The 70,885-nt window shown below is 44.7% G+C and overlaps 5 protein-coding genes across 5 annotated transcripts in view; 2 read left to right on the top strand and 3 right to left on the bottom strand.

Annotated features, from left to right (window-relative positions):
• Positions 1 to 9,294: 9,294 nt before the first annotated feature.
• On the bottom strand, positions 9,295 to 15,770 carry LOC127028977 (natural killer cells antigen CD94-like). The gene is made up of 6 exons (XM_050914661.1): positions 15,644 to 15,770; positions 13,987 to 14,085; positions 12,670 to 12,756; positions 12,237 to 12,391; positions 10,109 to 10,221; positions 9,295 to 9,747 (listed from the first exon to the last, which is right to left on the bottom strand). The coding sequence occupies exons 1-6, from the start codon at positions 15,768 to 15,770 to the stop codon at positions 9,627 to 9,629; spliced, it is 702 nt and encodes a 233-aa protein (XP_050770618.1). The 3' UTR covers positions 9,295 to 9,626.
• A 27,295-nt stretch (positions 15,771 to 43,065) lies between these two features.
• Positions 43,066 to 45,120, top strand: LOC127016405 (uncharacterized). The gene is made up of 2 exons (XM_050896912.1): positions 43,066 to 43,147; positions 44,414 to 45,120. The coding sequence occupies exons 1-2, from the start codon at positions 43,066 to 43,068 to the stop codon at positions 45,118 to 45,120; spliced, it is 789 nt and encodes a 262-aa protein (XP_050752869.1).
• Positions 45,121 to 54,208: 9,088 nt separating this feature from the next.
• On the bottom strand, positions 54,209 to 55,147 carry LOC127025800 (olfactory receptor 2A1/2A42-like). The gene has a single exon (XM_050910919.1). It carries the CDS (start codon positions 55,145 to 55,147, stop codon positions 54,209 to 54,211), a length of 939 nt encoding a protein of 312 aa, XP_050766876.1.
• Positions 55,148 to 63,840: 8,693 nt separating this feature from the next.
• On the top strand, positions 63,841 to 64,785 carry LOC127016327 (olfactory receptor 10T2-like). The gene has a single exon (XM_050896780.1). The coding sequence runs from the start codon at positions 63,847 to 63,849 to the stop codon at positions 64,783 to 64,785; it is 939 nt and encodes a 312-aa protein (XP_050752737.1). The 5' UTR covers positions 63,841 to 63,846.
• Positions 64,786 to 70,322: 5,537 nt separating this feature from the next.
• The window catches only part of LOC127016252 (uncharacterized), a 2,053-nt gene continuing 1,490 nt past the window's right edge, over positions 70,323 to 70,885 (bottom strand). Inside the window, 2 exon segments of the mRNA XM_050896672.1 lie at positions 70,323 to 70,759; positions 70,762 to 70,885. The exon segment at positions 70,762 to 70,885 is cut by the window's right edge and continues 143 nt beyond it. Of these exon segments, the coding sequence (XP_050752629.1) occupies positions 70,323 to 70,759; positions 70,762 to 70,885 (561 nt within the window).

Raw genomic sequence — 70,885 nt, 5'->3', positions numbered from 1 at the left:
AGATGTCTACCAGCCACGGGAAGTGTCAGAGTTTGCAAGACAAAATGAGCACATGCTTCCAAGGAGGCACTGGAGAATCTTCACTCAAAGAAGGTTCTCCAGACCCTGAAGAGGACTCTCATATTACTGCATACAGTGATCACTTCACAGAGAACAGAATGGAAATGCGATTTTTTCCCCATGGTTAGTAAAGGAGAAATACACCAAGTAAGCAGATGAGATTTTACGGAAAAAGTGAACAGGTTCTCTCCACCTAATGTTGACTATTTTTGTGTAATAAAGGTTTCAAAGAGAAGTGAATTTGGGATAATTGTGGCTGAGTAGAAGAGGCAGGTGCAGGCAGGCTTTGCAGGAGGTAGGCTGTCTTGAAGTAAGTGTGGGTTGCTTCCTATAGAGTCGTGGGATGTTTCATAAAGTGAATGGGTTTAAATAGTGGGAGCAGTCACTGGTTGCACTGGTTTGTTGACTCCTTCTCCTGCTCACACTTCCAGTTTTCTGAGACTCTCTCTCTATTTCAGGGACTCCACACCTAAAAGTATTTTAACTCCAAATACATCTGTGGCTGTATTCTGCCTTGAAGCTTTGCCATTAATGGGATTTTGGTTTCCTCCTCCTTCAGTGCACAGGGAGGATGTTGTGCAAGAAGAGATTAAAAACCACCAGCTGCTTAAGTTCAGAAAACTTACCAGTCCATTCTCTTTGTAGAAAGTTTCGTATTGTCTATCCAAGACCAGCCATCAACTCCATACGATAATCCAATCCAATAAGATTGTTTTTGTAATATTTGAGATATGCTAATCTATAAAAAATGCAAAACCTTTATCACCAAGGAGCTTGTGCGTATTTTTTTTGCTGTACCTAAACAACTGCTGGAGAGAGGAGGTGATCAAGAAAGAACCAAAGGAGGTAATTTGACAATGACTCTCTGAACTCCTCATCAGGCCCTCATAACAGTTTCCAAGAGACAACGTCTCTATTTGGCATGCAAACAGGAATATTTGGTCTCTGGCATCTCTACTAAATGTAAGACCAGGGCAACAATTCTTTTTAGAGCCCTATCTCTCAGAGTATTCTAAGAGATTTCCTGAATGAAAGACTCACCGCTTATAACTTTCGCAGGATCCATGACACTCGTGTCCACTGTCTGGCTGAATAATATCCTGTGTTTCTAGCTACCTCATCATTACACATTTGTGGTTAAATGTTCTGCAGTCTGCATTGCCTCAGACCTTGGGAACCATACCTCTATTACTATGTAACATCAAGAGGTACTTGCTGACTGGTGAGGAGTTTTGAATAGTTGATACCAAAGCAAAGAAATACCAGTATGATTGGAACCATACCAACTTGCTTTTCCTTTTCAGTGTAAGAAGGGTGGCGTTCTGGGAGAAGCAAAAATCTTCACTTTCCTGCCATGTGGCTTCCTTTTCTGAAAGGTAGAAACAGGTGTCACCTCCAACCCATTTCCAGTTTACAGGGCAGAGTGAACATGTGGGTCCTAGAACAGAAAGAAACCATCAGTCTCTTATAAACAGCCAAAGGAAGAGTAGAGGAGTCTACACCCATAGGCCTGGAAAGTCAAAGTTATGCAGAGCTGAAATGTATATGGCACTTTATGGGTCACATCTACACTCTTTTTTTTTTTTTTTTAACTCATTATTTAATCTGATATAGCATAAAATACCCTTGCTTAATCTGATATAAGGCCTAACACATAGATTTCAGGCTGTGTGAGCAGTAGTTCTACTTACTGTTGTTCTTACTTTTTGCATCACCCATCAAGCACAATCTCTCCTTTAGTCCTCGCAAGTTTTCATCATGTCCTGCAGGTGTCTTAGAACCTCTGAGACCTGGAGTTTATAAAGTTATTCTTCATGAGACAAAAAAGCTGTGATGATGCTACTGCATGATACATGCTTCATCATATATTGCAAATTCACTTTTTGCAACATGCAAACAACACTTTTTGCTCACATGCAACTCTGATGATACATTGTCACATATTGTGAGGAGATTAGCAGATGAGAAAATGATGGATAAAGGGATTTCCAAATTTTAAATGCAGTTTAGTCACAGTGCCATTGCAGGCCACTTGGTAACCTAATAAAAGACTAAAATAATGCAAAAGAATATGCTTAGGAAGGACTATCTTGAACTAATCATGTTGATCTTAAAGGAAGTTTTATAAGCCTTTGAAAAAAACCTAAAATTCTAAACATACTTCAGGTTGAAAAAACCTTTTATTCTTAAAGGCTGGTAAAACTTCTCTGAAGAAAGTGGGGAGGGCTTTTTTATATATCTTCCTCAACAGGATTTACATACTGGCTTTTGGTAGCAACAGCTCAGAATGACTATGTCCAGGCTCTGTGATACAAAGTATAGGTACAGTCATGTCACACATGATAAAAGCTAATATAAATACGAGAGTCTTCAGTTCTCTTGCACATCTCAGGTAAACTGGGATGACTGAGTGAAACAGACAGAAAAAGTGAGATTTCCTCATGAATCTGAGTGCTAGAAGTATGTCCATTTTTAACATGCTAGTATGAACTAATTTAACACAGTTGTCTACAAACATGAAAGGTTTATCAAAGGAATGAGACAAGAACTCAGTAGACTGAGTCTACTCAGAGTAGCGTAGAGAGTCTACTAAGACTAGTCTACTCCAGTAGAGTAGAGAGACTTGAACAACAGGAGAAGAGGAGAAGGGAAACAACAAACTGATTTATGAAAGTCAACATTAGAATTTTATAATTTAATTCGAATTAGCAAATAAATGAGTAATAGATGGATGAGGACAGAATCCATTCCTTCCACTCTTTGCAAAATATATCATCTTGACTTCTAGATCCTTGCTCTGGGCACAGGTCCAGACTTAAAAAAATTGCTTCTGTCAAAGCCTTATGTGCACCAAGCTGCAGAGTGTTCATCGCAGGCAATTAGGAGGAGAGGAAAGGACAGTATATGTGGGGAGGATGAGCTATGACTGTCCTTGTTGCAGTCAGTCTGCCACCTTTCTTCAATGCAGTTATTCCCAAGACGTTAATACGAATAAAGGAACACAGTATATTTCAGCACTTACCTAGGACTATCATTCCTATGGTGAGGGCCAGGCACAGTGCAAACAAAGTGAAGATAGCTGGCCACCATACAGCAAAGGGAAGAGAGCGCCCTGGGAGAAACCAACAATTTATCTGAGGGCAGGCACCCACCCTATTCAGCAGTGCTCCCAACCCTCCACCCCTCCCTGAAGAGCCATCTGGTGACTCTCGAAAGAGTTCCCCTTCCAGGCTCTATTATATTTTAAGGATCAACCCAAATGCAAGTTGAGAAGATGTGGTGCCTCTGTTAAAGAGGTCTGTTTGAAAGGAGACACTGGACATCGTTTAAACGGAACAGGTTGGGGATTCCTTGCCTTTGACAAATGATGAAACTATGAAACATTGTAGTGATCCTTTGACTTAGAAGTAGGCGATCCTCCTGTTCTCCTGTGGCAGTACTGTATTACTCTGCTCTGTCAGAACAGAGCAAGGAAGCGTTTGCATACGATCTTACACTTTGTACAAATCCTTCCTGCTATCAGGGCACCCAGTGCTCAGGCTGCATGCCAGCTCCAGGCTGAAGCCCAGTTCAGGAAAATTCTGAGTCCAAAATATCCACTGACGTTTCCCTGGATTCAAAAGTTCCTGAGAGTTACCATCACCAAACGGTCATGGCAATGCAGTATGATGGACCTTTCAGATGAAGAAATATTTAACTCAAGAGTGGATGCCCTCTTGAAGTACATGGTTTAGCCCAACCGCAGCTATGGGACTTGAAGAAGAGAAATGACGTGACCTATGCATTCAGGCCCAGTGCTGCCTCATTCCTTTTGGCCTTAAAGCCAAATCTTAAGCATTTTCTGAAAGCATGAATCTTAAGCATTTTCTGAAAAATTGAGGTCCAGAGGGCAAAACGTGAAAGTTTTTTCCTGTTAAAGTCAGATTGTCCTGTCTCTATAGCCATTTCCTGTAATAATAAATAAACAATAAATAAAACTAACCACATTAAAGCTGATTCCTACATTCCAGAGTTTGATCCTGAAGCCACTTGTCTTTTCCTACAGAAATTTAGGGCAAGTAATGGCAATAGTTCCACTCTATGCATTTTCACATTCATGCATGCTGTTTTTTGTCAGACAAAACAGTACAAATAGTGCATTAAACCTATAACATTAAACCTGTAAGTACGTATTTTTCTTATTTACTGAGCTGGACAAGAGAGACTGTTCCTATTGTCATTGTCTACCATAGTGCAGAAAGTTCAAAGAGCAAGTGTCAGTTGTACCTTGGTTGATGTTCAGGGACATGTAGTGTCTGGCTGGATGCTGTGGCAGGTGATGTAAATTAGAGTACCCATCCTCTTCCTCTGTATTTGTATGCATTATCTGAGAACTCATTCGTGGTTCAATAACGATCCTCTTAAAAGACAGACTGAATGATTTGTGAAGGAGAAGCAAAAAGAAAAGCAGAAAGAGGGAGGAGATAGGAGAATGAGTCACACTTCAGATGCCCTAAGGCAAGATATTCGTATTCAAGTACTATGTGTAACTCCTCCTTTTCCTCCCTCAGGGGAAGAACTCTCTTCCCGCCCATCACATCTCAGCCTGGGTCTGACACACGTAGGGATGACATGAGTCCCAGTAAATGTATGGCCTGGTAGTTCCCCTCTTTTCCATTTAACCTTCCCATGACTTTCATCTCCTTTGAACTTTCCACATTTTAAAACAGAACAAACACCTTTGATTCATCTCAGAGGCAGACTAACTTCAGCTCTGTGCCTTTTTCGTTATTCAGTGTTAAGGGCTAAAAATCTAGGTGTCTGTATTCAATTGAGAGAAAAGTTCACAGCTGCAAATAGCTGCTGAAACTATTTAATCACACAGAGGAGGCAGAAGTGCTGTCCAGAGTCTAATGTCATCTCAGAGGGCAAAGCGGGAAATCAGAGTCGGGGAAAAAAGACACAGGATTTAACAAATAAGAGAAGTGAGCCCTTGAGGCAAAGGCTAACCACATAGTGGACTGACCTAGCAAGAGTGTAGCTAACAGGGTGAAGGAGGTGATGATTCTCTTCTCTCCACCACTTCTGAGTATGCAGCTGGAGTAGTACTATGTCCAGCTTTGGGCTCCCCAGTAAAAAAAAAAAAAAAAAATCCCATAAACCACATAAATACTAAAACTGGTCAAGGGGAGAGCCACCAAGATGCTTAGGAGCTGGAGCACTTGATTTACAGGGATAGACTCTGACAACTGGATTTGTTCAGCCTGGAGAAGAGAAACCTAAGGAGAATCCAATTGCAGTCTCTCACTGCATAAAGGGGCTATGGAGAAGACGGAGCCAGACTGTCAGAGGTATACAGTGAAAGGACAAGAAGCAATGGTCATAAGTTACAGGTGGGGTGGTCAAATATTGGAAGAGGTGCCCAGAGAGGGTGTGTCATCTCCATCCTTGGAGATTTTTCTGAACTTGACTGGACAAAGACTGGACTGATCTGATCTAGCTTTGAAATTAGACCTGCTGAGCAGGAGTTTGGACCAGATGGACTTCAGAGGTCCCTTCCAAATCGAATCTTTCCATGACTCTGTGATCTATGAGTATGAAGGGAAGACTCACTACGATTTTTAGGGAAGAATGCCCTAAACAATAGTAGATAATCTGAAATAGCATCATCTGTTCCCCTTTCTTGTAACTTGGAGACAAAAATTTAGGACGTGAGAAACAGACTGGATACTACTTTCTTTAGTAACTCAAATTCTCTGCACCACCCAACTACAGTAGCAGCCCCTTTTTCTTTTTTCAAAGCTTGGCTCACAGCTTGCTGGCCCTTCTGCACAGTGCTGTGCACGCTTCCCTTTTTCCTCTGGAAGTTTCCCTACCAGGAGAACATAGGCTGTATTAAAGTCACGATGTCAAGAGAGAAGGTTCTGAAAGGTTGGCACCTCACCTGCTGCCTCAGATGTTTCAGATGAGTAGAGGTTTATTTAACTTAACACAAAACAAATACAGAAACTGACCAAGTGAAGGCAGGGACAGAGTGAAGGACCATGCTCCATGGACAAAATGATACCAGTTGAAAGATCCTGTTAGGGACAGAAGATACTGTGAGAAAGACCAGGCAGGCTTAGAGCGATGTGAGTCTGTAGGGTAATGGTGAAAATGTGTAACTGGAAACCTGTCATTAGATATGCATGAGCCACAGCTGAGACCTGTGTCAAGGAGTCTGGGCACCCCCAAGAAAAGATGCATGGGAGAACCATGGTGTCTTAAGTCTTAAGACTTATGTCTTAAGTGCCATTGTTTGAAAGGAACCTCTGGAAGTCATGTGGTTCAACCTCCTGTTCAAAGCTGGGGCAGCTTTGAACTCTGATGAAGTTGCTCAAGGACTTGTCCAGTCAAGTTCGCGCAGTCTCCAAGGATGGAGATCTCCCAGCCTCTCTGGATACCTGTTCCTGTGTTTGGCCACCCCCCCTGTGAAGAATGCTCTCCTTGTGTCTAACTGGGATTTCCCTTACCACAGTTTCTATTAGTTGCCTCTAGTAGTGCTCTAATCAGCCCTGGCAGAGTGTAAGTATGAATAAGGGGACAAGATAGAGGGCTCCAAAGGAGCACTTGCTGATAAAGAGATGGTCCCATGTCTGCTGTTGTAGCTGTGCTCCTGGGCACCTTCTTGTAGTCTTTTAGTCACATTTTACTGATTTAAAAGCATATCAGTGAAAGATGTTATAATGGTTAAATGTTTTAAGATTCTGATTTGAAATAGAAAGAACAAAGAGAGAAGGAAGACCCAGGGACAGATGAGCATCAAATTCTTTAGTAAATTGGCTGACCTTCACAGGGAAGAGGTATTTTTCTTTGTTGCTTTCTACAGACAGTGTCTGTGAACACAGATTGGCAGCATATTCTTTAGCATATTGCTGACAGTGTGTTTCAGCCTGTGAGCACTGGCATCTACTGCCAAGTCTGAACCCCCTCCAGGGCAGCGGGTGTGCTCATAACAAGGATGGTGAAGGCCATTGGGAACGAGAGAGGATGCACTCGGTGCAGGGCCTGGAGCAGAGAGTGTAATGGAGGATGTGAAGAGGCACTGTGCAGTCGGCGTGTTTAGTGAAACTCTTTTATTGCTGAACCTGCCTTCCTGACATCCATGAACTCTGCTTTTTCCTATCCAGCAGCTGACATTTAGGCTCCTCCCATTTCACTGTCTTGGTTATCTCATTGTAGATGGGCAAATGTGAAGCTGTCATGCTCCTTCCACTTCAGAATGGCACTGCAGGGCTTGTTCCCTCAATGCACCCTTTTACTCACTTCACCCCTGTCTTGTTCACTGTCCATGTTGTGTTTGAAGGGATGTTGAAGCCACCAACTTCTCTTTAGTTCCCAAACCTTTCAAGATTTGTGATGTCTCAGGCTTTACCAAGGGCTTTACTCTCACACTTAGTATACAATACTACGTTTTATTTTCCATACCAAATGTGCTTCAAATGAACTGCTTCTCTGAACTTCCCAGTGCATGGAAAGATTGTGAACCTCCCCTGTCCCCAAAGATAGTGGACGTCCCTGAGCAGCTTGTGTCTTGGGCTCCATACATGTGTAGTCAGGAGAACTTTGACAGCCTCTGAGATAGAAGGCAGACTGGATGAAATAATGGATTTGCTTGAATTTAAAGTACTAGATACTATAAATTCTTCCCTCTGAAATATGCCACTGTTAACAGGGGAAAAGCCCTTTCCAAGCTGCTGGGCCAAGATCTGGGCTGAGACCAAATGGAGTTTACTATATGAAGATATGGAAATAGTTTATAAAGATCATCCAGCCATAGAAATGAAAGAAATGTACCCTGCAAGTTATCACCACTGACCTGACCTTCCTACAGTAATAGTGAATGTTCCCTAAAAAGTCACACAGTCAGCAGGATACCAGCAGCTAACATTTGTTTTCACAATGCAGCCATCAAACAAAGGTGTATAGCAGATTGCTAGAAAAAAAATCAAGAATTAGTTTATGGGAAGAAAAAGAGGTAAAATGTGGCAGCTTAGATGCCTGCTGTGAATTATTTTTTTCAAGTTGAATGGGTTGAAATAGATGAAACAACATTGTACCTTACTTGCATTTTACCTTGCACTTCCTACTGCAATAGTAAGGAATTCTAGATAGTTCATCTGGTATTTGTGCCCATAAATTAGGACTTGGCTCTACTGAGTATAGTGAATTTATTTAGTTCACAAACATCTTTTGGCACACTAGGAAAAGAAGTTCATTATTTTACCAAGGAAATATTGAATATTAAAGACATATTATTATTTTTTCATTTATTTTAAGGAAAGTCTCCAAATACGAAGGCATATACACATAGACACAAGGTATATATATACAAGGAATATATGCATATGTAATACAAAACAGATGCTGACATACGGAACTTCAAAGAACTCATGCAATGAAACTCCACCCAGAAAAGTGGAGGCATCATTTTCTTTCAAGAAGTATGACAAGAGCTTTAATAAGACATGATGCATAGTATGTACCTTGGGCTCCAGAGGTCCCAAACAGTGTGGATATAATACAAGAGCTCAAGTAAGATTTGTGGCAGTGGATTCTGCATCAGTTTGAGCACTGATTGCATGTAGCTCTGAATGGAGCATGTAATTATTATCCTCCCTGCTATTTGCATAACAATTAATGTTATGGTAGCACTGAAGTTATTCAGGTAATGTTTTAATCCAACCATGACATTTGACTCTACTTTTCACAGAGATTGCTTCCAGGGATTCCCTATAGTCTTCTAAAAAATGTCCTTTTGTTTCTATAAATATTAATGCATATGTGAAAATAATTTTACGGATGAATAGAGCCTTGAGTTGTTTTTGTATCCCTGTACCTCAAACAGGGGAATAGCTGGAAGAACAGATTTAGGAAAGAAGGCATGCATAGGCAAACTGGTCTAGTAGAGGGTTATGGATGGACGGTAGTTAGTGTGTACAGTAAGTAATTCAGTGAGTAAAATCATGAAGGATGTACTTGGACTGGTTTATGTACTTGGATGTACTTGGCAGGTGTTAGTGTAAAACGCTGACTAAAAGCTCAAGAAATATAGAGATCTGCAAGTATGTGTGGTTGTCAACCTAGAGAGTCACGCAAGAATCATTGCTTGACTGTAGCTAATTCTTTCAAGTTGCATCCTAGGCCTGTAGTTTTTAGCTTTGTAGGTTTTTTTTCTCTCTCTGGTTTGTGAGCCTGAGAGGGAAAATGCAGGTAAAGAGGAATATTTAGTCTCTAATGACCTGTCCATTTGAATCACCATTCTGAGAAAACTGCATGATAAACAAAAAAATATATCTATATTTAAAACTTCCAGTTGCTAAAGTTGGTATCTCACAGTGGCAGATCCCACATCCCTTCTGTCCTGGTTTTGGCTGGGATAGAGTTAATTTTCTTCCTAGTAACTGGTACAGTGTGTTTTGGATTTAGTGTGAGAATAATGTTGATAACACACTGATGTTTTAGTTGTTGCTAAGTAGCACTTATCCTAAGTTAGGGACTTTTCAGTTTCCCATGCTCTGCCAGCAAGCAGGTCTTGCAATGCTTCTTCAGGCGAAATGAACAGCCAGTTTCTCACAGATCCAGAATTGCTTTGTTGAACAGGAGTTGCTGGCATAAATAATCCGTCCATATAAGGAGGCACAGAAGATGTTGTCATATAACATAACCCTAGGAAATTAAAAGAGACGGCTTAATGATGTCCTGGTGACATCACATGATCTATATTTGGGCCATTTGTAGTCATACTGATTTGCCACTGGAATGTAGAGTTATTTCCCCCTTGGAGCTATTTTATTTGTGCTAGGTGGTCCTTTTGAGTCTGGTGCATGTGATCGAGCTGTACGTTGCCACCCATTGTTCCTTATACAGGACACGAATTTGGAGCTCCATAGCAGATACTATGATCTCCATGCTCCTTCGTCATTGCACATGTGACAAACATGGGAAAGTAAGAGGAAGCACAAGTTTCATATAATTTACTGGGGCCCATCAGATAGAACCACACTGGTCCTAAGTTATGAAGGCTTACCAGTTTGTCGCTTGTTTTGAAAAAGTTGTTCCATCCTCCCAGTACCAGCCACTCCTTTCAGATATGTATGATAATCCAACCCAGTAAAACTGTGAATCCTGTGGCAAAGAAACCTGTAGGTATGGGAAAATCATCACAACAATATTTCAAAAATAAGACCCAAGTTTCTGTGTCTTCCAGCTGTGAAGGTTCTGCAACCGAAGGAGCTAGCTCTTAGTAGGAGAGTAACTTGTCCATGCTTGTTTTCCATGAGGCAGTGCTTACTGCTCTGATTATAGGATCATTGAAATACCATTGTTTATTGAATTGCCACAAGACACATGTACCCTGGATCTGTAAAAACACTGCTTTTTTAGAGAGGAAAAAAAAAAAAGCAGCTTTATCTGGTCTGTCTTTAGGTATCTACACTGCCTTTAGATGTCTGCAGTTCAGATACAGATATGGGAGTGCTGTTTAAGCCCCAATTACAGTCAGCAGAGATCTGGCCAACAGATCCAATGGAGCCTGAGAAGTGATTCATTTCACCCAGTGGTAATGCTACTGAATAGTGACTGTACTGGCCAGATCTCCCACTGGCTGTAATGGAGCCTAAGGAAGTAGCTCTGAAGTTGCAGACTGCTTGCACTGTAGATGCCTGAAGTTAGGTGAGATGAATCCTAGCCTAGAAGGCAGAGCCTGTTGCCTAAATACAGGCCTCTAGCACCTTTTGAAATTTTCCAGCCTGTCTGAGGTCTTCACACATGGCTGACAGACAAGACCCAGAACCTATGGGAGAACTGTGCCTTGCTGAGGCATTATTTGGAGATCAAAGAGAATACCCCTGGGCATCTCAGATTCCCCTAGAAACCTATGCTTAGGCACCTGAATTGTTCCCTAGGTGTCTAAGTGCTACCTAAGAGGTTCCTCAGCATCTTAGCCTGTTCAGATCCTCCAGATACTCTACTGCTGCTTAGTAGCATGTTTAGGGACTCATCCAAAATCTAAAATCCATAGCTGGCTTAAACTGGTCTGGCCTCAGTCTGACTGCAGCTGCATATACCAAACATGGTAGAAAAAGCAAGCACCCTGACATCTGGAATCAAGCTATCCAGGGATTTATATAGCATACCAAAATCATTTCTTGAATTCAGCATTGAAGGAGTGGTGTTCAGGTGTCTCCCAACAGTGTGAACCACGATTCTGACCTTAGGATGCTGCTAAACTCAATAATAAACCATTTCTCCACTTTCTGTTTTGTCTCTACCCATCTGATTTTCACTTAAAAAAAAAATCCAAAAAGCTAGCCTTTATGCCTTAAAATAAAAGAGCTGAGACCCCCCATCTGAAACTAACTCCATCTGGAAAAAGGAGAGATTTCCAGGGAAGCTTGTTTCCTTTTAAAAGTTTTATGCAGCAAAAAGAAAATAAGGATATTTGGGCTTTGTGTAAGCTTAATAGCTGTTGAAAAAGAGGTTCCCAGATATGTGTGTACAAAAAGGGAAAATATGGTCTTGACAGCAAATTACAGATTTTTCATTAGTCAGCACCCCCCCCCCCAAATTAGTAAGACTACTTAAAATTATTAATTCCCTAAACCTTTTTCAGTCATCATAATATAATCCTCTGCTGTCTAGCCTTTGTGCTATCATTAAGACCACTCTGTGAGGGTATAACACAAGGTCAGAAAACAACCTCTTATAGTCACTTTACACTGCAGCGTGCAAATGACAGTACCATGGTGAATTGGCCGCTCTCTAGATTTCACGTAGATGTGGGTTTGATGCTGGAAGCCCTCAGTAATAAAACTTGTGGAAAGAGATAATGAAAACATGCATTCTGTGTGCTGGGTCTCTCCTCCATGTTGATAATATGCAATTTGTTTTCTCTGTGAAAACCTAAGTATTAGCTAATTAAGGTATTTTATACGATGGCTTATTCTATTTCTCATAATACATAATTTCACTATTTCTCACAGCACACAATTTAGAAAGTGTTGCAAGTCGTGACAATCTTGTGACTTGCAGGAAGGCTAGTTGACCCAGAGAAAATTAAATACATGGACTGTAAATGACCAAACTATTTTCTGCCTGCAAGATTGCTGGAAATTAAAAGAAGTGACATAAAGGAATGAATGAGGTTAAGAATGTACCATCTTTTCTTTGTCTTTTAGCACAAGAAGAGTGGAGTTTCTTGAGGAACAGAACTCCTGGCTTTGCTTCCATGTTTTCTTCTGCTTTGAAATGTAGAAGCAGTTGTCAGCTCCACTGTTTTGCCAGCTTGCTGGACAGAGAGCACATTTTGTCTCTAGAAATCAGAGAGAGTATTATGCAGACCTGTGAGGAATAGAGGGGCTTTAGCTACTGGCTTGACTGGGAAATGAAGATTAAGGGTAGCCATGAATCAGCTGAGCTCTTGAGGGGTGAGTGACAAGTTGTTTTGCATGTTAGTGTACACATATCGACATCTCAAATACTCCCACAGTTAAAACCAGACACTAACCAGTCAGATCTTTTCCCTGTGGTTTTATAGTCTCTCAGTCAAAGGGGGTGATTTGTGTTTATTTACATAACAACCACATTTACCATTTTTCTCCTTCCCTTCAAAACACAATGCTTCCCTCATTTCCTGCAGCTTCTTTCCTTCCTCAGGATCCTTGGAAACCTGAAAAACTGAAGGGCATGAAAGTGCTTATCAAAGATTGTTTTTAAAAATTTGTAACTTTAATTGTAGGTTTAACTTGTAGCTTTTGGCATTCTTTTTTTTTTTTTGTCTACTTCATTTGTATGTCCACCACTGTGTGTACATCATCCTCATTTTCTTCACCAGGAGGGTTGTGCAGCACTGGAAAAGGTCGCCTGGGAAAGTGGGGCCATCTCCACCCCTGAAGATTTTCAAAAGTCATCTGGACAAAGATACAGATGAGTTTATCTGGGGTTGGTGATAGTCCAGCTTTGAACAGTGGGGAGGAAAGGGTGGGTGTCAGACTAGAAACCTGAAGAATTGCTTCTGAGCTAACGTTTCTGTGATGCCATGGACCACCCTTAGTGTTCATCCTGGGCACTTGCAACTGCTTCCCTCCTGCCAAAAAGAAGCTGGGGACTCTCTGTCTCTGCTTCCAAATGTAATGTGGCATCACCTTTGGTTGTTAATTGAAATGTTTCTGCGGAAAATCTGCTGTAATCTTTGGGCAAATGCACCAGTCACAATGCTTTGATGCCAGGATTGCCCTCCCTGCAAAAAGTTTACAATCCAAGAAAAAGAGGGAACTGTAACTGTGAAATATTCCGGTAACAGTCACAGGGGGGCACCATTATCCAGATAGTGTGGGTAACGAGATGAGCTTCTAGCTGTGAAAACTAAGCATTTCAGAAATGGGTTAGGAGTTAGGGTTGGGGTTAGTCACCGGTTAGGGTTACGGCGAGGGTTAGGGTCATTATGATTCGGGTTAGGGTTAGGGTTATGTTTAGGGTTATGGTTTAGGATTAGGGTTGAGGTTGGGTTTATGCTTAGGGATAGAGATAGGGTTAGGGATTAGCTTTAGTGTAGGGTTAGGGTCATTAAGGTTAGGATTTAGGTTAGGGATTTAGGTTTAAGGTTAGGGTTAAGTTTAGGGGTTAGTTTTCAGGCTAAGGTTAGTTAGGTTTAGGTCTTGCATTAGGATTAGTGTAACCCTTAAGGTTAAGGTAATTAGAAGCGCAGACATTAGTGCTCCTGAGTGAGGTGTGCTGACACTCAGCCGTGTGGGTAGGTCTGTGGGAGAGCTGTACTGTTGCCCTTCTTGCCTTATTATTTCCATTGGGGGAACAGGGACAGCAGGGACAGTCTGCAGGGGGAAAAGCAGCAGCCATACGTCTGGAATTCACTCCCACAGCAGCAGCTCGGGACACCACAGTACTTACACAGGGCGAGCAGGGCTACCAGCCCCGTCAGCAGCACCAGGCACAAAGCGAGGAAAACAAAGGCCACTGGCCGCCATATGGAAGATGATGCAGAGGCTCCTGGGACAAACAAAAAACCTGTTCAGCAACAAAACCAGCAGCTCTCCTCACCACACAGTGGTATTACCTCCTCTCTGACAACACCAGTTCACCTTTATCCCTTCTGCAGAGCCTCTTTTTTTCTTACTGCAGTTTTTGTTATCACTGTTCTGAGTTTCCTGGAGTCATTTTGAGAAAATATCTATTTATCCACTGAGAATATTTATTAACTGATGCTCTAGTGTTTTAGAGTATAACTTCTTCTCATGAGACAGGTGAACAGATTAGATTTTGCAGTTCCCACAGTCCAAGAAATAATAAAACAATCTCTAAGACTTCTCCACCTTAAAAAGGAAAAATTACCATCTAGTTTTGGATAATTACTTCTGGAACCTGTGATTGGGATTTCTAAATGATTGCAATGTTTGAGCATTAAACTGTGCATCTTTCTTCAGGCTCTTTCTCCGAATTTCCATTGTGGTTCAATGTCTAATCAGGACTATAGTTCTCCAGAATTTTACAGCTGACTATCCCCTGATTAAAATCTTTTATATATATGCATTTTTCCCTTTAGAGAAGCAGTGCTCTGCAATTGTCTGTAATACGCTTTCATATCTATTCTAGAGCATTCAGGTTAATTGAAAAGTATTACACACATCAAGTATTTTAGTGGAGTCCAATGCATCAGAGCAAGCACCTCCAGAGGGAACTAACCGTTTGTTAGGTGAGAAGAAATACCCTCCAGAGGTGCCCAGAAGTCCAGATAGACTTGGCAACTAAAACTTACATAGTCAAAGTTAAGGGAGATGACCCTAACCCTCACCAGTTAAGGTAAAATTTGAAGAGACAGCAGATGACACCACATTGGGGTGGTGACTAATACGCCACCACGTTGGGGTGGTGACAGACAGCACCAGAGTGATGTTATTTTAGTCTTTGTCTACTCTACCCAACCTGCAAATAGCAGCAATGATATTTATTTCACACATAAGCCATGTGGTGAATTTATGAGCAGCAGCAACAGTACCGAAGTCATCATTTTATGGTCTCAGGCATTTCATTGGCACAATTCACTACCTTAGTTAACACTCAGCTTGTTTATAGAAAAACTTTGAGTATAAACAAATAAAAATATATACCCCTATCAGAGCTTACATTCACTATTAAGTCTGATAAACAGGACACCTTTCTACTCCCCATAGCTGAGGAAATTGCTTCCATTTCCAAGGCCTGCATTATCTGATAAAACTATAGTGCCTTTCTCTCTTGTAGTGCCCTGCTGTAATAAATGAGTCCTACCAACATGAAAAAAAATCCATAGAAAGGTGGAATTTGTCTTCTGTGTTGAAGTATATAGGAAAAATAATTGCAGTAAAGACAGGCTTCAGAAAAAATATCATCTGTGATCGTAAACAATAGCACACGACTCCATTATGATTATTCTTTCTGCTGTTTCTATGAACATTTATCTAAGAATGTACTGTAAAGCTTAGAAGAATTCTAAAGCAATCAACATGAACATACAAATTTAAGTTATGCCCTGATTTAAATAGAAAAGCTAATTTCCACCTGTACTTACTGTCTACTGTAACACAACTGGCTGGAGCCTTAAATGCAGAACATTTGTTGCTGCTCGAATATCCAGGAGTAATAACTGAAGCTGAGGGTCGTAAATTTAAAGTGGTGTAGCCTTCCTCATCCTCCATCTCCAGCTCGTCACACTTCTTTCCTGTAATAGCAGTACTTTGGGAGTAGGGACACACTGCAGCGAGACCAATGCCAAGGCGACGAGAATGGTTCATGTTTCAGCATTTCCAGTGAAACCACGGAGGAAGCTGGCTCTGTTCTGATTACTGTGTCATAGTAAAAGTGTAACATATTGCAAGCACATTAAGGAGTTAAAGTGGCACTGTCAAAGATGGGAATTTTCTTCCTGAATGTGAAGATGGGGAGTCTTGGTTCCTGGCTGGAACCTAAGACTGTTTCATTTAACTATCCACCTGATCTGACCCCATAAATACAGCAAACATCAGGATTTTCTACCTCCTTAAAATAAGATGCTCTAGAAATAGTTGGTATTTTGAGTTGTATGAAAGATATCTGTTCATGTATCAGGGCACAAATACAACGCAACAGCTGCATGGAAAGCAATAGGCTGCGTTTCCATATGCTGTTATGAAATAAACGAAAAATGAAATTATTTTACAAAAATTCACTGAAATAAATGCTAGAAGGGGAAAAGATGAGCTGAAAGAATGGTGAGGACAGGAGCTTGGCAGGATTCATGCGACCGCTCAGCCTGTGTCAGAGAAAGCCCAGACTACACTGAGGACCTCTCTGCTGTTGCACTGTACACAGAAGTGACTGTGCAGAAGTGGCTTGTCCATCCTCACTCTCCATCTCTAGCTCTCTGCAGTGCCTTGCTCCGCTGCTGAGCTGTAGTTCTTACACATCTTCAGTGACCAGCTCTCCTTAACAGAGCACTTGTCCAGATATGATAAGTCACATCGTGGTGACAGAGTGAGTCAGAAGGAAATTGCAAGAGAGGAATTTCTGTGGTAGCTGTTCCTGCTCTTGTGTGTAAAGTTCAGAGTCTCCCATTTGCAAAATAATATCAACAGACTGGAAATACACTGTAATGACTGGACTATTCTTCCTGCCTTGCTGTGCAGATGATAGATTTTTTCCAGAGCAGAAGTATCTCTGGCTGCATGTGTTTCTTGCATTACATCTTACCTGTATGCAAAGAGAAGGCATGATGGAAAGGTTGGGAGTAAAGGGTGCTTACAGTCAGTTTTGTTACACAGAGGCACACAAGCAGTAGCAGTCACTGTGTATTCATGGTGTACCCGTAATATTCTCATAAAACCTCATACTAAATATGGTGCAAAAATACTTGTCTATCAGGCCTGAAAACTGTATGTAGGCACGTTAGTGTAAAAAGGGGTTTTCTGCAGATAACTGGGAGTAAAGGGTGTCTATGCTACTGAATTTCATTGCAAGTTTTCATGAGAGTAACCTGTTCAGTCTTAGCAACAACTTCTCAAGCATGTAATGAATCGCCTTTGGGGAAACTTTTCTCCAACCTGATTTTACATCTGGAGAGAAAACAGGAGGTAAAGTCATTTTCTGGTATTATTTTGGTAGCTCTGAGTTCAATAAGCAGCCTGTTAATTATATCACTTTTTTTTTTGAGTCACCTTTTAAAACAGATACTTCTGCAAGAACAGAAGTAACAAAAGCAGTAAGATGGGGCTTCATCATCACGCTCTCTGTTCTTGTGAGGATCCAGGGCAGGCGAAATTTCTTGTTTCTTCAGACTAAAATGAAAAGAAAGATAAACTGAGGCAGGAAGCTTGGGTCTACATTTGAACACAGCCCATGTATAAATGTTGTCAGCAGGCTGGAAAAAACAGCTGTGTTTATTTACCAGAATGTGATCTTGCAAATTGCATTAGCTAGAGTGTATGACCGGGGCGTGGGCGGGAGCGGGCGTGGGGAAGAGTGGAATTTAGACATGGAAAACACACTGTTCTACGGAACTGTGATTCAAAAATGCCATGTCAGCCAATACACAAACAGTACGTTTCTGTGTATCTTCCCCTGTAAGGAAAAGCTCCTTTCAATGGAAAAGGGGATACAGTCAGACAGCGCATCCTTAAGCCCTACCTGGTTACAACACTACCAGGGTACGTCCTTCACCAGTTTCAACCTTGCTGGACGAGGTTGTTCACTGCAGCACTCTGAAAGCCTGCAGTGAATGGTAGGACACTGCCTCTCGTCTTTCTTCTCTGGGGTGATCTTTTCTTTCTTTTTTTTTTTTGTGTTGGTGTTTCGGTCATTGATTTTTGGGAAGAAGCTAGCTCCTTCTGTTTCAGCAGCATGGCGCACTGTGAAACCATACTCTAACCCCACCCGCCTTTACAGTTACAAATGCAGTTGCTGCATCAGAGACTGCTTTTGGGCTGGCAGCAAATTGACCCAAAAGATCAAGGTCATAGAAAGATATGATGCAGCCTTGTGGCTGCCTGTCGGTGTGGGGAGCTGTCAATCTCAGCTCATGTTTGTCTTCAACAAACTGCAGAAACACCTAGGATTTGCCCATCTGCTCTTAGGCATGTGTCATGGTTTAACCCCAGCCACGAACTAAGCACCATGCAGCCGCTTCCCCCTCCCCCCTCTCAGTGGGATGGGGAGAAGGAAGAAAAAAGATAAATCTTGTGGGTTGAGACAAGAACAGTTTAATAACTAAAGTAAAATAAAATATACTACTAAATAATAATAATAATAATAGTAATGAAAAGGAATGTAACAAAAAAAAGAGAAATAAAACCTAAGAAAAGACAAGTGATGCACAATGCAATTGCTCACCACCTGCTGACCGATGCCCAAGCAGCGATCTGCACCTCCTGGCCACCTCCCCCCAGTTTATATACTGGGCATGATGTTCTATGGTATGGAATACCCCTTTGGCTAGTTCAGGTCAGCTGCCCCGGCTATGCTCCCTCCCAGCTTCTTGTACACCTGCCTGCTGGCAGAGCATGGGAAACTGAAAAGTCCCTAACTTAGGATAAGTGCTACTTAGCAACAATTAAAACATCAGTGTGTTATCAACATTATTCTCACACTAAATCCAAAACACACTGTACCAGTTACTAGGAAGAAAATTAACTCTATCCCAGCCAAAACCAGGACAGAAGGGATGTGGGATCTGCCACTGTGAGATACCAACTTTAGCAACTGGAAGTTTTAAATATAGATATATTTTTTTGTTTATCATGCAGTTTTCTCAGAATGGTGATTCAAATGGACAGGTCATTAGAGACTAAATATTCCTCTTTACCTGCATTTTCCCTCTCAGGCTCACAAACCAGAGAGAGAAAAAAACCTACAAAGCTAAAAACTACAGGCCTAGGATGCAACTTGAAAGAATTAGCTACAGTCAAGCAATGATTCTTGCGTGACTCTCTAGGTTGACAACCACACATACTTGCAGATCTCTATATTTCTTGAGCTTTTAGTCAGCGTTTTACACCAACACCTGTGAGTCATAAACCAGCCGAAACCAGGACAGCATGCCTCATTAATGAAAAAACGTCCTGGAAATATCTTCTCTGTTTCTTCACAGTCACTCCAATGTAAGAGAAAACAAGATCAGACTTTTTTTTTTCTTTCTTTTTTAATTTTTCTGGCAAATTACAGCAAAGCCCTTCATTATCACCATGAATACAGTTCAAGATACCTTCCTCACGAGATTTCTTATTTCAGTGTAACTGGTATGAATGCTGAGAGACACTCTGGGAAGTCACCAGGGCTGTGTCTGCACTGCAGGACAGAAACACTCTTCATTTTCACTCCCAAAGAGAGGAACAGTTAGGAGAGGAACTGAGAGGAGCAGCTAGGAGAGATTACATTAGAGATGCGAGTGATGAGTGTAAACAGAAGAGAAATCCACTAAGGTTTCTGGAGTGTGAAATTGGTATTTGAAAATAACACCTGAAATGTTCATGTTGGTGATTAGAAACTGCTGTGTAGTGCTGAGATCAGTGAGACACTAGAACAGCTTCTTGAAGGGAATGACTAATGCTTTAGCAGCCCAGCTGCTACACCAGTGGTAAATGATCCACAATAAATAATCTGGGATGCAATCCACAAAGAATAGACAAGTCTCCAGATGGGACCAAGCTAGGAATTTGTGGACTTTTTGCTCAAATCAAAACACTGTTATGGGGCTGAGATTTCTTATTTCAACCTGACTGTCATTGTTCTACGGAGATGTGGAGGGAGATATTTTGTTCATTAACACTGCTTGGGGTATTTTCACTATGGTTCAGTTTGTAGACCCTTGCTCAGCACATTAAGTTAGTAGTATGGCATTCCAGGAAATATCCTGAAAATACATAAAAGGAGGTTCTGTTCATGCCTCTGACTGAACCCTAGCCTAACTCTTCCAATAGATCAAAACAGAAGAAAATCAGAAAAGTAGAAAGGAAGAGCAGAATTATTACTAGGAAAAAAAAGGTGGGGGAAAAAAAAAGAAAAAAGAGAACTAGCAGTGCCAGGAAGAAGTATAGAGCATGGAAGAGAGCTAGACATTCATAGCTGAAACATATCTTCTCCTGTGACACGTGCACAAGTCATTACAAGGACTATGAATTCCTGTGCTGCAGAGCAAATATGATTATTCATACAGTTCAGGAACACTTTGGCCCACCTTCTGAAGATAACTGTGTTTGTGTGTTGTATACTCCAGCCTACTAGTGTATTAAAGCAGTCAGATCGACAAGACATCAGAAGCATCTCCTGAATGGTGGAAGTGTTTAATCCTCATCACTTGTGTTATGTTACAGCTGTACAATTATGAACTGACAAGTGGTATTAGGACTGTGTCAGTGGATGCTGGGAGAGGAGCAGTATCTTTATGTGCTTGCCTTGTCACTGCGTTTTTTTTCCTGGCCATCACTTTTGACTGTTTTGTCCATCACTTGTGTTGGTTAAAACTGAGTAACCATTTGGCAGTTTTGGATCTGGAACAACAGACTTGGGTAACTCCTGGAGCCTGTCACCATGCCCATTTCCTTAGTATGAAGGTATTTTTACAGATGCCTAAAAGAGAATGAAAACAGGGAAATTTATTAGGTTTAATCCAACATATTTAAATTCTCATGTGATAATTCTCAGAAACAAAATAAAAAATTCCAACCTTGCAGAACGTGTTCTAGCTTCTCATAATCCTTTTTTTCTGACAAACCAGTCCTCCTGCCAATGGTTGTTACCTCGCTGTAATTGGATGGCGGGCTTTTCACATATATAATAATGCTCTGCATTACATGATACGCTATATATGGTAGCAATATAAAAATATGCACAGCGTTGGAGGGAGTTTACATTCTTTGCCCTAGGAAAGAAAAATCTTTATTGTTACATCTCACCTCATTCAAATGATGCGTCCTTGCCCCTTCCAAAAAGAGCCATCTTTGCAAGAATTACTTTTGTGGCTTTCATGAAGAATATATACCGCCAACAAAGAAATAAAACATTTAGTGACATCGTGCACCAACTCCCAGGAGGCTGACCCTGTCCTGAACATGCCAACAAGCACCCCCAGCAGACTCTAAGGGTGGATCCTAAACCATTTCTTGTACCTGACAGTAAGAAACACTAACTCCTGGGTACCAACTGGAGGGTGTCAGTGGCTGTTTCAACAGAAATATTAAGAGGAGATTGCCCAATAATGAAAAGGAAAATTGGCAAAGCGGGTTTGAAAGCAAGAAGAAAAACATTGTCTTTCTGAAATACCATGGTAAACAGAAGTGAAATGATTCTAAAGAATAAATAGTGGCTTATATAAAAATAAAGAAGTATAAAATCAAAAGCATGCAATGAAACACCTTTCCATTGGAGTTTTTTCCTTGTGTCCTCACTGAAACAAGATGTCAAATACAAGAGAAACATATGACATTTATGGTCAATCTGAAACTAAATTGTGGAAATAAACTTTCCAGGTACTTTTTTTTGCCCAGTAATAGTGCCTAGATCACCTTCCAAGCAGTTCTGTGTGAGGCCAAGAAAAATCTGAAATGGAAAAGTGAGACCCAGAATACACAGAAAGCTGCATAAAAGTTGGCTGTTCAATGTGCCCTTTGGGTCAAAGAAACTGGGAGTTGCGTGTGGGTGAGGACCAACCTTATGTACTGCGGGAAAGCTGCCCACTTACCAAGACTTTTGGTTTTCTGTAAGAGCTGTGTTGTCTGCCCAATACCAGTCTCTCTGTTCAGCTCTAAATGTTAATCCAAGCCAGTATATTCCTCTAGGAAAGTTTTTTACCAATTCCTATGCAGAGTAAGGACAATTCAAAACAGATATTCAGGAAGATATTAAAAATAAATATTTAGGCTCAGAAGTTGAAAACATTGATGGAAATTGCTTAAAGAACATAAATACCACGAATTGTTAACCTGTCAGGACAAGTTCTGCACTTAAAGGAAAAACCTAGTATCAAAGGAGAAACGACAGGAGAGCTGTTTTTAAATGGAGAGAAGATACACTTCTAGCTCTGAAAGGCAATGTCACCCTCATCAAGCTGATTTAAACCCTCTGGGTGAAATACTGGATCGTTCTCCCCCCTTTAGTCATGAATCATTCATCCCCCTTTACTCTGTCCTTAGCATTTGTCAACAGTGAAAAGGAAGCCTCTGCAGGGAGCTGTTGGGTTTGATTTGTTGAAGCTTCACACTTGGCTCCAGCATCATTAACTTACTGCCAAAAGCTGGACCATGACAGGTAAAGGAGGTCTTAAGTATTTAGCGATATTCTGTTCTTAAAAAATGCTCTGAGCAGAACAGGTAAGAATGTAAACTTGAATAATGCTGCCTTTCTCACTGCTGCTTGAGGGAAATCTTTGAAGATTTGAATTCAATTTTTCTGTTGTTCTCTTCCTTCCTTCACTTATCATTGTCACTCCCAGTGCACTTCTCCATTTTCTCTTTTTCCTCATATCTCTCAATGCCGTGATTAAGTCAGCTAGAACAGACTGCACCTCACAATCTTTGCTGTCACCAATTTGGGAGGGTGAGAATAAAGCTGCTCCCCTTTACTTCTGGGAGAAACCCTATGGCCTGCAGCTCCGTGAGAGGGGAACTGGCATTTGTTGAGTGCTGGAGAGCAGGCAGGCCCAGCCCTGACTGCTAGCTCTTGGGACATCTTTTCTGCCTTCAGTCTTCCAATACGTCTGCTGGCATCCAGAGGCAAAAGCATTATTTCACTCTACACCTGGCATTTTCTCTTCCCACCTCAGTTTGTTTTCATTTACTAAAAGACGAAGCCAGATTTCAGCAACTTGCTGCCAAGTGTTTTAATTTTGATTGAAAAGATGAGATCAACTTTTGTGGAAAGAACTTCTACAAAATGGGGAGGACTATGGTTTTCCTATGGGGAGACCAGGTTAAAAGAGGTTTTCACGCTAATATCTTACCAAATCCTTGTATGGATCTGTAATACTTGTTAAATTAGTGAAATCATTGCCCACAACAAAACAGCCATGAACCCGCTTTCACCAGTCATCCCAGTAAGTAGCCAGCCACAGCAAGCTGAGGCAAGGTGGGCTGTGTCTGACTGCCAACCACTTCAAAGGGCCACACTTTGTGTGGCGATGACCAGTCCTATGCCTTAGCACTGCCCAGGACAACCTAATCACTGCAGAAAAACTCCTACTCACAGTGCCATTTAAGAAAATTATGTGTGAGGTGAGTAGCTGATAGGGTGCATGAACTTCCTCCACGCTAAACAGAGTGAGAAACCAGTCCATACCAGCTTTGCTGCCTCTTTTATCAGAAGAAGAGTAGAGTTTTGTGAGGAACAAAACCGCTGACTCTGTTCCAATGACTTCTTTTCCTCGGAGTGGTAGTAACACGTATCGCCACCTTCCCACTTCCAGTTTGCAGGGCAGAGTACACAGTTCTGGCCTGGAAAAGGAAAACCATCACCCCGTTTCTGTTCCCAGGCTGTCCCTCACAGAACATCGCTGTTGGCCTGTGACGACAAGATCTGTAGGGACTGAGGATGTTTGAGATGGTCCTCATTCAGTCAACATCCCACTGTGGTCCCAGAAGGTTCAGGTAATGACAGAGATGAAAATTGAATCACCCCCCTATCTCCCCCATTCTTTCAGCACTGGGAGGAGGTTCAGGTGTTGCAAATGGGATTTATTTTGCCTAATTTTAGGAGTCTACAAAGGTGACATGAGTCAACCCATTTGGATTCCCATTTTAGTCAATGGACAGAAGTAGGTGTGTCTCATGCGTGCTTTTTCTGTCATTTCAGGTGTCTTTCTTGGGAGGAAACAAACTGCATCCTTGAACTACCAATTTGTCTTCATTGACTAAAACAGAGACCTACACAGTTAGCTTGTCTGTGGAACAATATCCGGACAAACGACATCCTCTTTCCCAACGGTCACAATAGGATCCCTTTGCCTGATGCTCCTACTCCTTAGAGTATAATTTCTGAAGAGAACTATTTCTCTGGCTGGCTCATTGTCAGATGCCACTTAAATAACCAAGCTGTGGCAAATTGATTTCAGAAACAGCCCTGCACTGTACACAGTCAGGAGACAGGGACTGAACTCCCAGGTTGGTTTAGCTATGCTTCACCACACATAACTTCTGACTTTAGGAGATTCCTGTCTTACCTGGGGTTGGTACTAGCACACTGTCCTGTGTGTGGACTGCTGTTCACATAGAGTGCAGTAAGTCGTTTAATTCTCAGTCACCACTATAAAATTGTCTATTAGATGCAGATGAGCATGTTGTAGAGATCTCTGAACTAGTGCTGACAGGAACTGGCATGTCCAGAAGGCATCCCACAGAACCCTTTTCTCATGGAAACTAAATCCTGAAACCCTGGTACCACTGCCAGGTCCCACGCCAGTGCACATACGGCCAGGCTGGGCGCCTCTCTCCAGGCACTGCATGAGGCAGAGATGCTCATTGCCTACTTTCTAGGTGGTCGCATCTGAGAAGACACAGGCTCACCTGAGGAGACAGACCTGAGTAGACACAGAAGACACACCTCATTTCCTTCCCTGCCATGTTGAAAGATAAGCCCTCATCAAAACTTGTTGATTTACCATTATTTTTAAGATTTTTTTCCCCTTCCAAGCACAGCTGATTTCCTATTGCTTGCAGCATATCTGAGAAATTTGCATGCAGCTCATTCTTTGTCATGTTGAGGTCTCTAAGTTGTGTCCTGTAGTCCTCTGGAATCTGGAAAACTGAAATTCACAATAAGACATTTTCCAGTGCTGTCCTTCAGAAAGGGTGGGATGCAGATAGGGAATGTCTTAGCAGACCATTAGGGATAAATAAACCATTCAGGATAAATGTTATTCCTCCCTGAACAGTTGCATGTAAGGGCTGCTGAGATGGAGAACATTTGCATAGTGGGTTTCTTATTATTTGGCTGTGAGTGAACAACAAAATTAAAGTGCCACTTTTAATCATATATTTCCATTGTGTATCTTTCTCTTATATTGGTTCCCAGGCCGTGTTTTTTTCCTAAAAATGTGAACTTCAGCTCTGGATCACAGTGGAATTGTTGCGGATGGGAGGTAATGGGCACAACCTGTTTACTGTGACACAAAGCTTTTCCCTTCCCTTCAGATCCAGCATTATCAAAGAGGAATTCACTCCATTGTTAGTCAGTACAGCAGGACTGTGGATACAGTTTTTAGGACATCAGACAAGGGCAGCCAGAGCAAGCAGTGAATGTCCTGCTCCATCCCTTTCCAGCTCCCCTCCCTGTTGCTCATTTCTAGCCTCATCATGTTGAGAAGAGGACAAAAATGCTGCGGCAAGAGAAAACATCTGGTTTGCCTGGTTGCCTGTTCTCAGTTGAACCAGAAATAGCAGCTGAAGGAGCTGTCAGTCTGATGTTATTCAGTAGCTTGAGTCCCCCAGCAAACATAAATGCATTAGTACTTACATAAAACTGCCAGGGTCACCAGCGCCATCAGCAATGCCAGGCACAGCGTGAACAAAATCAGGACTACGGGCCAGCAAGAGCGGGATGAAGTGGGAGGCCCTGGGAGGAATTCAGTCATGAAACGGAGGTGTGATACTAAGGAAATAGTGAACACATTAGCCTCATTAAATTGCAGACATCTTTGTGGTGCATTGGTCAATAAATAATTGCTTTTACTTTACGGTTATATATTCCTGCTGCAGAGTCTCTGCACGCAGCAAAAGATGCCCAAACAAAGTAAGAGAGTGAGAGATCACAACAGCTCAGTGGAGAATGTGGACAGCCTTGGTCCTTTCAAAGGCCATAGACGGTGGCAAGAAAGATATTGAGAAAGCAAGATATTGCAAAATCTAGAATTGCTCAAAGCTGAAAAGAAATGTGCACCTTATGGCTGTGGTAATCTGTGATGTGCGGCATATATCTGTGGTAATCTGGTTAATTTGAGTGCTACAGTAAACTCCTCTGGTACTTTATGGTAGTTTGAGATTTCTAGCTAGGAATTCATAGAGAATTTTTCTGTAATAAGGGTTATAGCCTAGATACAGAAATGAGCGCTCAATGAGGAGAAAAAGGAACAATCTTTTCCTGAGCAAAGGAAATTTTAAGCATGTGGGTCATCCAAAAGAGACCCTGTTTATAGGAGCTGGAAGATTTCATGGGTTAAGATGCACTGAAGGAGGGAGAAAAAGCATTCAGTTTGTCAAGGAAGCACTAAATGTAAGGCAGATATTAAAGTTGTCACTATATGGACTTTGTGGAGAGCTGCAACCAGTTTGACTTAATCCAATAAAGGCTGTAGAATGGGAATGCAGAGAGGAAATTGCTAGTCTAGAAAAAGGAAAGGGGTGTTTAAAATTGGGGAGTGAATTGCTGAAGGAGTAGGAACTGAAATTTAGCGTGTCAAGCTGAAGGAACAGGAATGGAAACTATGCAGTGTGCCTCTCCTACAAATAACTTGTGGTCAGCTTCTGTGGTGAAGCAGTCCTGGGCAGAATATTGTACAAGACCTCACTGTAGAAACTCAAGTTGATGAATATTCTGGTGAAAGAAGATCAAACAATGGATGTTGTCTTGAACTGGGACACAGATCACTGCTGGCTTGTATTCAACCTCCCATTCACCATAAACCCCAGGTCCTTTCCAGCCTCCACAGCCAGCCTGCTCTCAGTCTGTACCACTGCCTGGGATTAGTCCTGTCTCAGTGCACAACTCGTGGAACTTCATGGGGTTCCTGCTCACCCAGTCCTCAAGTTTCTCAAGGTTCCTCTGTTTTGAAGCTCTACCACTTGGTAGCATCAGCCACCACCCCTACTTTAGTATCATTGCAAATTTGCTGAAGACACACTCTGTGTCATTTTTCAGGTCATTGATGAAGATATTAAACAATATGGGCTCAGTATCAGCCTCTGAGGGACCCCTGAGGGACTGTGCCACCAAACAGATGTTGAGCCATTAGTTACTTCCCTTTGGGCCTGGTAGTCCAGCCAGTTTTCAATCCACCCAAGTCCACCACCTAACAGCCCATAACTTCTTCAGCTTTAAAATGACAACAGTGTAAGAGACACTGACAAAAACCTTGCTAAATATATATTACATCTGCCACTCTCCCTGCACCTGCATTTCATCACAGAATGCAACCCTAGTCTAAGGAAGTGCTCTAACTGTTTGGTATTGCATAAAAGAGAAATACCCAGACCCTCCAAGAAGAGAAAGAACATCTCCTTTCTGCATTATTTTCCAAAGTCTGATCTCACAGGCATACAACAGATGATACACTCAGAGATAAAGTCTGCACAGGAGAATTACATACCTTATAGATCCTAACAAGACTTAAGGACACATTGACTGCTGGAACATATGGATATTTTTAAGGTCAAAGTGCTTCTGTACATGCTCTGAAGCTGAATATTATGTGCCTGGAGAACTTCAGTAATGGAAATTTGACTCCCTAAGGCAGGCTGCTAAATAGACTCATATGAATTGGAGTTAAAGGACAAAAATAAATTGTTCCTACCCCTACAAAGTTACAGCCTCAAGCTGAAGACTGAAAGCATTATAGTCCACGCTTCCTGGAGCTTTTAGATGAGAAGAGACAAAGATTTTGTCGTTTGAAAGTGATATTTCATAAACAAATACAAAATATTTTCTGGGCAGCAATATGAATCAAGACCAAGCAGTAGTTTTAGCTTTTGCTGTTTAATTAAAACAGTATTAATTAAAACAGTAAAGTATTGCCTCAAGAGTTTCTCTAGGTAATGGTTCCCTGTACAGTACTTTGTAACCTCACACTGCTTCTGCTACCTCTAGCACAGCTGAAGGGGCCTTGGGGTGGGTCCTCCTTCCTGTACAGTACTCCCATTTTCCTAGGATGGATATATTTTTTCATTGTAGTTGTTTCAATTTGATGTTTGTGAAATAATGCACAGACTGTGCTGTGCCCTCTCAGAATGGTGCTTTCTCATCACAAAATATGCATTTTCTACCCTGGGACATAGAAGCAGGACATCTGGAGTTGTATGAGGATACTGGTGTCATTGGACGTTAAAGGAAAAGAAGCCCAGAAATTAACACAAAGACAGTTCAGATTTTTACTTTTTTTTTTAGCCCCTGAATTATACTTTGGCAATGCTCAAAACCATAACTTAACATAACAATGTTCAAAAAACATATGTTCAAAAAACATAACAGTGTTTGAAACCACTGCTCTTTGATACAGAATGCCCCAGAGAATTCCTTCTGAATCACAAGCAAGTTGTCCTCTTGTTTGTAAACCTCTGCTCTAGAGCCTGACCCCACAAACAGCTAGCACTTTCTATGTTCTTTGTTCCCACGAGTTGCACCACTCAAATCTAGAGCTCATCTTTACAATTTAACGCAAATTAAGCAAAATTAATTTAAAAGTAGTATTTAAAATATAGTATTTAAAATGCATTCAGCCCTTTAACAGATATAGCCATTTCAAACACCAGGGCCTTAATTCAGGCTAGAACTTCAGAAGTGAAATAAAGTGAGTCAGTTCTAAGCTTGAATGCAAATGCATGGAGAAATTCAATGGAACTGATCCACTTTAAAAATTAGTTCAAGTTAACTCTTTTGAGGTTTAGACAATTAGGACTATTTGTGAAGCTTAGTATAACACTCAGTAATATGCTTTTCCATGAAAAAATAAGATCACTATTTCAGGTATACCTTCCAAACTCTAAAAAGTTCAGGCAGAAATGACAGTAACAAAAAACAGGATACATTTATAACTAGCATAACTTTTCTGATAGTAACAAAGCTAACAAAAGCCCCTTGGGCATATAATTAAAAGTATTTCCCGTCCCATCTACTTTAACAAGAATAAATCATAAAAGCTTCATAGATACTACACCTTTTTCCTTAGTATTTTCATGGTCTGTGATATTATCCAGTTCATGGCTGTTTTCAAATTTCAGATTAGCATATGTTACTTCTTCTGTCATGGCTGGTAAAAAGAAAAGCGTCAGAACAAAAAGGTAGAAAAAGATCTAGAATTTGCAGCTAGTAAGCTAGGAAGAAAATCTACCCCTTTGTGGGGTTTCGTCATATTGGCAGGAACAAATGAAGCAGCAGAGACATCAAGACACATCTGTGCTTCCTCAATCACAGTACTGCCAAGAAAATGTTCCTCTCTCACTCATTGCTATATTCTCTTTCTTCGTGTTTGCCTCACTTCTACTCTTCCTGACTGGCATGTATTTCTTTCTGCCATTATCAAAGAAAACGCAACCACTTTTGTAGAACTCCTCTTTTCATTAGAACTCTTCTTCCTTTGGATAGACAACATTTAATTCCTGATTACACCAGGTTCAGGCTTGAAACACAGAATTGAATAAAATGTTTTACAGCTTTGAGGCTGTCTTTTAGTTTGGGCAGCTGTGTTCAGCAGCAGATTTGTGATCACACTTTAGTTTCTGTTTCCTACAGGAATGTGCTGAGAGCAAACCAGAAGGTGGACTTGCATCTTAAAGCTGGCAAATTGTGCTCTCATCCAAAAGAAGTAAGCACTTGTGCTCAAGGTTGGCACCTCAGCTGGGATATGTCAGGGTGTTGGCTCTTGCCTTCCATGCCACCTTCCCAAAGTGATTGTTTGGCCTGAGAGCTCTAAGTCACCAAACCAGAAGGACCTCTTGACAAAGGTTACATCTCAGAAGACATATTCCTCCACTCAGTTTTCTGGCATTAATGTTTTATTTCCATTTCTGGAATAATTTTCTTTATTCTTCATTTCTTCTCTAGATCTATGGCATGAGGAAAAGCATACACTAAAACACTCAGATTTTGAGACTGCACAGTAAAGTGAGTCTTCAAGAAAATACATTTCATGTATCGTCTCCCTTGCAGAGATGTAGAAACTACCTTTCTCTGAGGTGAACAAACAATCCTACAGAGGAAAAGAAATGACAGGGAGACCTGGTTAGCCAAGGAGGGAGTACGTGTTTCATTGCATGAGAAACTGGCCACCTCCTTTACTGCTGTGTGCCTCCTGTGAGTCTATCGGTCACTGCATTTCTCTGGAGAACAGCAATTCTTTGTTATCCTGGTAGGGCAGTGCTTTGCTAGACTATTGCTATTATCCAAAGAATTGTCTAGGGCAAATTTTGTAATATGTAACAAATTTTGTAAATAGCGTAACTGAGACCATGAGACAGGATCTTCTAGATCAAGTGCAAAATATTCAGTTGATGCTGAAATATCAGTGATTCTACCTGGAGCAGAAAGGCAGACAGACACACTCCTTAATGAAAACAGAAGCAGAATAGATTATCTGAGGAGTTTACATCCCTCTTCATGATGTTTTTTAACACTTCCACAGTTGTGAAACCTTAAATGTGCATGATGAAAGCAGGATGTCTGGAGTTTCTGGTACAATTTTTGCAATTTAGCAAAAATGATAAATGGAACAGAAATAGATTACTCACGCACATTACCGCCTGAGCGATTAGCATGAGGCTTACATGCACTATTCTACCCTGTGTTAGGAGTGTAAAGCATTCTAAAACTGAGCAGGAGTATAAACTAACCCTCCTTTGTACTTCTGAACCTGCATAACTGAGACTTAGGCTTTCATTTTTCCCTTTACTGAGAAAATTAACCAAACATTATTCTTTATATCAATGCTAAAATCAAAACGACTAGCCTAAATTAACAAAAGAAATTTAGATCAGTAAAATACTGGATCAGCTATGTAGATGGAAGATAAAAAAAAATATATTTAATACAAAATATCAAAAAACCAGCCAAGGTTTCCAGAAACCTAACTGTATTAAAAATCAACCAGAGTTTTTTTGGGGGGGGGGTTGGGGGGGGGGTGGTGTTTTGTTTTTTTCCCAGAAGTGTGCTTGTTTAGAGAAGTGTCATTGGTAAAACCTGTTTACTTATAAATACCTAAAATGATCCATCAGCTTTGTGCACCAAAATAATTCTGGAGCTTTTGAAAGTTCCACTCTACATCCTCTCTTAGGCACCAAGTTAAAGGATTTCAACTTTCAGAGGATCTTCATTGACTTAAAGGAGGCAAGGCAGCACCCAGCACCTCTGAATGCTATAATTTTTTCATGTAGGCATTAAGAAAAACAAGCATCTGCATAATTATATCCTTTTTATTTATTGCGTATTATAATTTAATATTTGACTATTGCTCCAGACAATCAGAAATTATAACCATTTAAGAGAAATCATACGTAAGGTCTAAAATGAAGAAAGTAAGATAAGGCTCTAACAGAAAACCTATATAGTCATCCCATTGTAGTATGACTACTTGTCAGCTGAGAAATGCTTTCTTTTATCCATTTCTTAACTGACCCTTATACAGAGTGAGGAAACTTCTGGCTGTGGCATAAATGCGAGAATTTCAGCGTTTGTTTGATCTAGGCAGCTGACTCCAACAAACTTCTGGACTTACAGGAAGAAGCCCTTGCTGTTTATTTAGTTGATACATAATTTGTTGTGCTGCATCTCAAAATGTGTTGTGAAGATCTGGAAGGCTACAAATATCATTTGCTAGTTGACAGTGCTGAAAGTAAATAGGAGAAAGATTTCTTGACTGAATCTAAAACACAGAGTGTTTCTAATTTGTTGTAAGCAAATACGACTACAGTTCATTCTCCTGAAATTCTTAAGGAATGGAAAAATCAAAATGGGGTGAAATTCAATAATGCAAATGGCAAGGCCACATATATGGGAACTGGTAGCCAGAACTTTCTGAATCAGAAAGGGCTCAAAAAGAAAGGACCTGAGTATAACAATATTTCCTGTGAGTATGAGTAGGAACTAGGAATATACTGTGGCTGTGAAGATCTCATACCAGTTACATCAGAGGAAGTATCTAGAGCAAAGGTAATGAAATTTAAGTGCTGATACATAAAGCAGTTGTGACACCACATCCAGAATACTCTACAGCATTGTTCTGATCACCAAACTTTAAGAAGGATATGATCTGTTTGGAATAGATGAAGAGAAGGTCTATCTGTAAAAACAGTCAGATATAGTTTCTATCATACTTCAGGAGACTGAATGATCTTGGATTGTTCATCCTTGCTAGTTAAAGACAAGTAAGGTTATTGTAGGAGAGTGCTGAAGAATGTCAGCCCAAGAGTAAAGGATTATAACCTAGTTTATGAGTATTTTAAAGCTGTAAATTAGAACAAAAATTTCTTACATAGGATAAGTGAAATCCTGTAATAGCTTTCAGATGGGAGTATCCATTATAATTCAACCCTCCATGTAAAGGGATCTTTCACTTTCATCTTCCCTTTTGGAAAAATAGGCCTTTCTCAAAATACAGGTTGATAGTCATACATAAGGTTTATAAATTGCTATTGTACTCATAAAAACCCATGCAAAGTCAGATATCATGGGAAGGATCCATTCAATTATAAGGCACTTTTTTTTTTAAACAAAATCACAAACCCACTATTACAAAAGTAAAAACAAGCAAACAAGGGAACCAGAAGAATCCTCAAACCCGAAAAACATATAGCAGAATTAGCTGCATCCCTAAATCTCACAGCTGCTCATCTAGGCATGCAATATACCACAATTGAGGCAACATGTGCCTTCAGAAGAGCTAGGGAAGTAAAATAAATGTATCATCATCAGACCTGCTGGAATATAGTCAGGCCAGCAAGCTAGAGTGAATAAGATCAACTAGCTGACTGTGCGTAAGTACTTCTAAAACTCAACAGAACAGAAAAATTCAATAGCACAAAATAGAAGGCCATGAGCTTGGAAGACTAATAGCTAAAAGGACTGCTTGGAACAATAAGTTCATCTGCTGGAAATGACTGTGAAAGCTGGTCACAGGATCTATATGGACCATTTGCATCCTGTGAGCATGATAAACTTTGGGAAATGTGTTCCTAACAGAAACAGAGACAAGCTGGTGCTCAGGCTCTGCTTCATCTGGAATCCCCTCATGGTTAAAACATCTCTGGTCAGAAAACACAAACCAAAACTAGAGTGCAGAAAAAGGCTGTGCTGATGATGGGAATATGAGGCCTCTCTTACAGGTGACAGACTGAAAATCTTGTCTCATTTAGTTTGGCAGAATGCCATCTGGAAAGGGAAATGGTTGGCCTCTTACAGATAAAAAGGGGCTAAACATCAGTGGGAAATGAGTCATTTAGATCTGTGTGATCTGACGTCTACAAAGGCAGTGACTGCAGCTGGAGGAGCAGGAGAGGATGCCCTCAGCTCTTCTGCTTCCCACTCCCCATAAGGGCACCACAGTGTGACGTGAGCAGACCCACCATTATTTCTGGTTTATTCTAGCACATGGAAAAGAACCAATGTTAGAAAGAGAGAGTTTCAGTCCTTTCTGCTAAGGCTGGCCCTGTATTTCTGAACACTGTTGAATAGCAAGAACATGCTTCCTGCTGCTCTTCAGTTCAAGCGGACAGTTCAGCTAGTGTCAGACCCTTGTACAATTTAAAGTAACCCTGTTGCAAATTATCAAATTGCATTGCGATTTTCCAAGGTTCTGAAAGCTTGAAGCCACAGCTCTAATGGTGCCTGAGTCTGAGAAACCAACACTAACAATCAAAGGCTGGGTCTTAATTGTTGGAAAGTTTGAGAGTTTCCAGCTCTGATGATTGATCTGTTGATTAACTAGTTCGGTTGGTATTTTCTCTTGTACATCTTCTCTATTAGATAATGCTGGTCTGTTTAACTTTTTTCTTTTTCTCTTTCCCCCTTTTTTTTTTCTTCTTTCTTTTGCTTGTTCTTAGTCTGGATTTCTGCTTCCCTTTGACGTCTCAAGACTTCTTGTTTCTCCAAACAACTTACCACACCTCCTAGTGTACAAGTATTTATATTGTGTCATATTTTGTTAGAAACCTCTTCTATGTTATTCAGTTCAAAGAACAAAATAACTGCAGAAATGGTATTTGATGCATGTTTCAGAGCAGTAGGATAGGATAAATTTCTGGTTGTCTGAGCATTGAGTAATTTAAGTCAAGAAATTTGTTCAGGATGTTATGCTTCTCAGGGGAACAATGAGTTTCTGCAGCCCCTAACAGCTCTTCTTTGCGAAATGAGTTTTTCTGTTGTAAATTCCCTTTTCCCTCATTAAAAAAAAAAAGATTTGGGGGAGACAAAGATCACAGCCAACATTATTTAAAGCACCTTTTTGTAATTAACAGTTATGGGTAGAGCCAAGCTGTTATTACTAAAAGCAGATGGCCATTCACAAAACACATCCTCTTGCTCCCTTCGTGCAGTTCACACTACCCGATGCAGTTCATAGCTACCCGATCGGAGCAGCAGCGGCAAGGCCAAGCACAGCAGGACACTCAGCAGCAAAAGGGTGTATTGACACACTGGTGGCTTCTAGGCAGGTATTCAGAAAGTCCCTCAGGGGTCCTGGAGTTTCATCAGATGTATGCACAACCCTGTAGCCTTTGTTGGAAACAGCAGCCACTGCTCGGCAGTGGTCTGGGTTACTCTGCGTGTTGTAGGTGCTGATGTGTGCTGGTGGTATAGATTTGGCAGGCTGTTGGTATTCTGGGCTGACCAAGTCTTGCAGCTCCAGCAGAACTCCTAGGCTCCAGAGTTTATCAGTCCTTGGGAGGTTTTTGCATAGTACCTCTCAGCGCATACTCTCCTTCTCCTTGTCTTGCTGTTTTCTGGTAGCTTTTTCTCCATCAACAACAACCAGTACCTATGAGATCCATTCATACAAACTCCCACAAAAGCCCACTTACAGCCATCCATTGAATTTGTGTCTCTTGCTTTATTCTTCACCACTCTTTTAAATTAAAAATTGTATTATGCAAGAATAGTGTGGGTTACTAGGTAACATTCTTAGTAAACCTATAAGACAATTTTACTTCCCTGAACCATGTGAATCGGAGAAGTACAGCAGAGGGTGTCTCAATGCCAATGACACAATAAAAGGATGAGCTGCCTCCTGTGCTTGAGTAACGAAGGCTACAGCTTCCCGTTGGTTCCTATCCACCCAGTCAAAAGGGACATTTATTCCCTTATTTAAAGACAGACTCAATCACAAAAGAAGTCTCCAGTGCCCAAGAGTTGCTTACACCTGTTTTACAAGGCTGGGACAGAAAGTAAGTGAAGAAAGCAATTCACAGGTAGGTAAGAAAGCCAGGTAGAGAGAACTGAGCTGCCCTCTAAAAAGAAAAATGTTAAAGCAAGTGAGTCATGCCAGAAAAGAAAGTCAGGAAAAACAAAAAAACCACAAGAAACTTCAATACAAGCTAAAGAATGTACGATTACAGAGTACTATCTTGCAAAATGCCTGAGGAGGAGACAGGACATGAAACTGCCTTTTGCAGGTCATTTGGAAGAGAAAGAAGTGAAGACCAAAGTGACTCCTCCAGAGCTGGGATGGCCTCCTCTGTGAGCCACAAAGACAAGCAGCTGTGCAAAGGGAAACAGACAGCATGTATTGCGGCTGGAGCCCCTGTGTGTCTGGTTCCTGTGCTCCAGTACTTGACATATGAGACTGTAGACATGGACAAGGAAATTTCAGAGCAGCACATTTCTCCATTGCGTATTCTTCAGACTGTCAAAAGATACTCTGAACTTAAGAAACTCCTAGCAGGCATCACCATTTGCAAGGCAGGGGCACACCAAAGAAAGAAGTCAGTTGCCTCACCTCTCAAGAAAAGGAATGTTAAACAATCAGCCATAAGAAGGGTTGCACATAGGAGTGTCACCTTCAAGTGCGAAGAAAGCAGAAACTCTTGCCCCACACTGGCAAGGCAAGGGCTGATACACGTGCAAGGCTCTTGCCAAATCCAGCGCTATGGTCTAAGGGTACAATAAAAGCCCTTGCAATGCCCTGCTGTGCCTAGGGCATGCCTCACAGGTTTTAGGCAGCAAAGCATGAAGAGGGAGGTCAGGAGACAGCAACTGCTTCTTGCCCAGTGGGAGAGAGCACCCTGTCAGTCGAGAGTTTTGTTTAAACAGCAACACCCGGCACTGCCCCAGCAGGGAAGAGTCTGCAGAGGGATTGCTCAGGGTCCCCGGTTGCATTTCAGTATTTGAACTCTTGAGCCCAGAGCTGAAGCAAACCTCTTTTGCTCTTGGACTCCTGCAGCCTGTTCTGCCGGCTGGAAGGTTCTCTTTGGGATACTCCAAGTTGCAGTCCAGCTGGGCCTCACAGCAAGCAGCTGCCCTGGGCCTTGCGGGGACAGGCAGGAGGAGGGAAGGCAGAACAGGACACGTGGGCAGGATACATCCTGCCAAACCAAAGATGCATGTCCTCCTCTTGGGTCAGTCAAGCTTGCCAGCCCTTCTTGGACCCTGGCTAGAGAGTGCTATAATGAGTCAATGACATCTTATTGCTGTGGCCAGGACACAGGGCCTTTTGTGCTGCGTGTTGGACTAGAGTCTCCTGACTGGACAAGAGCACACAGCTGGACATAGGGATAAAGCTCTGCAAAGAGAGGCTGTAGTGCACCCCTTGCTGAGAAGGAGAGCAACAACCTGCCTGGAGGGCAACTGGCCCTGATGGGCAGCACCAGCCTCCAGCTCAGGTTTGCACTTGTTTCTGAAAGCAGCTGAGAGGGGAAGAAGGGATCTGCCCCCCAGAGGATAGGCGCAGGCTGTGAGGGATGGTGAGGGTGAATGTTTGGAAGAGCAAAGGGACCTTCATGTCCTTCTTGCACAGTCCCAAGGAGGAATATGAGACCATATCTGAAAAAAAATTTGTTTTTTTAATTTCATGTTGATGCAGGCAGGCCCTAGCAGCCATTACCATATGGGTATTAGAATAAGGGGAATCCAAGTGGGAGCACCTGGGAAAGAGTCAGCTCAAAGCAGGGTCTCAAGAAACTTTTGAGACCTTGTGCTCTCCTTGAGCAAACCAGAATTAGCAAGAAGCAGAGCTGGGGGACCTGAGGAGCACAGAAAGGAGAAGGGAGGCACCACTCTTGGTAGAAACCTCACATTTTGCTACTCTGCAGTTTGGTGAGGGTGCCTGGCTGGCCAAGCACATCGCTTTCAGGTGGATAAAGGGAGATGATAAGGCTTCTCATTGACATGGCAGCCTTTTGCACCATCTCAGCCTGGCCATGAGCCCCATTGATCCAAGCCAGGACACTGACACACAAACTGCCTTCCCAGCCTGACCTCAGACCTGCCTTATCACTGTGGACTTGCCTGATGATCACCGGACAGTGTCTGAACCTGGTTATTGCCTCTGGACCTGCCCTGCTCACCTTGCTTGGATACTGCAGGACTGAGCACTTGCTGGCACAGCCATCGCCTCTGCCAGCTGTGTTATTGCTCTTGGCTCCCAGCACCCTGTCCCTTGCAGAGCAGCTGGCCCTTGCTGCTCCCTGACAATTTGCACCAGCTGAGGCAGCGGGTCAGAATCAAGTGTGGTTTCAACACTGGGGTTGCTGAATTTGGCAGCCCAATAGCTGCTTCAGCTCCATGTCCCCAGGTCCAGGCAGTAGGGAAGGTGAGCATGTATTACCAATAGGAACACATGCACATGTACACATGATACATACATACCTGTATGCACAGATGGCCATAGATTACCACAAACAGAAAACAGCACTCACATAAATATGAGCAGCACCTATGGCCTCATTCTATTCCCCTCTCCAGCTGATCAGGATGAAAGCCTGCTAGCGGAAATATATAGATGTGTGTGTGTGTGTAAAATATTTATATTTATGTATTTTCATATATATATTTTCATATATAAATATTTTCATATATATTCATATATATATATATGAAAATATGGATCCCTTCAGTAGCTGATCTTAGACAGTCAGTCTAATCAGTAGCTGGCCCTGGGATCCCCTGGTCTCCCCAGTTTCTGGTACCTAGACAGATAAGACCCCATGAGCTGCAGTCCCACTCCAGTTGCTGGTACTCAGACCTACACACACGCATGCACAGACACCCTATGGATCCCTCCAGTATAGATCCATCTAGGCCTTAGATGCTTAATCTATTCAGTAACTGGCTCCTGGATTGCCTGGTCTCCTGGTTTCACACACACTCACAAACCACAGGTCTGTCCATTAGCTGGTCCAGACCTACTGGCCTTCCCAGTAGCTGACCAGTCTCTCCAGTAGCTGGCTTGGACTTCTTGGTTCCTCCAGTATCTGACTCTCAGACCCTCTGGCCTCTCCAATATCCAGTCCAGCCTTACAGTCGCTCCAATATCTGGCTGTCAAATCTCTCATCCTACTTGATGGCTAGTCCAGCTCAATATTTATTAGTGAACACACACTGACATGCACACACCCACATCCACACAACAGGCACGCTCTCCAGTCTCCCTGGTTGCTGGCACCTCAGACTCATGGCCCCTTTTGACCCATGGGCCCCTGTGTTGGGTTTGTGTAGCAAGGGAGGGGCTCCAGGGCTGGCTCCTGTGAGAAGCTGCTAGAAGCTTCTTTGGCTCCAACCTGGACCCGCCTCTGGCCAAGGCTGAGCCCATCAGCAACGGTGGTAGCACCTCTGTGATAGCGTATTTAAGAAAGAAAGAAAAAAACTCCTGAGGGGAGAGCAAGATGGAGGAGGAAGAAGAAGAGGAAGAAGAAGAGCTACACTAAAAAAAGAGGAGGAGAAGAAGAAGAAGACGGGAGAAGAAGAAGAGGAACTACAGTGAGGAGTGGGATGTGAGAGAAACAACCATGCACACACAGAGGTCAGTGAAGAGGAAGAGGGAGGAGGTGCGCTGGAGCGGAGATTCCGCTGCAGCCCGTGGTGAGACGGCAGGCTGTCCCCCTGCAGCCCATGGAGGTTAATGGTGGAGCAGAGATTCCCCTGCAGCCCGTGGAGGACCCCACGCTGGAGCAGGTGGCTGGGCCCGGAAAAGGCCGTGACTCTGTGGGAGAGCCCACGCTGGAGCAGTTTGTGGAGGACTGCAGTCTGTGGAAAAGGCTTGAGTTGGAGAAACTCATGGAGGGCTGACCCCTGTGAGAGGGACCCCACGCTGGAGCAGGGGAAGAGTGTGAGGAGTCCTCCCCCTGTGGAAGGAGTGGCAGAGACAATGTGGGATGAACTGACTGCAACCCCCATTCCCACCACCTGCGCCGCTGGGAGGGGAGGAGGTAGAGGTATCGGGAGCAAAGCTGAGCCCAGGAAGAAAGGAAGGGTGGAGGGAAGGTGTGTTTTCTATTTCTCATCATTCTACTCTGATTTGGTTGCTAACAAATTAAATTGGTTTATTTTTCCCCCAAAATCGAGTCTGTTTTGCCTGTGACCATAAGTGGTGAGTGATCCCTCCCTGTCCTTGCCTTGACCCACAAGCTTTTGTTGTATTTTCCCCATCCCGATGGGGGGGAGGAGTGAGCAAGCGGCTGCATGGTGCTTTGTGGCCGGCTGGGCTTAAGCCATGACAGCCCCTCACCAGTGGCTGGCACTCAGACCTCCATACACACATGTGCACACAGAATAGAGACCCCCTCACCCAGGAAAACAGTCAGGAACAAGAGTTTAATAAGAAGACAGGAGAGACTGCGGTGACCAGGCGCAAGGCATGGCCAGACAAGTGTACTGACCAGCAACCTGTTTACAAGTGACCAGCCCCTTTATCCCATTTTCCCTCTCTTTTCCCACCATTGTTCCTCTCTAAAGCACCTTGATCCCTCCTTTTTCACCTTCCCCTAAAAATCCTGTAAAATGTCTCACACAATCTCGAAATGCTCTTCCCATGATCCCATAATGAGTCCCATACCTCTAGGCAGTCTGTAAGTGAGTCTCTCCCATTGACTCACCTGGTGGGTCTCACTCCCCGACAATGGGGCTGGTCACTGCCGTCTGGCAGCCCTGGGGGGAGCCGGGTCAGAGTGCTCCGGTGGCTCTGCTCAGGTTACTGGGGTTTCCCTGCCTGCCCTTGTTCCTTCTGCTTAATTCTGTTTCTCTGTGTTTGTGGGGATGAGCCTTTAATCACACAACCTAACCATTTCTAGGAGGCCATGCCTTATATTCCAACCCAGGGGACACAGCAGTAGTACAATGCCTACCTGGCTGCACTGCACATCAGTCATGCAGGATGCCTATCTGTGAGACATTAATTAGCCTCTAAGCATGCCTGAACAGCTCTGCTTCACCCGTTTGCTGTGTCTCAGGCCATGTGGAAGCAGGAGCTGACGCCTCCTCTTCCTCCCCAGATACTCTGCAGATGGAAAGCTTCCTGCTGCTACTTTTGACCCACACTGTGAAGACCACCATGGGTCTGTGCTGTCCATTTCCACTAGACTGTTCCTCTGCTGTCCCCGTGCAGCTTCTTCCTTTGTTTGTCTCAAGCCTTTTGGTTGGGAAAAAGACCTCTCAGCTAGCTGAAATACAGGTTTTCCATCTGTACAGGTTTTTTGACTTCACTCCCTGATAAATTTCATGGACCCCAAAGATTTGTTTTTCACAAGAACGCTACCTTTGAGAGCTACTTCCACATCTTTGTTCCACAGGCTATACACCAATGGTTTCAGCAGGGGAGTTACCACTGTGTAGGTGATGGAAATCAGAACATCCTCATTCAGGATGTACCCTGGATTTGAGCTGCAAGTAGATGATGGAGGCACATCCAAAGTGCATAATAACCACAGTAAAGTGGGATGCACAAATGGAGAAGGCTTTCCACCTTCTCTCAGTGGAAGGGATCTTCAGGATGGTGTTGAGAATTAGAAGGGAAGAGAGCAGAATCAAGCAGAAGGAGCAAAATGCAGGCAAAACACAAATTATAAAAATGACTGTTTCATCTAGACAGTTCCTGGCATACACAAGCTTAAGAAGTGGTGTGAGATCATAGAGAAAGTGATTAGTTTTATTCTACTTGCAGAAAGATAAATAATGCATGTCTCTGTCACTGAGAACAGAAATCCGGTCCACGCTGAAAAAGCTGCCAGCAGAAGGCAGAACCTGTGGCTTACGATGACATGGAAATTGCAAGGGCCTACAGACTGAGGCATAACGATCATACCCCATTGATGCTAGGAGCATGCAAGTGATGCATCAAAAACCAAGGAAAAAACCACATCTGGATAGCACGTCCCATGAAGGACCTTTTGCTTTCTTACCAAGTTTGCTAGTATGCTAGGGACAATGACAAAGGTCTACCATGTCTCTGAGAAGGAGAGAGTAGAGGGGAAGTACATGGAGAAATGGAGAGAACAATCAACCCTTATTATCACCACTATACGAATATTGCCAGTGAGAGCAGACAAGTACATGAAGGACAACACCAAAACCTGCAGAATTTGTGCAATGGAGAAATGGAGAAATCCAGTTTTCAGGAAGAAATCAGGAAGAATTCTGTGACATTGGTTTGGGAGGAGGCTAAGAAACCCTTCCCTCTGCTGCCTCCTCACGTTGTAGACGTGGTGAACTCTCAGCCCCGGAGCTGTGCTGCCTCTTCTAAAAGTGGTTCTTTGGGGCTGTGTTTGTGTTTGAAGTACCCTGGTGGCAACTGCTAGGGCTGCAGGCACATGGAGACTGCTGACTATGCCCTGCCCTGAGGTTAAACTAACGAACCAAGGCATACGGAACTACTGGCCATGGCATGAGAAATTGCCCAATGTGGCAAGTAGCAGTGTGAGAGGTTGACCAAAGTTACAGACAGCACCATGAAGTATGGCTGGATTTCTCAGGTGGTTAAGGGGCAGTTTATGTGAGAAATCATTGCACTTCACAGATGATTAGAGGGAGGTACTGGTGGCAAGAATTTTGCAAGGCCAACCATAGTTAGATTATATGAGTAATACCATATAGGGCCAAAATTGCCTAGATTACAGTATCACAAATCTCAAATTCGATAACAGATGTAGTAAAACGGGGATCAGCGAGAAAAAGGGGGCAGGTTGTTTGTATGGGAGGAGATTGGAATGGAGGGACAAGGAATGGGATAATAAAGTATGCAAATCATGATCTGGGCTGTCCAAGAGTACCTGCTGGGCATCCCTGCCCTTGATTACCACAACCTAATCAGGACCATAAGCAAACATTGTTTTGACCGTAGAACACATGTCAAAACAACTTCTTTAGTCAGGAAGATTTGGAGAGAGCAGGATGCTTTCAGTGGTTAGCAGGAGAACATCTGAGACAGACAGATCAAGCATACTGGTATCACCATACTGATGCCTGTTGCAGGCCTGATGATATTGGCATCCTCCTAATTACTTCCTAAAAACAACCACAAGGAGGTGGACATCCTAGAAACACTACATTCTAGATGGGACAAAAATGGCCCGGTGGAAAGAAAACTAAGAGTGTGTTCAAGCAGATGCCTAGGAAGCAGAGTTGCAAATGCTGCTATGCTGCATGTGTTTCTGAAGTCATGTTTCTACCAGCCTCTGTTCACTGAAGGTTTCCTTGCATGAGAACGATTCCTGAGGAGCACTTAATTCGCAGAACACACTAAATAAATAGGCAAGATTGTCCCATGATGCAGTTGATATCACAGCCTTTTCTTTCCATGATGCTGTCAGCTGCTGGATTGGGTCAGGAGTTCTTAAGGGGTTAAACTAGCTTTCTAACTGCGCCCTGAATGTGCTTTCAGTAAACTATTTTCTGCCAAGGGTCTTCCTAAGGGCCAGCTGCATGTTCTTGTTTGTTCAGATCATAATCTACGGAGTTTAACAAGGGAGTCATTACAGTGTAAGTAACAGAAAGAAAACTGTCTTCATCCAAGATAGATCTGGATTTGGGCCTCAAATATATCATGGAGACATATTCAAAATGCACAGCAACAACAACAAGATGAGAAAAGCACTTAGGAAAAACTTGTTCTTCCCTTCAGTAGAGGGAATTGAGTACAGGCTTTGGGGTTCATGAGAATGAGTTTGAAGGCTTATATATTGCAAAGCAGCAATCATAACCCATTGCTACTAGAAGGAAACAAACTGCATGAAGAACCAATGAAGAAAAACACCTGCATAAGACAAGCAATAAATGAAATGCTCTTGATTTCTTTTAAGAAATTTGCCAACACACTAGGGACAATGACTAATTAATAACAGATCTATGACAATGAAGGAACAGAAGGAAAGAAATAAATGGAAGAGTACAGTCAATCCTTATTATTACCATAATGGTGACGTTTCTGGCAAGTGTAAGCAGATATACGATGGAAAACACTAGGAAGAGCACAAGCTGCGCATCCAGAAAACTGGAACATTTGAGCAGGACTAATTCTGTTGTGAGGGCTTGATATCCTTTTCTCATTTCTGCAAAAAAGTTCTGCTGGAAAGAATGATCATAAGACAAAGGAATGAAATAATAGTATCACAGCTTAATCCATTAGAAAAGCTAATCTTTTCCCAAATACACTATTATACCTTGAAATGCTACAAGGACTGAAAATATTTCACACTTTGAGAGAGTCTTTCACATGGGAATAACTCTAAGAGTAAAAATAGTAATAATAAATCACGGTACCTTCTTACTTGCTGCCCAACTAGGACTCCAGAGGAGTTTAAGCCATGTACCTAATAACCTTGTGACATGAAGGTCTACATACAAAGACAAAAATGAGGAAGCTCACATGGAAATCAAAGGAAATAAGAACAAAACGAAGGCTGAAATCTTCTGAGAGGAAAAGGTAGTGTTCCCTTTACCTAAAGGTCTGGTTTTAAACATCCTTCATCACAGAGCTTTGAAAATTTGTATCACATAAGTGTAACTTCTCAGACACAATGTCAAAGACTTGCTGAAACTTAACTCACATGGGGAGTCCCTGCATTTCTCTCTCACACACCGGGCACAAATACTGGGTATATTTTCCCTGCTAAGGGGCAAGACTGGAATGGAGGAGGGGAGAATGGATGCTGGCACCGAAACATTCAAACTCCAAGTTCTGTCGCTGCTTAATACGTCTCTACTAACAACCCTTCTGGGGTGATAGGCCTTGACAGGCAGGACCCAACGGGACCCATGTCTGGGCAGCCTGTGGCTCTGGGATCTCGTGACATGGGGAAGGAGGTCCTCTCCCCAAGAGTGGCAATGTGGGTTTGGGTCGGAAGGGAGAGGCAAGGGCTGAAGGGAGAGCTGTCGTAGGGCAGGGCCAGGGAGGAGAGCACAGAGGAGAGGAGAGCGCTCGGCCTTGTAGCAGCTCCCCCTGTGCCAAGTGCTGGGAAAGCCTCTGCCATGGAAAGCAGGAGCAGAGCTGGGGAGCAGAGCTGCCCCCTGAGCTCAGCCACAAAGGGCGGAGCCAGCGGGGATGGTGTCACAAGCAGAGAGGTGAGGTCACAGAGGAAGTCCTTTCCTATTGGTCCCCGCCACCCAGGGAGAGCCCTTGCTCCCGCTGCCCAGGTGAGCAAAGGGCCGGAGCCTGCAAAGGAGAGGGCCTGAGCCTGAGCCCTTCTTCCGCGGGGCTCAGCCGAAGCAAGGTCGGTCCTGGCCTCCCTGCCCCAGACAAGGCTTGGCCAGGCCGGCAAGGACGGGCGCAGGCAACCCGAGCCCAGAGCCAGGAACCACCAGCGAGAGCCAGCAAGGAAAGCAAGGACAGGCGGGCAAGGGAGGCAGGGCACACGGGAAGGCACGGCGTGGAGAGACCCGCGGGAGCAAGCTGTGAGCAGCATGTCCGGAGCAGAGGAGGTCTGCACGGTGCCTGAGCAGGAGTGGGCGCCCGAAGTGACATGTTCTGGGGGCCCCTCCGAAGGCAGCGAAGCGAAGGCCAAAAAGAGCCGCTCCTCCCGGTCCTCCCGGGCCGGGCTGCTGTTCCCTGTGAGCCGCGTAGACAGGCAGCTGCGCAGAGGCCGCTTTGCTGAGCGCTTTGGAGCCAGGGCCCCCGTCTATCTGGCTGCGGTGCTGCAGTGGGTGACGCACAAGACCATGGACGTGGCTGGCAAGATTTCCAAGAAGAGCAAGCAGCAGCGCATTTCTCCATCACACTTGCAGACGGCGATGCAAAAGAGCTCTGTGCTCAAGCAGCTCCTGCGAGGCAGCATGCCCAGGTGCCGTGGCAGGGCTGTCCCCAAAAGCCAGCGCGTGGCCTCATCCTCCAAAAAGAAGACGACCAAGAGTAAGAAGAGATACCCCTGGCAAAGGGCTGCACCTGCCCGTGCCACTGCTGCTGTCAAGTGAGAAGAAAGCAGAAGCTCTTGCCCCCCACTGGCAAGGCAAGGGCTGCTACACGTGCAAGGCTCTTGCCAAATCCAGCACTATGGTCGAAGGGTACAATAAAAGCTTTTGCAATGCCATGTGGGACATCGGGCCTTTTGTGCTCTGCGTTGGACTAGCGTCTCCTGGCTGGCCAAAGGCAGGCAGCTGGACGCAGGCAGAAAGCTCTGCAAAGGGAGGCTGTAGCACAGCCCTTGCTGAGAAGGAGGGCAGCAACCTGCCTGGAGGGCAACTGGCCCTGACGGGCAGCACCAGCCTCCAGCTCAGGTTTGCGCTTGGTGTGAAAGCAGCTGAGAGGGGAAGAAGGGATCTGCCCCCCAGAGGATGGGCGCAGGCTGTGAGGGATGGTGAGGGTGAATGTTTCTGGAAGAGCAAAGGGCCCTGGAGGTCCCAAGGGGGAATATGGGAGAGACAGCAAGTGCCCCGCAGTCCAGCCACGTTTGCCCTTCCTGGGTGGGGAGGGCAGGAAAGCACTTGGGCTCATCACAGCCAGCACCCCAATTCCCACAGCTGCCTGCCCATGCAGAGCTCGGCGGCCAGTGTCTTCCATACCTTGCTTTCCATGGCTCTAGGAGAGCCCTCAGGTTCCTGATCCAGCCTGAGCACGCTGCCCGCCTTTCTTCCAGGTGAAGCACGCAAGGACAGGCCCTCCTGTGGGATCTTCCCATCGGGCGTATCCCCACTTGGGACCATGGGAAGGCAGGAAAAGCTGCTTTCTGACAGTGACTGTTATTCATTTTTCCCCACTTCTCCTGTTTATTTCCACACTGCAAGGTCTTCTGCGTGTTAAGTGTGTATCCTATACGTCTAAGCTGAAGTTCGTTTTCCCTGGAACTCCATGGGAAGAAAGGGAAGAGAAAAGAAGGGCACACGTGTCATAGGAAAGTATGTTGTCTGTTTTCCACAGGCAAATGCATTCCACTCAAAACTGCGACAAACAGGTGACACAGCTTGTTGCAGGATTTCATAGAAACTCAGGACATGAAGCGCTTTGGCCCAAGGAACAGCTAAAACACCCTCTTCTTTCAATCTCACTACTAACACATTCCAGAAGCGGTTTCTGGTGGGGACCAGGGGCAAGACACATCCATCTCCCGTTGTCTTGAAGCCTCAGAGACAATAAGCAGCACATATAAACACATCCCTGACACACCTGGGAAATTATCTCAGTGGCACCACAAACTTCCTGTTGCTGACATAAATGATACTGATTGATATAAACACTGATACTGTGGGGAATTTTTAAAAAAAGCAGGTATTCCTGACTGATAATCAGTGCTCCAAATGCAAGTCAGCTGCTGCAATGCTATGAGATTTAAAATATTTTCAGTATATTAGGGCAATCAAAGGTTAAAAAAACCAACCCACATCTGGAAATTGGCAAAATAAGCCAAGGCTAACCAGTGTTTTGGTTCTCCCCTTTCCTGGTGTTGAGGTGTGTGGCACAAGATAACCTGGCATGAGAAAGAGATACAGGAGAGCATGTCCTCCAGTTTGACCCATACTGAGGTGTGTTAAACAACTGCGCTCGAGTTTCTGTCTATAAAACGAATTTTCACATTTTTCAAGGGTGAGGATCTCTCTGACCATTTATTTCCAACAGGGATTTGCTTGCTCCTTTCCTTTATAGCCATATTCCCCGTTTGTTTAATCGCAAGGTATTTTTTCTAGCTGTGGGGCAAGACTGGAGTGGAGGAGGGGAGCACGGACGCTAACCCTGAAACTTTCAAAGAAGTCCAGGCCTTGTCACTGCTTACAACCTCTCTGCTAATGGCCCTGTCGGCTCAGTGGCTTCCAGTCCTCTCTGCAAGTTGGTCCCCATTCTACGTGACGTGAGAAGAACAGCGCTCTTTCTCAAGCATGGGAGTGACGGGAGGAAGAAGGCATCTCCAAACGAGTCGGGTCGTTTCCACTCCATGGGGCACTGCGGGAGAAACCTTGACAGTGGGACTGAGCTGTGAACCGGGGATGTGGGGACAGGCAAGCTTTGGCAGAGCAGAGGGACTCAGATGGGACACGTTCAGACCTGCTGTAAATGGCACCAGGCATTTTCAGAGCCTTTAAGGCACGTGAAGGGAGAGAAAACGGATGCAAAGGAAGAAAGCAAATGAATGCAGAGAGGGAAAGGGGTCAGCAATGGCTCACAGTTGCAGATTCAATGTTTTGGACAAAAGGGGATCCTGGCGCTATAGAGAGAATTATCAGGGGCAACATGGAAGGGTGGGAGTGGACAAAGTCCTGTATTTGCTGGGGCAAGACAGAGGAAGAGCTAGAGGTAGTGATTGGGAAAAGCCCTCTGTGTTACACCTTTCATGCGTAAAGAAATGAAATGGGGCAGTTTTGGTCTTTCCAAAAGGGTGACCCTTGTTTGTTGATCCTGATTGCAGTTTAGCAATCCCAACCACAGTGACACGTTTTCGGATTCAGCGTAACACCAGCACGAGCTGAGCTTTTATTCCCGACAAGCTGCCATTGAAATAAATGTGTAGATGCCTTTGTGCGTGTGCCTGCAAACAGAGGAAGGTTTATATTTGTTATGGACATGAGAGTGGGCAAGGCAAGTGACGAGTTGTGTTCGCCCTATGCACGGGCGGTACGAGCCTGCCGAGGGTCCGTGGGTGGGTAGGCAGGTGGGAGTCGCAGGTAAAGCCTGGAGCCGCCTTCTGCTGTGGCAGAAAGGGAGAGCTGCAGACCGGGTGGTGCTGGCTCCCCGTGGGCAAGGAAGGCAGAGGAGCAGAGGTCATCATCTGTCCTTGTCTCGGGGGAGGAACCGTCTGTTGTTGTGTTGACTTTGTCACAGCCCCGGAGGCTTCACCAGGTGTTGCCTGGCGGCCCTGCACAGCCAGCCCCTAACATCGTCGCCAGCAGACGTGTAAACGCTTTGCAAGGGAAGAACTCTTAACTTTTAACAAACCCCACTGTGGCCTCTGTCACAGCACAACAACGGCACTGGGAATCACCCGTGCCACTTGCAGAAGCCCCGTCAGACTTGTTATCGTTGAAACACTAACTCCTTAACGATGCCTCGTGCGGCTCGTCTCCCGGCACCACGGGACCCTCCCCTGTGCCGTTTGGGCAGGCAGAGCCTCTGCCTGCAGGCTCCGTTACCCGAGGTGCTGAGTAGGGCCGTGAGACCCACACGCTCGGTTCAGGCTCTGGCAGTGTATTGCCTGCGTGGCAGGTCAGGCACAGCCACCGCTGCTGCTGTAGCATTCGTTGCCCCATCGCTGTCAGACAAAAGTCAGGATTTCACCCTTTACTTAGCTCAGGCTCAGTTCTCTTCTCAGCCATTTCCTCCTGTGTTCTTCCATCCACTTCTCCATCTACAGCTGCTCCCTGGAAGAGCCATTGTTAGCTGCTCCTCCCTGTCCTGTTGTGCTCTTCAGCTGTGCTTCCCTTGCCATCTCAGGGATGAAGTGATTCCTGTTGGACACCCACTGTGAAATCCCTCCCCAAACCCCAAACCCCAGAGGTTGTCCCCAAGGACCAAAACAAACAGGGACTGCTGCTGAGAAAACCACAATCGATTGTGGGGAGGTGGAGGTGGGGAAAAAGCACCCGATTGCGCAGCATACCAAAAATCAGCTGCAATTTACACGCTTAGATGCCCTTGTGGGCTTGGCCTTTGTTGAACTGTGAAAGGTGAAGCTCCTGCAGTTCTGGCCTGTGATGGCAACCATGCCCTGTGATTTGAAAGAAGGTCTGGAAAGAAAGGCACCCACATCTTGTGCGCTTGGCTTGGGTCAGCCATAGAGAGTCCAGGGGAACATAACAGCGGGGTGGAGCACAGGCTCATGTTTTCTGGCCAAAGGGAGACATATTGTCAAGGACTTAAGCTCAGGAGGGCTCAAGCTCACAGATAATTTCAAAAGCAAAATGCGTTAAAGATAAACTTCCTCGTAGTGATCCCTGTCACTGTCCTAATGAGTCTGGTCTAGGTTGGGCAGCAGTCTTTAAAAAGGAATGGGCAAAATCTGGAGGGATGCTTGGAGTTGTCAGTGAAGGTGTGTGCTCTGAGTGAGTTATTCTAACGTGCTTTGCGATGTGGTTAGAAAGAAGGTGATTTTAGCAGGGCTTAGACTGCGTGTGTGCAGGAAGGGAGAACATGAGGTTCAAGCAGCACCATTCTCAGATGGGAAAGAGGTACTTACACGGGCACCGAGTGGCTTGGTGTTTGCTACTAATCTTGCTGAATCTGGCCAGGGAGGAAAGACTTGAGGGAGGGAAGTGGAAGTAAGCCTCGGGCATGAGCAGAAAAAGCCCCAGCCCCAGAGCAAGATGTTGGATCCACATCCTGCGGATATCTACTGCTCCCTCAAGCTCTAATATGGGTGTGCACAGCCAGCCCAACCTTTAGGTATGACGGTGTTCTGCTGACCTTTCGGTTTGATGGCGTAACTAGGGCAGATGCTTTCCGATAGAGGAGAATCAGAGACAGATCAGCTCCCTGGCTGGACTTAACAACAGCTTTGTCTCTCTCCCACCAAGACAATGGGCGCAAGTTGCAATAGCAAGAGCAAGTCACAGTCACTGTTGTCCTTGTGTCTGGCAGTGCTCCAGGTTTATTGACTGTAACCTACCAACACAGAGCGGAAGGGTGTGAAAGAGCCAGTCTGTTTCCTTGCGTTCAGAGAACTGGTACACTCCAGAGGAACAAGACATTCATCAATCTCACACCAAGTGTCCAAGAGGAGAAGTCACAAGCTCAGCTGTGCTCTCTGACTTTCTCAGCTCGAATGGAGAATAAATGGACATGAAGCTAACAGCCACCAGATCGGGGGCCCAGGGGCACACTGTGCCACAGGTCTGATGAAACTCCAGGAGCTTTGTTCCCAGAGGAGAGGCCATCATCAGCTGGGCTGAAGGAGACTCGTACTTCATTGAACGGCTCTACACCCACCTGGGTCGTAAAGACAAGACCATTCTTCTTCTTCCCTCTGCAGGGTGGTACCAAATGAGGAACCAAATAATGTTCCTCAGGACCGCACTGGTGATCTCAGGGCCTGGCAAGAATCATGCAGTTGTGCAAAGGAGCGTGCGTCAGGAGGTACCCTGCTTCAGAAATGGGGTGCTGGGCCAGGTGACCCCCAGAGGTCCCTTCCAGTCTAACTTCTTCTACGAGTCTGTGTGTGCAGGAATTATCTCTGCCTCTGAAGTGAAAGCCAACATGGGGATAAGAAAGGATAATGAAGGCAGTGAAGCTCTCTTACAGACTGTGTTGGGTTTGTGTGGCAGGGTTTTGGTAGCAGTGGAGGGGATACAGGGATGGCTCCTGTTAGAAGCTGCTAGAAGCTTCACCGGCTGCAAGTCGGACCCACCTCTGGCCAAGGCCGAGCCAGTAAGCGATGGTGGTAGCTCCTCTGTGATAGCATATTTAAGAAGGGGAAAAAAAGACTGCTGAAAAAAAGGAAGAGCTGCAGCAAAAACAGGAGTGGGATGTGAGAGAAGCAACCATGCAGGCACCAAGGTCAGTGAAGAAGGAGAGGAAGGAGATGCACCAGAGCAGAGATTCCCCTGCAGCCCGTGGTGAGACGGCAGGCTGTCCCCCGGCAGCCCATGGAGGTTAACGGTGGAGCAGAGATTCCCCTGCAGCCCGTGGAGGACCCCATGCCGGAGCAGGTGGCTGGGCCCAGAGAAGGCCATGACTCCGTGGGAAAGCCCATGCTGGAGCAGTTTGTGCAGGACTGCAGCCCGTGGGAAGGACTCGCATTGGAGAAGCTCGTGGAGAGCTGACCCCCATGGGAGGGACCCCACGCTGGAGCAGAGGAAGAATGTGAGGAGTCCTCCCCCTGAGGAGGAAGGAGTGGCAGAAACAACATGTGATGAACTGACCATAATCCCCATTCCCCGTACCCCTGTGCAACTGTGGGGGGAGGAGGCAGAGGAATCGGGAGTAAAGCTGAGCCCAGGAAGAAGGGAGGGGTGGGGGGAAGGTGTGTTTTTAAGATACGGTTCTATTTCTCATTATCCTACTCTGATTTGATTGGTAACAAATGAAAATGATTTCTTTTTTCCCCAAGTCAAGTCTGATTTTGCCTGTGACCATAATGGGTGAGTGATCCCTCCCTGTCCTTGTCTCCACTCAAGAGCCTTTTCATTGTATTTTCTCCTCCCCGTCCCCCTGGGGGGGAGGAGTGAGCGAGCAGCTGCGTGGTTGTGGTGGGTTGACCCTGGCTGGATGCCAGGTGCCCACCAAAGCTGCTCTATCACTCCCCCTCCTCAAATGGACAGGGGAGACAAAATAAAACGAAAGGCTCATGGGTCGAGATAAGGACAGGGAGATCACTCCCCAGTTACTATCACGGGCAAAACAGACTCGACTTGGGGAAAAATTAATTTAATTTATTACTACTCAAATCAGAGTAGGATAAGGAGAAATAAAACCAAATCTTGAAACACCTTCCCCCCACCCCTCTCTTCTTCCCGGGCTTAACTTTACTCCCGAACTTTCTACCTCCTCCCACCCTGAGCGGCACAGGAGGATGGGGAATGGGGGTTTCTGTCAGTTCATCACACGTTGTTTCTGCTGCTCCTTCCTCCTCAGGCAGAGGACTCCTCACACTCTTCCCCTGCTCCAAGGTGGAGTCCCTCCCACGGGAGACAGTCCTTCACGAACTCCTCCAACATGAGTCCTTCCCACAGGCTGCAGTTCTTCACAAACTGCTCCAGCATGGGTCCCTTCCACGGGGTGCAGTCCTTCAGGAACAGACTGCTCCAGCATGGGTCCCCCATGGGGTCACAAGTCCTGTCAGAAAACCTGCACCAGCGTGGGCTCCTCCCTCCATGGGTCCACAGGTCCTGCCAGGAGCCTGCTCCAGCGCGAGCTTCCCACGGGGTCACAGCCTCCTTCGGGCATCCACCTGCTCCGGCGTGGGGTCCTCCACGGGCTGCAGGTGGATATCTGCTCCACCATGGACCTCCATGGGCTGCAGGGGGACAGCCTGCCTCACCATGGTCTTCACCAGGGGCTGCAGGGGAATCTCTGCTCCAGCGCCTGGAGCACCTCCTCCCCCTCCTTCTTCACTGACCTTGGTGTCTGCAGAGTTGTTTCTCTCACATATTCTCACTTCCCTCCCTCTTGCTGCAACTGCTACTCCCCTGTAACTTCTTTTCCCTTTCTTAAATATGTTATCACAGAGGCGCTACCACTGTTGCTGACTGGCTCGGCCTTGGCCAGTGGCGGGTCCGTCTTGGAACCCGCTGGCATTGACTTTATTGGACATAGGGGAAGCTTCTAGCAGCTTCTCACAGAAGCCACCCCTGTAGCCCCCCCCCACTACCAAAACCTTGCCACGCAAACCCAATACAGTGGTGCTTTGTTACTGGCTGGGCCTAAACCACGACACAGACCCAATTATCCAAATGTTGTAGGTACCATGTAGGTACCATCAGCTAATGCTGATGCTTTTCATGCTGAAATCAGGAATGATCCACTTTAGGGAAGGGATATTTCTTTATCCCCACCTCTTTTTCACTTTTAAAATTTTGTCAGATTTTTAATAGGTTATAGTTTTCTTTATGGCATGGGTACCTTGGAAAAGGGAATTTGGCCCCTCAGTCATCTCAGTGTTCCAGAAACAGCTACAATGAGTATCTAGCTTTATAAATGTAACTGTGAATGTTGTGGTTCGATTTTCAGGTGCTCTTTCTGGTTTTCAGTTCTGCTTCTCTCATGTTCAGTAGAAAAAGCTGAACTTCTGTACGATTCAGGTAGGAATGGACTAATGTATCCGGTTTATCAATGCTTAGGGTTAGAACATCAGCAATAGTATCCTCTGGTAGATGAACAAATGTTCAAACCAGGTGGTAAGTGGCTAACCGATCTTTGACATTTAGTGTATTCACATTAGGGAACACAGCCATGGCTGCTCCTGTTGCTGAAGGGGGTGCCAGCTTTCCCATTTCTTTTCTTTTGAAAGAGAACAGCTGTCTCAACTGTTACATATTTCACAGGAAGTTTTCAACAACAGGTACCTGCAGTTATTCTCCTTAATGAACATGTAAGGGAGGAACCTTCAAAGGCTTCTTTAGGATAAGGGGTGGGCAGATTTTTTCTTCTCCTCTAAATTTGTGCCAAATAGAAAGATCCAGAGGAATTATGTGTTGAATGTAGTTCATTATTTTGAAAAGTCCATCCCAGTTAGCAGCCTTATTTCCTGGAAGGAATGATCCTGCAGGCAATTAATTCCATGAAAGCTGACAGACCAGTGGAATATATAGCATTTTTTAACCACTAGACCTCCTAGTTAGATGTGTCAACACGGAGACCAGGGAATATTTTCCAAAGCATAATTGTCAGCGAATAGAGCTGCAGGAAGAATGACATTTGAAATGTGGGTAAACAGGAAGGCGCTAAGAGCCTACAGCCTGAGTCAGGGTCAATGCAAGAATTACACTCCAGAGTGCAGATACCTCAGCTAGCCCAGACTGAGGAACTGCTGTGGCTAGCAGCCTGGCAAAACCACACAAAGCTAGTTTCTGTGCTGCAGTGGTCATCATGTTCCCTTCCTGCATGAGAGTTGTCAGGCTCAAAAGTGCGCAGAGGCAAAACCCTTCACAGGCTCATTCACCCTCCTGAGAAGCAAAGCCCATTAGCATCAAGTTTTCTCTCTTTTTCTTTCTAATAATAGAGTTGAAGCTCTAGCATCCTAAGGATATAGGAAATACAAATATGGTAGGGAAAAATAATATCTTATTAGAACAACTGATATACTCAGAAAAAAATCTGCTACACAGTACTTTATTCTGACTGCTAGTTAGAACCGAGAAGACAAACTATTTTTTCCAGCTGGGTCAATAGTTCTGGTAGAACATACTACCTGCTTAGGATGGCTGCATATGAGAAAGAATAATTAGTTATCTCTAATAAAAGGAATAATAATTAGTCATTTTGTGTTATGATATTCATTAGAGTGTACAGAGAAACAGAGACAAATGCATTTGAATAATCTCGTGTTACATTTTAACCGATTAAAATTCTGTAAGAAATACCCAAAGAGCTCAAGAAGAAAGAGCAGAAAGACAGGAGACAGGTGAAAGCCTAGAGCCCAAACTACATGGAATGAAAGACTCTTTTCCTTCTCTGAAGCTTCAGCAAGGCTTCCTTCACCTGCTTGTTCCTCAGACTGTAAATCAGGGGGTTCAAACTGGGGCTGATGAGACTGTAGAAAAGGGAAAGAACTTTCTCCCTCCCAGATGAGTTATTGCTCCCGGGCCCCATGTACATGAAGATGGCATTTCCATAAAACAGACCCACCACAGTCAGGTGGGAGCCACAGGTGGAGAAGGTTTTGTGCCATCCTGGCACAGAGCGGATGCGCAGAATGGTGGCCAGGATGTGCAGGTAGGAAATTAGGATTAAGGCTAAAGGGAAGAGGAGGAAGCACACGCAAACAGCAAAGATCAGGACTTTATTGGCAGTAGTGTCAGTGCAGGCCAGCTTTAAGACAGCAAGGATTTCACAGAAGAAGTGGTCAACCTCACAGGGGCCACAGAACGGCAGGTGTAAAGCCAGAGAGGCTTGTAATGTACCAAACACGAACCCAAAAGCCCATGAAACTGTGGCAAGAGTGAGGCATACCCTCCGGTTCATGATGACGGCATAGCGGAGGGGATGGCAGATTGCCACACAGCGATCATAAGACATCATGGCCAGCAGCACGCACTCTGTAAGTGCAAAGATTAAGTAAAGATGTATCTGTGTCCCACACCCAGCAAAGGAGATGGTTCTGCCTTGTCCAAGCAGGTTCCTCAGCATATGGGGGACATTGTTGGAGGCGTAACAGATGTCCACAATGGAAAGGTGGCAGAGGAAGAAGTACATGGGGCTGTGGAGGCGGTAGTCCAGGCAGATAAGCACAAAGACAAGTGCATTTCCCATCAGAGTGGCAAAGTAGAGGACAGAGAAAAGGCCAAAGAGGCAGAGCTGCAGGGCTGGGTTGCTGGAGAACCCCAGGAGGATGAATTCTGTGACAGTTGTTTCATTCTGCATGCTGTGCTGGAGGTGAAGCAGCACAAACTGCCACCACGGAGATCTGGAAGGGAAGGAGCAAGGAAAAGAAAGAAAATTGAGAGTATTCCTAAGAATGTTGTGTCCTTTACTCTTTACACTGCAGCTCCCTTCTCCCTGTTTTTCCCTCTGACTCCAGTGCATACTGGAGGTGCATACTACCCTCACCATGCTCAGCGATGTAGATCTGAATTGCAAGCTCTAATCTCTGCACAAACTTTGAGCAGTTTTGAGCAACCTTGCACAACTTTACTGCCTAGCTTGCCCTTGATGTCTTTCTTTTTCTGGGTTGGTTGGTTTTTTTTGGGGGGGGTGGGTGGGTGGGTTCTCTGTTGGAGAAAATAACAGCTCTCTATCATGATGAAGATTGCAGGTGTTGATTAAAGTGAAGTCAGAACATTTTCAAAGCAGCTATTTGAAATTAAGTTCATATTAAAATGAATGCACAGTTCACAGAATAATTCCACTTTTACCATTAAAACAACTAGCACTTCTAATCCATTGCTCTGTCCTCTTTACCTTAGTGAAATGCATTCATATTGAATCCTGCAGTTGCTTGATCTGTTATTCTGTATCTAACTTCACTTCAGATTGCTGAAGAAACTGAGACCTACACTTGGATGTACAGCAGATAATTTTTGCTAAAAGAATGTTACTAACATTTATAGACAAGAGTTTCCTTACCTGTAGCATCTGGACAAATGTGATTTGTTCAGCTCCGTGTTTTTGATTAGGGAAACCTTACTAGAAAGTTCTGTGTACTTTCTCAGACAACAGGCGAAACAAAGAGCTGTTCTGCTCTGTTCAGCTCCCTACATTCACTTGTTTTTAAAGCCAAAGTTTTCCATGTAATGTGTCTGAAGGGACACTGTTTTGATTGCCAACAGGCAGTACAAAAATTAATCTCAAGTATAAATCCCCAGAGTTCCACACCTGAACTCTGGGGATCCGTCCAGAAAGTAAACACCACTTTATTCTGAAATAGACATGGCATTGTACTTAATGGCATTGTACTTTACTGGCCCTTCATTCATACGGGTTTCTTTTCTGTTAAACACAGTCTCCTCCATTGCTTTCCCCTTTATGCCTTCACTGCCTCCCAGAATTTCCCTGCCTCCAACAGTGTACAGAGCTTTTTGTTTCTGAGATTCTAGCATAGGATAAATCCTACTGTTAAGAGTTGCCAAATCCAGTATCTCGATGCAGTACAACACTGCTGCAGCTCCATGTCCCCGTGTTCAACCAAGTAGTGAGACTGAGCATGTGTTTTCCAGCTGGCACACATACACATGCATACATACACACATATGCCCTGTCACATAGATCCACACTGACTGAAAACAAAGCCCTTGCAGAAATACAAACAGCACAAACAGCCTTGATCCTGTTTCCTGTCAGGATAATCAGGATTAAAGACACTCAGTGGAAAATATATACATATGTACACACAGAAGCCATACGGATCCCATCAGTAGCTGACCTTAGACAGCCTGTCCAGTACTTGACCCCAGGAGCCCATGGTCTCCCAGCTGCCTCAGGTACAAAACCACACACTTGCAAACAGGTCTCTTCAGTAGCTGTTCCAGACTGTCGTGGTTTAACCCCAGCCGGCAGCTAAGCACCACGCAGCCGCTTGCTCACTGCCCCCCCACCCCTGGGATGGGGGAGAGAATCAGGAAAAAAAACTCGTGAGTTGAGATAAAGACAGTTTAATAGGACAGAAAGGAATGAAAAACAATGATAATGATAATAATAATAATATGACAATAGCAATACTAAAAGAATTAAACTATACAAAGTAAGTGGTGCACAATGCAATTGCTCACCACTCGTTGACCGATGCCCAGTTAGTTCCCGAGCCGCGATCCCCCCTCCCAGTTAACTCCCCCCAGTTTATATACTGGGCATGATGTCATATGGTATGGAATAGCTCTTTGGCCAGTTTGGGTCAGCTGTCCTGATGGTGTCCCCTCCCAGCTTCTTGTGCCCCTCCAGCCTTCTTGCTGCCTGGGCACGAGAAGCTGAAAAATCCTTGACTTAGTATAAACACTACTTAGCAACAACTAAAAACATCGGTGTGTTATCAACATTCTTTTCCTACTAAATCCAAAACACAGCACTATACCAGCTACTAGGAAGAAAATTAACTCTGTCCTAGCCGAAACCAGGACACAGACCTACAACCTTACCAGATCCCCTGGTCTCTCCCACAGCTGGCTTGGGCCTCCCAGTCCCTCCAGACTCTCAGACCCTCTGGTCTCTTCAGTATCTGGCCCAGACCTATGGCCACTCCAGTCCCTGGGTCCCAAGCTCCTTATTCTACTTGCTGTCTAGTCCAGCTTGATGCTCACTAGCAGTTGTACACACTGACATACACACCCTCACAATATGCACACACTGCAGCCTCCACAGCTGCTGGTGCCTCAGGTCGATGGTCCCCTATGGCCCAGGGTCCCTTTCCAGTTGCTGACACTTAGACCCTACACACAAAGTAGAGACATCCTCACTCAGGAAAACAGAAATGGAGTTTAATAAGGAGATGGGACGGATTGTGGTGATATCATGGGCAACTCAGAATAAACAACAAGGTGTAGTGTATCTGGATTCTGGGTTTTATTTAACAACCAACAAGATTAGCCCCTACTTGATTATTTCTCTCTCTCACACACACATGCACGCACACACGCATACACATGAGCTGATGAGATTCAGCACATACACAGTGCTACAACCCAGAGACCGCAACTTCCCTTCCCAGCAGGGACGTTACTGCAGGTCTGGGAAGGTCAGGCAGAAAGTCGCATTGGTTCCTGCTGTGCAGCTGCTCGCCGTTACCAGTTTCGGAGGTTGCTGGTCAAGGTCCCTGGGCATCCCCTGGCATTTGTCTCCATGCAGCTCTCTGGTCTCCAAGATCTTCCCCCTCTTCCAGGATATTTCCTCCAGCCAGGATCTTCACCTTTTTCTTTCTGGATCCTCTTCTTCTTTTCAAGATCTCTTCTTCTTTTTGGGAACCCTTCTTTTTGGCATCACCTCTTCTTTCTGGAACCCCACACCCCCAGGTTTCCCAATCTAAATTGTCTATGTGAGTATTACAATGCCTGATCAGCCTCCTAATTAATGATTCTGTCTCTTATCTCTTTATTAATTGTAGGATTCAGGACATGCCACTTTTGCTTATTCCAGGTGTTACCAAAATTTGCAACCAGCCCATACTTGCTGCAGTTAGCAAGAAGCAGGCTTCTGCTTGACAGTTCAGAATTCAGTTTCAGACATTCACACACAGACCTTGCCATACACACACACCTAGTCCTGTGTTGCCTGTTCACATTCACAGTTTAAGCTATTTTTTTGTCTACAACAGGTGTTCAGAGGCAGGGCATGGCCAAACAAGTGCATTTTCCCCTTCAGTCTGTGAGGTAAGCAGGGGAGAGTCAATACTCGATACTCGTCTGGTGGGTCTCATACCCAGACAATGGGGTCGATCCCTGTCTTCTGACAGCCCTGGGAAAAGCCACATCAGGGTGCTCCGTTGCCTCTGCTTAGGTTACTGGGGTTCCTCTGCCTGCTATTGCTCCTTTGTACTCCTTTGTGTTTGTGGAGATGAACCTTTAACCACACAGCCTAACACCTACAACACTGGGAAAATGAGAGGCTGGAGAGGGTCCAATGTTGAAGGTTGTTGATGTAAAATGCTGTTTGTGAGAGGCAGGAGACCTAGCTCACCTGCTTGTTCCTGAGCTGCTCTATAAGAAGTACTGTGTGCAGTATGCTCTGTTAAACAGGCTGTGTCTGCGTCTGACTGCATTGTCCTGGCTACAGCACCCTGTGCTGGGGGAATGCCACAGAGAGCAAGGAGGATGCTTCTTCCCCATGAGCAACTGAGGATGCTCAGCTGAGTGCTGCTGCAGGGGCCAAAGTGGGGCAGACAAGGAGGGAGGGAAACACAGGAATGAGGGAGCTGGGAGTAATAGGGCGGACTGGGAGATGTCTGAGAGGATCAAGAACCCTGTAAGCACAGGAAGAGCTTAGAGGAGATTTGATTTGAGGCCCTTTGGTTAACCATCCCCTCAAGATGTGGATCTTCTCTAGTTACTGAGTTACCTTGCAGTTTAACAGCCTGTTGTAGAGATCCTGACTGGGAGATCACGGTACATCAAGGAGTTAATGATCCACATAACAGTTAAGCTGAGTAGGTGCAGATCTGTGCTGTGCTGTACATGCAGTGTGGTCTTCAGGCTGTGTCCCTACACATGTACCTTGGCCTCAGGATAAACTTAGCCAGTTGATTGTAACAGAGGAGCCTACAGGCAGCTCCTGCTTGGTACCAGCGATTATGCCACCTGCATGGTCCTGCCTTTATCTAAAGTGCATCAAGAAGTCCTCATGTGGACATCCTTTATGAACAGAGTTGTTTTCTTCTAAGAAAAATTGTATAATATCTTGAATGACCAAAAAGGAGGAACTTCTCTACAGACAGGATCTGTACAGTGTGCCAAGGGGAAATCCATTCGGGGTCTGTCCGATGCTGCATGAATGCAGGGTTCCCAGCACCTGAAGGGATATAAGTTTTACTTGCTACGTATATGCCTCTTCTTATTCTATCTCATTAAAACAGCAGTTTTATTAAGTCATTTATTAAGTCATTCTTACTGAGATCCAGAAAGAACCCTGCACCATCTCCCTCTCTCATCTCATCTCCCTCCCCAGTGCAGAACATGTGCGTTCTAGTGAAACCTATCAAGGGTAACTTTTGGGATGCTCTCTGCAGGGTAGGAGGGGAGAAGGTTTGATTTCAAAGCTCTGGCCAGATCCCAGTGTCGTTGTAGTGTTGCCATGAGCAGGAGGACAATATTCCATACACACAGGGTAGACAGAACAAGACATCACCAGCTCATTGTGCAGAGGTGAAGACTGATGCTAGACTCGTGGAAATCCATCTTTCTTGCTGTTACACAGCCTCTAATTCAGTGATGGAAAAGTACCTGTGATGGAGACGAGGTCGTCTAAAATACTGTGTCACCTTCTAGGATATTTAGTCCCATTCTGTCCTCCTTCAGTCTGCTGGAGTGTGCCCATAGCACAATTTAACTCCACTTTTGAAGTATCCTGGCCTTATTCTGCCCTACAATCAAACAGTGACACTATTGCTCAATTATTCACAACGTGCTGAGCTTTAAAGCCCCTCTTGTCCCAGGCACGCAATGTCACCTGAGATTTCCACCGACTCTTACTCATGCCCCAGATTCCCACTTAACTGCTGACACCCCATCAGCATTGCCACTGGTGCAACCTACTCAGCGTAGCTCTCACCCTCCCAAAAGGGACCAGCAGTGAGGCTCATACTGCTCCAATGAGCATGGCCCCGTCCAGAACGTGTCCTGTTACAGTCAAAGATTGACCAAGGCCCTACAAGGCCCCTCTGACAGTCAATGCAGCCATGTGAACTGGTATGGTGAGTGCAAGCTGGGCTGCCTTGGAAAGGTTTCCAAGTGCCTAGAGCCAGGGCTGGGGAGACAGGTGAGGTGAAAAAGACGTATACCTTCCTCCTTAGCTGGTTTCTAGCCCTAACTTGGATATTTTGGAAGAACTCATGAGACAGGTGAGGTTCAACAGTGTCTCAGACCTCAGCTCCATAACTGTTGCGGTGGTAATCAGTGTTGTGAGTGCTTATTTTCTCTTGAAAGTCTTCTGATATTTGTGGTTCTCTAAAAGCCTAAGCTTATGGCATAACTGGATTTCCTAACAATCTTAGCTATATTAAAATTTCTTGAGCTCATGGTTGGACAGGAAAGCTTGCAAAGATTATGCAAGTCTTTCTGAAAGGCTGCTAAACTCTTCCAAGTTTACTGAAAAATGCATCTCATGGTTTTAAGACAATCTCCTTGTGCTTGGGGAAAGGAAGGCCATGACATAGGGCATTGGAGATAATGACTGGAGCCTGATCCTGCACCCACCCAGTTCAGGAGCTTCTTCTGGACTACAGTCCCTCAGAGTATAGCAATACTGCACAATAGCTTCCAATAGAAAGCTAAAGCTTAAGAGCACAGCAGGAGTTTTAGGACTGTAACACTGTTGTCTGGTGCATGATCAGCCTTCTGCATTTAACTTAAACTGTCATTCACAGATGTGCCAATGCACATCGAATGATTATCCTGATATCAGGAAAACTCAGCTGGTGACAGGGGAGGTTACTGAATCTCATCATCCTATTCCGTATCAAATCACATTTTTGACTGCAGTTTTGCATGTTGTGAAAGGCACACTACTAAGTCCTAAACCTATTACTCCTGGGCACACTACATGTGTGGAACTTTACATCTGGTCCGTCCATACTTTTTCTCATGGGAGTGATTTTAACCCCTTGCATACCTGGTTGCAGGGCTGGAGCCCAAGTCCTGTTTCCACTAAGCTCATAGAAAAGATTTGTTTTCACTTCCAGCCTCTTAGAAATCCTTGATCCACTTATTATTCTGCTCGGGGCACTATAGGAGATTTAGTTTGTCTATTGTCTTTTGCCATTCCCCATTTGCCATATCACCTTCTTGGTTCAGAACAAACTTCTCAGTTATCTCTCTCAGTGCCTTCCCACCTTGTGCCACTAAAGCCTGTGGAATAGTCCCCAGTTGCAGGAGCTCTGAAGTAATGCATATCCTTGTATTTCTCGCTATTGAATTATATTAACCCAGAGAACAATGCTGGACATTTTATGCTGATTTTTTTTTCCATTTCAGTCTGTTCAGTTTTGGAACATGGAAAATTAGAACATGAAAAATAAGGAAAAATGTAGTTTGCTAAAAATGTAACCAAGAAGTTAGTAATGAAACCAGGTCTAAGCTTACATGGAAGGTTGAGATTATGAACTATCAAACAAATCGAAATAACAAGGTCTGAGAGATGGCATTTGTTTATATTCTGAACTCTCGAATGACAATTCTGACAGAGTTAACTCATGGGTTTCTGGTTTATGTCATAATGGCATATTGCGTTTGGTTGACTCATTGATTTCCTGGATCAGAAGTTTGCCTTGTGACTTGCAACTCCAATTGCGCTAACAAGAATTTACCATGTTAATGTACTTTGCTGTTTGCAAATAATACCAAAGAATTGTTAAAGTGTTCTTGAAAAATATGCATTTATTTGGGTTTGTGCATTAGACTGTGTGGAAGGAATCTTCCCCAGCCCGCACTTGAAAATGAAACAGTTTTCCAGTCATAATATTAAAAAAGACACTTTTGATAATTTTGAACAAAACTTCCCCTTTTTTAGGGAGAAGAGCTTTTAATTATAATTGCATTGAAGCTTTCCTTCATCTGTTTTCTTTAATTTATCAATTAAAACTGTGAAGTTCATAGTATTTTATTATGTCCCAGTGATGACACTGTTACCAATTAGCCCTAGGTTTTGATTTACCACAAAGACTATGTCCCAGAGGTCTCACAGGATGTATAAAGGTGTGACTTGTTTGAATTGCAGGTATTCAGAAGACTTGTTCTAGACCCTGCATTTCTAACAGCTAGTTTTTCTCCTAATAGGAATGTAGTTACGAAGTCTATCCCCTTTTTTTCCAGTCCTTGTCAGGGAGATAGGAAAAATGGCTACTGACATCTCAAGAAAGACGTTAATGGCAAGACTGAGCAAAGTTTGCATCAATCTGTGATTTTAGAGTTGTCATCAGAGGTATGTTTCTTTAGGTAAGAAATTCCAGCAGCTTCTGCAAGTCAGCATTCGGTTTCTGATATTACACATGTAGGTAAGCTGAAACATAGGTTCCTGAGAACTACAAAGTTCCTGGTGATTTCTAGAGCAGTGCAACTAGTGTCAGTGATGAAGGATTTAGCCCTATTTCTTTCTTTTATACCACTATTGGTTTGAAAGGAACAGTTCCCTGGTTTTGCCTTTCCTCATATTTCACTCTGCATTGTGATGAAGCTGTTAATTATAGCCAGGTTTTACTTAAAACATTAAAATGTATTTAAATGAGTTAATATATGGCACTAATGGCGCTAATACTGAAACTGAATGAATCACTGGCTTGTATTATCTGACATTACTAGCTTTTGAATATTGAACCATAGAAAGAAATGGTTCCTATGTTGAAAGGTTTGCTGGATTTTATTTTTCAATGCTAGATGAACAGTGAAGATTTTGTCCAAGCATAAAATCATCTTTTCCTTTCCCTGTATTTGAACTGTCTGTTTTTGAATACTGTTGCACTTCTAGACCCTCTAGTCCCAGAATATCAAAATTCATTATGTAGTGAGATAAGCCATTGGGAATTCAGCCTCAAAAAAGCCCCAAGTGATTTTTACCCTGTATGTTCAGTGCTGTTAGACTGAGCTGCTATTCTGACTTCGGAGTAAGATACCAAACTTGGTTTTCTTACCATTTTACTTCATACTGAAGGAACAGCAAAGAAATGTTTTATAATACTACATTTAATAATATTCCTAAACTGAAAGGAGAGTTTGCAAAGAAGCAGGGAACTTAAAAGGAAACAAAGTTCTCTTGCTTACTGTTATTATTGCTTCACTGTAGAAATACTATCCATTTGTGTCAGAGGACTACTCCCTGCTGTTATACTGTGCTTTGGGGATTATGAAGGGGAAATGGTTTTGTTACTTTTCTCACCATTCATGTCAGATTACTTTTTGTCAATGATGTCTTTCTAGATCAGAAACTTTATGATGAATGAAACCAAAGTGATGGAGTTCATCTTGATTGGATTTTCAGATTTTCCAGAACTGCAGATTCCGTTATTTGTCTTTTTTTTCCTGACTTACCTGGTCACTCTCACTGGAAATGTCCTGCTAATGACAATTATCAGGCTTCATCATCATCTTCACATCCCCATGTATTTCTTCCTTTCCATTCTCTCTTTTTCAGAAACTTGTTATACATTTGCTGTCATTCCCAAGATGCTGGTAAATTTAATAACAGAAGAAAAGTCAATTTCTTTCACTGGATGTGCTCTTCAGATGTTTTTCTTCATTGGCTTTGGAGGCACTAACTGTATGCTTCTAACAGCAATGGGGTATGACCGATGTGTGGCTATATGTAAACCTTTACATTACAAGGTCCTCATGAATGACAGAGTCTGTAGTCAGCTAGTGGCCTTTGCAACAGTGACTGGCTTTACCTTGTCCTTGATAGATACCTACTTTATATTCACATTGCCTTTCTGTGGAGAGAAGGAAATTAATCACTTCTTCTGTGACATGGCTCCTGTCATTCAGGCAGCTTGCACAGAAAATAATGGAATTGAGATAGTAATTTTTATTTTTTGTATTGTGGTTGTGTTTGGCTCATTCTTGTTGATTCTTCTCTCGTACGTTTTGATCTTCAACACCATTCTCAAGATCCCCTCTACTGAAGGGAAACATAAAGCCTTTTCCACTTGTGCCTCCCATCTCACTGTGGTTGTTGTGCACTTTGGGTGTGCCTCCATCATCTATTTAAGGCCCAAATCCGTCTATTCCCTAGAGGAGGACACTCTGATTTCTGTCACTTACACTGTGGTGACTCCCTTGCTGAACCCTGTGGTTTATACCCTGAGGAACAAGGATGTACACTTGGCGCTTTGGAAGGGCTTGAGAAGAAAATTGTGCACGTGGATGAGGTGAAGGGAGCTCCGTGAAGTTCTGGTGTGAATGGGCTCTCCCCTTAGGTAGATGGCTTTTTTTGTACTTTGGCACTGAAAAAGCAGCATACGATTCAATTTAGAATAATGCTGGATGTCAACCTGGATAATCCTATGATAATCTGTATTAGGAGAAATTGCATTACTAAAAGCTGACCTGCAGCCACCACTTGCTGCCACCTATATTGCTTACTGTTTTGAGCTGCTAAGGGAGCTGAAAAGACCATTGTGATGTACTGAAGACTAAAGCATTAGCATGGTACCTACAACTTTTGGATAACTGGGTCTGTAAGAGAGCTTCACTGCCTTCATTATCCTTTCTTATCCCCATGTTGGCTTTCACTTCAGAGCCAGAGATAATTCCTGCACACACAGACTCGTAGAAGAAGTTAGACTGGAAGGGACCTCTGGGGGTCACCTGGCCCAGCACCCCATTTCTGAAGCAGGGTACCTCCTGACGCACGCTCCTTTGCACAACTGCATGATTCTTGCCAGGCCCTGAGATCACCAGTGCGGTCCTGAGGAACATTATTCGGTTCCTCATTTGGTACCACCCTGCAGAGGGAAGAAGAAGAATGGTCTAGTCTTTACGACCCAGGTGGGTGTAGAGCCGTTCAATGAAGTACGAGTCTCCTTCAGCCCAGCTGATGATGGCCTCTCCTCTGGGAACAAAGCTCCTGGAGTTTCATCAGACCTGTGGCACAGTGTGCCCCTGGGCCCCCGATCTGGTGGCTGTTAGCTCCATGTCCATTTATTCTCCATTTGAGCTGAGAAAGTCAGAGAGCTTGTGACTTCTCCTCTTGGACACTTGGTGTGAGATTGATGAATGTCTTGTTCCTCTGGAGTGTACCAGTTCTCTGAACGCAAGGAAACAGACTGGCTCTTTCACACCCTTCCGCTCTGTGTTGGTAGGTTACAGTCAATAAACCTGGAGCACTGCCAGAGACAAGGACAACAGGGACTGTGACTTGCTCTTGCTATTGCAACTTGCACCCATTGTCTTGGTGGGAGAGAGACAAAGCTGTTGTTAAGTCCAGCCAGGGAGCTGATCTGTCTCTGATTCTCCTCTATCGGAAAGCATCTGCCCTAGTTACGCCATCAAACCGAAAGGTCAGCAGAACACCGTCATACCTAAAGGTTGGGCTGGCTGTGCACACCCATATTAGAGCTTGAGGGAGCAGTAGATATCCGCAGGATGTGGATCCAACATCTTGCTCTGGGGCTGGGGCTTTTTCTGCTCATGCCCGAGGCTTACTTCCACTTCCCTCCCTCAAGTCTTTCCTCCCTGGCCAGATTCAGCAAGATTAGTAGCAAACACCAAGCCACTCGGTGCCCGTGTAAGTACCTCTTTCCCATCTGAGAATGGTGCTGCTTGAACCTCATGTTCTCCCTTCCTGCACACACGCAGTCTAAGCCCTGCTAAAATCACCTTCTTTCTAACCACATCGCAAAGCACGTTAGAATAACTCACTCAGAGCACACACCTTCACTGACAACTCCAAGCATCCCTCCAGATTTTGCCCATTCCTTTTTAAAGACTGCTGCCCAACCTAGACCAGACTCATTAGGACAGTGACAGGGATCACTACGAGGAAGTTTAACGCATTTTGCTTTTGAAATTATCTGTGAGCTTGAGCCCTCCTGAGCTTAAGTCCTTGACAATATGTCTCCCTTTGGCCAGAAAACATGAGCCTGTGCTCCACCCCGCTGTTATGTTCCCCTGGACTCTCTATGGCTGACCCAAGCCAAGCGCACAAGATGTGGGTGCCTTTCTTTCCAGACCTTCTTTCAAATCACAGGGCATGGTTGCCATCACAGGCCAGAACTGCAGGAGCTTCACCTTTCACAGTTCAACAAAGGCCAAGCCCACAAGGGCATCTAAGCGTGTAAATTGCAGCTGATTTTTGGTATGCTGCGCAATCGGGTGCTTTTTCCCCACCTCCACCTCCCCACAGTCGATTGTGGTTTTCTCAGCAGCAGTCCCTGTTTGGTTTGGTCCTTGGGGACAACCTCTGGGGTTTGGGGTTTGGGGAGGGATTTCACAGTGGGTGTCCAACAGGAATCACTTCATCCCTGAGACGGCAAGGGAAGCACAGCTGAAGAGCACAACAGGACAGGGAGGAGCAGCTAACAATGGCTCTTCCAGGGAGCAGCTGCAGATGGAGAAGTGGATGGAAGAACACAGGAGGAAATGGCTGAGAAGAGAACTGAGCCTGAGCTAAGTAAAGGGTGAAATCCTGACTTTTGTCTGACAGCGATGGGGCAACGAATGCTACAGCAGCAGCGGTGGCTGTGCCTGACCTGCCACGCAGGCAATACACTGCCAGAGCCTGAACCGAGCGTGTGGGTCTCACGGCCCTACTCAGCACCTCGGGTAACGGAGCCTGCAGGCAGAGGCTCTGCCTGCCCAAACGGCACAGGGGAGGGTCCCGTGGTGCCGGGAGACGAGCCGCACGAGGCATCGTTAAGGAGTCAGTGTTTCAACGATAACAAGTCTGACGGGGCTTCTGCAAGTGGCACGGGTGATTCCCAGTGCCGTTGTTGTGCTGTGACAGAGGCCACAGTGGGGTTTGTTAAAAGTTAAGAGTTCTTCCCTTGCAAAGCGTTTACACGTCTGCTGGCGACGATGTTAGGGGCTGGCTGTGCAGGGCCGCCAGGCAACACCTGGTGAAGCCTCCGGGGCTGTGACAAAGTCAACACAACAACAGACAGTTCCTCCCCCGAGACAAGGACAGATGATGACCTCTGCTCCTCTGCCTTCCTTGCCCACGGGGAGCCAGCACCACCCGGTCTGCAGCTCTCCCTTTCTGCCACAGCAGAAGGCGGCTCCAGGCTTTACCTGCGACTCCCACCTGCCTACCCACCCACGGACCCTCGGCAGGCTCGTACCGCCCGTGCATAGGGCGAACACAACTCGTCACTTGCCTTGCCCACTCTCATGTCCATAACAAATATAAACCTTCCTCTGTTTGCAGGCACACGCACAAAGGCATCTACACATTTATTTCAATGGCAGCTTGTCGGGAATAAAAGCTCAGCTCGTGCTGGTGTTACGCTGAATCCGAAAACGTGTCACTGTGGTTGGGATTGCTAAACTGCAATCAGGATCAACAAACAAGGGTCACCCTTTTGGAAAGACCAAAACTGCCCCATTTCATTTCTTTACGCATGAAAGGTGTAACACAGAGGGCTTTTCCCAATCACTACCTCTAGCTCTTCCTCTGTCTTGCCCCAGCAAATACAGGACTTTGTCCACTCCCACCCTTCCATGTTGCCCCTGATAATTCTCTCTATAGCGCCAGGATCCCCTTTTGTCCAAAACATTGAATCTGCAACTGTGAGCCATTGCTGACCCCTTTCCCTCTCTGCATTCATTTGCTTTCTTCCTTTGCATCCGTTTTCTCTCCCTTCACGTGCCTTAAAGGCTCTGAAAATGCCTGGTGCCATTTACAGCAGGTCTGAACGTGTCCCATCTGAGTCCCTCTGCTCTGCCAAAGCTTGCCTGTCCCCACATCCCCGGTTCACAGCTCAGTCCCACTGTCAAGGTTTCTCCCGCAGTGCCCCATGGAGTGGAAACGACCCGACTCGTTTGGAGATGCCTTCTTCCTCCCGTCACTCCCATGCTTGAGAAAGAGCGCTGTTCTTCTCACGTCACGTAGAATGGGGACCAACTTGCAGAGAGGACTGGAAGCCACTGAGCCGACAGGGCCATTAGCAGAGAGGTTGTAAGCAGTGACAAGGCCTGGACTTCTTTGAAAGTTTCAGGGTCAGCGTCCGTGCTCCCCTCCTCCACTCCAGTCTTGCCCCACAGCTAGAAAAAATACCTTGCGATTAAACAAACGGGGAATATGGCTATAAAGGAAAGGAGCAAGCAAATCCCTGTTGGAAATAAATGGTCAGAGAGATCCTCACCCTTGAAAAATGTGAAAATTCGTTTTATAGACAGAAACTCGAGCGCAGTTGTTTAACACACCTCAGTATGGGTCAAACTGGAGGACATGCTCTCCTGTATCTCTTTCTCATGCCAGGTTATCTTGTGCCACACACCTCAACACCAGGAAAGGGGAGAACCAAAACACTGGTTAGCCTTGGCTTATTTTGCCAATTTCCAGATGTGGGTTGGTTTTTTTAACCTTTGATTGCCCTAATATACTGAAAATATTTTAAATCTCATAGCATTGCAGCAGCTGACTTGCATTTGGAGCACTGATTATCAGTCAGGAATACCTGCTTTTTTTAAAAATTCCCCACAGTATCAGTGTTTATATCAATCAGTATCATTTATGTCAGCAACAGGAAGTTTGTGGTGCCACTGAGATAATTTCCCAGGTGTGTCAGGGATGTGTTTATATGTGCTGCTTATTGTCTCTGAGGCTTCAAGACAACGGGAGATGGATGTGTCTTGCCCCTGGTCCCCACCAGAAACCGCTTCTGGAATGTGTTAGTAGAGTGAGATTGAAAGAAGAGGGTGTTTTAGCTGTTCCTTGGGCCAAAGCGCTTCATGTCCTGAGCTTCTATGAAATCCTGCAACAAGCTGTGTCACCTGTTTGTCGCAGTTTTGAGTGGAATGCATTTGCCTGTGGAAACCAGACAACACACTTTCCTATGACACGTGTGCCCTTCTTTTCTCTTCCCTTTCTTCCCATGGAGTTCCAGGGAAAACGAACTTCAGCTTAGACGTATAGGATACACACTTAACACGCAGAAGACCTTGCAGTGTGGAAATAAACAGGAGAAGTGGGGAAAAATGAATAACAGTCACTGTCAGAAAGCAGCTTTTCCTGCCTTCCCATGGTCCCAAGTGGGGATACGCCCGATGGGAAGATCCCACAGGAGGGCCTGTCCTTGCGTGCTTCACCTGGAAGAAAGGCGGGCAGCGTGCTCAGGCTGGATCAGGAACCTGAGGGCTCTCCTAGAGCCATGGAAAGCAAGGTATGGAAGACACTGGCCGCCGAGCTCTGCATGGGCAGGCAGCTGTGGGAATTGGGGTGCTGGCTGTGATGAGCCCAAGTGCTTTCCTGCCCTCCCCACCCAGGAAGGGCAAACGTGGCTGGACTGCGGGGCACTTGCTGTCTCTCCCATATTCCCCCTTGGGACCTCCAGGGCCCTTTGCTCTTCCAGAAACATTCACCCTCACCATCCCTCACAGCCTGCGCCCATCCTCTGGGGGGCAGATCCCTTCTTCCCCTCTCAGCTGCTTTCACACCAAGCGCAAACCTGAGCTGGAGGCTGGTGCTGCCCGTCAGGGCCAGTTGCCCTCCAGGCAGGTTGCTGCCCTCCTTCTCAGCAAGGGCTGTGCTACAGCCTCCCTTTGCAGAGCTTTCTGCCTGCGTCCAGCTGCCTGCCTTTGGCCAGCCAGGAGACGCTAGTCCAACGCAGAGCACAAAAGGCCCGATGTCCCACATGGCATTGCAAAAGCTTTTATTGTACCCTTCGACCATAGTGCTGGATTTGGCAAGAGCCTTGCACGTGTAGCAGCCCTTGCCTTGCCAGTGGGGGGCAAGAGCTTCTGCTTTCTTCTCACTTGACAGCAGCAGTGGCACGGGCAGGTGCAGCCCTTTGCCAGGGGCATCTCTTCTTACTCTTGGTCGTCTTCTTTTTGGAGGATGAGGCCACGCGCTGGCTTTTGGGGACAGCCCTGCCGCGGCACCTGGGCATGCTGCCTCGCAGGAGCTGCTTGAGCACAGAGCTCTTTTGCATCGCCGTCTGCAAGTGTGATGGAGAAATGCGCTGCTGCTTGCTCTTCTTGGAAATCTTGCCAGCCACGTCCATGGTCTTGTGCGTCACCCACTGCAGCACCGCAGCCAGATAGACGGGGGCCCTGGCTCCAAAGCGCTCAGCAAAGCGGCCTCTGCGCAGCTGCCTGTCTACACGGCTCACAGGGAACAGCAGCCCGGCCCGGGAGGACCGGGAGGAGCGGCTCTTTTTGGCCTTCGCTTCGCTGCCTTCGGAGGGGCCCCAGAACATGTCACTTCGGGCGCCCACTCCTGCTCAGGCACCGTGCAGACCTCCTCTGCTCCGGACATGCTGCTCACAGCTTGCTCCCGCGGGTCTCTCCACGCCGTGCCTTCCCGTGTGCCCTG

Source organism: Gymnogyps californianus, chromosome 1 (assembly GCF_018139145.2).
Source record: "Gymnogyps californianus isolate 813 chromosome 1, ASM1813914v2, whole genome shotgun sequence".
Classification (NCBI taxonomy): Eukaryota; Metazoa; Chordata; class Aves; order Accipitriformes; family Cathartidae; genus Gymnogyps; species Gymnogyps californianus.
This window is presented reverse-complemented; position numbering and strand designations above follow the sequence as displayed.

Excerpts from the sequence above, each read along its gene's own strand:
- LOC127028977 (XM_050914661.1), bottom strand. The coding sequence starts at position 15,770 with ATGGAGGATGAGGAAGGCTACACCACTTTAAATTTACGACCCTCAGCT. Across the intron at positions 14,086-15,643 it reads CAGTTGTGTTACAGTAGACA|GAGCCTCTGCATCATCTTCC; the intron begins GTAAGTACAGGT and ends TGTTTGTCCCAG. Across the intron at positions 12,392-12,669 it reads TGAAGGGAAGGAGAAAAATG|AGACAAAATGTGCTCTCTGT; the intron begins GTAAATGTGGTT and ends TCTGATTTCTAG.
- LOC127016405 (XM_050896912.1), top strand. The coding sequence starts at position 43,066 with ATGAAGGAACAGAAGGAAAGAAATAAATGGAAGAGTACAGTCAATCCT. Across the intron at positions 43,148-44,413 it reads TGGTGACGTTTCTGGCAAGT|CCGAAGCAAGGTCGGTCCTG; the intron begins GTAAGCAGATAT and ends CGCGGGGCTCAG.
- LOC127025800 (XM_050910919.1), bottom strand. The coding sequence starts at position 55,147 with ATGCAGAATGAAACAACTGTCACAGAATTCATCCTCCTGGGGTTCTCC.
- LOC127016327 (XM_050896780.1), top strand. The coding sequence starts at position 63,847 with ATGATGAATGAAACCAAAGTGATGGAGTTCATCTTGATTGGATTTTCA.